Below are 71,049 nucleotides of genomic sequence, written 5' to 3'. Positions count from 1 at the left end.
ACGAGATCTGGCACCGCCGACACGACTTCTGGCTGCTGGCGGGAATCGTGATGTATCCTTGATGGCGGTTGCCCGAGCGATGACCCCGCTGTGTTTATTTTTCCTATAAGCCTGCCGAAGCACAGCGTAATAAGTAAACAAGCAGGCCAGAGCTGGGTAAACAGCAAGCTGTGTGCTGGAAGCAACTGCAGTCGGTCATTTAGTTCATGTTGCTCCCTCTATTATGGTAATTGAGGCCGTGCAGCATTCATGTAAACGGTGTTTGCACCATTCTGCAAGACAATCATGAGGTCCATTTAGTCTGAAGTAACAGGGGAGAGGAAATGTGTGTATCAGAAGCTTCCTGAAACCTTTTTTGTGCTAAAACAACTGCACATTTGTATTATTTTGGGCACAACATGTTATTTCTATAGGGTCAGATAGAGACAGATACCACTATTATGTCTGTTACCAGGGCTGCCAACACTCACGCATTGAGCGTGAGAGTCACGCAATTAACCCATATCTCACGCACTCACGTCACACTTGCCTTTCTTCACGCTAAGTTTTCGTCCAAAAATAAATGTATATAAATATAAAAATAAAGTGAAGGAACAGCAAACCGAGCGGTCTACGAAATGAGACGGTCTTCTGGCTTAGTTCAGTAAAGTTGGAACGATATTGGGAGATTCTAATTTCACGGATCAATAACTCATGAACAAAACGTTATTCAGACACAAATGACGTCTCCTAAGTACCGCGGTAAGGTTAACAACGAACTACAATCACATTTTGATCAAACAAAAGCCAATACGGGCCGTCCTCCGAGCTGGACACATTACATTGGTCTCTATCCGCAGCCGGAGAAGAAACGAGTGCCCAGGGACCGTCTGCAAAGTGCAAATCCGAAAAAAGAGAATACAATAATATTCAATCCCTATTATACAGCTTATTACTACCAAACTCACTACACACATCAATAGTCGCCTGTGTGTCATACTACAGCAAGGAGTTTGGAAGAATATGCTTTTGAATAATTTTGGGGAATATTTATAATGTAAATCTTGGCATATATGGCATCATCTTAAATAACTTTACTATTATAAAGTATATTTCTACCAAACTCACTATTTGCATCGTTGTTGTTAGCATCTGGTTAGCTAGCTGCGCTAACGGATAGAAGCTGTTTCTTAAACAATGAGAGGGAGAGCTCTGTCCTGTCAGACTGAGAGAGATAACTACAGCTCAGTGAGGTAAGGGACTCTCTGTTTAGATAGTTAACTTTAGTCTAGTTATCTCAGTGGGTCTCAAACGTTTTGGTCACCATTTATGGGAGTAAATGAAAACAGTTATGAAATACTATAACAGTAAAACAAGAATAAAGTTTAAAAGGTGAGTGATTTGTAAAATATCCATAAAGAAAAAGGAAATCTGTTTACCATACATTCATTTTGCTCTCAAAGTGCATCAGGTTGATGCATTTAACTTCAATATTTAAAAAAAAAGTCTTCCCGGGGAGCATGCCCCCTGACCCCCCTAGAGGAGGTGAGGACCCCCCCCCCCCCACACACACACACACACACACTTACAAAATAGCACTTTACCTCTGCTTACACCTATATGCTATTTTATATGCTGTGAGCTGATTATCGAGGCTTCATTGTAAGAGTCATTGTACACTGTGTATGTGCGTATTCCACTGTAGCGCCCGGTACATTAATGGGAAACCCTAGTTTGTACATGTTCAATACATTTGTAACACTGTACACATAAACGTTTCTTTTTTCGGTTCACCAAAAAAAAAATCTCATTCCAAGCTGAACTCAAATGTTGGCAGCCCTGCTGTTACTTACCTTTGAGTGAAGGCTGAAGGCATGTACAAACAGCTAACACTAGCTAGCAACTTCAAATGATTAGCCTCCCAAGTATATTTAGTGTCTAATTAACATTTAGTACCACATTTGTTTGACCCATTCAAAGATGCAAACATGGAAAAAGGACATTTTGTGGACAATTAATTTAAAATTAAAACAATTAAGAATAGTAAAAAAATCTTGTCTTTAAATGTATTGTTATGTACGAATACAAAGAAGAAAATACAAATGTTTCGATTAAGTCAGTAGGCATATTTTGTTACTTTGGACAACGCTAAGCTAGGTATTTTCCCTTGCTATATGCTAGTGTTTATGCTAATGGCCGTGCTAAGCTTCTCTTAGCTCTATACTATAGGCACAGATTTATTTTCATCTAATAAAGCAAACAAGCATATTTTCCAAATTATTAATTCTAATATGGGTCACAGCTTTTCCAGTCAAAGGATACCGGCCTGTCCACACGGCGGCGTGTGTTGTCGCATGCCGATGGGGGGGGGGGCTGAAACTCGACCAACAACCAATGACATGAATCTCCCGCCCCGGACACACAAGCACACTGTTTGATTGGCTAGAGCTTGTACTGGCATATGATTCGATTGGCTGACGCTTCCGCCGAAGCTTCAAAAGTTGAACATTGCTCAACTTTCGTCGCGAGCAAATCTACGCTTCGCTCCCACAATGCAGTTTGGCGAAACTTGACGTCACCCCATTCAAAGTGAATGGGCAGAAACGTTGAAGCTTCAACGCACGTCGCCGTGTGGACGGGCCGTAATAGCTACAAAATGTTCAGTACTTAGCTTCCCTGTGATGTTACTTTTATGATGTTGGATACACTGTCTCCTACCCAAAAGTGTTACGTGACCCTTGACCCTGGTGTTAGTCACGGCTACGCCCGGTGGCAGGACATCCAGAACGACCCGCAGTTCGCCATTGTCAACGAGCCTTTCAAGTCGCAGGCGAATAAAGGCAACTTCCTGGAGATGAAGAACAAGTTCCTGGCTCGACGCTTCAAGGTGAGACGAGACGTAGCTCCAGCTTCACTTTGGGTTTAAAGGAGCTCTGTTTGAAACGCCTCCATTGTAGTGCTTTGTTTACTTCCATAATGTAGCGACATCACAACGTAACACTAGCGCTTTAATTGGCTAGCTCTTCAACACATTGTACATTATAGGTTAAGGGGGCGGGACATCTTTTAGCTGTTGACCAATCACAAAAGAGCTGCCCAGCTAACCAATCAGAGCAGACTGGGCTCTGGTTTCAGACAGAGGGTGAAAAGAGGTGCTGCAGCACAGGCAGTATGAGAAAAATAAAGAGCTTTTTGAACATTAAAGCATGGAGACACGTCCCAGTAGAGACATTACATACTGATATGAACCCTGAACTTAACAGGGCACCTTTAAAACAAGCTCAAATTATTAAACGATTACGTCCATACAAAGCAGTTTGAAGCAATCCTACATGACATGACAGATTTCAATACCAGACAGGAACTATTTCAGTCACATTTCGCAGTGTCTTCCATCACCTGACCGATGCCCCGACACCCACATACTGGCTGACCGCTGCATTTCTGGAAGAGCCCTCATCCTGTTTTTGAGCCGCTCACATGTTTCAGATCCTGCCGCAACATCCTCATTTACTGTATCTCCGTCTCTTTCACATTCCCGGTTATCTCTTGCTAAATAATAGTAGTTTTCTTTGTAAATCTGTCATCATGATGGCATAAAAGAGCACTAAATAAAAAAACGGTTTCCTCTTAGAAGGTGTTAAGCCTTTAACCTTGTTGTGTAACACCTTTAAACACTTATTTTGCTCATTTCATTATACAAAAATAAAGAAATATACAGAAAAAATACATTAAATATATGAAATCGGGTGTATTTAAAAACAGATATAGAAATAACTGAATAAAGAAATATACATTTTTGTCTTTATATTTCCAAATGTATTCATTCTTTTATGTATTTCTCTCTGTAAACCATAGTTCTTATTGACTTATTTCTTATTTATTTCAACATGTATTTAGTCTCTCTCTCTTCTAAATATGTGTAGCTTTTTTTTGTGCAATCCAGATAGCACAAAGATAAAAATAGATATTTCCCATTAGTATGTTTTTAGCCTTTACCCTTCTTATGCAACAAATTTTCAGCAAATGACCTCTTTTTGTACCGGGCAAATCTGAATCACTGGTCGGAGCTTGATTTCAAAATACTAGAATTACTGTTTCCATGCCGACAAGGGAACACAGTGGATTAACAGCTCGGCCTTTCAAGGAATAGAGGATATTTAAAGGGGACCTATCATGCAAAATGCACTTTTGTACGTGTTTTATACATGAATATGTGTCCCCGGTGTGTCAGGGAACTCACCAAGTGTCAGAAAACACAACCCTCTCTCTTTTCCTTCATACCCAAATCTCTAAAAACGGGGCTGCAACGGAACTGATTATTATTTGAATTTGTATGACGTCAGAAAAGGGGTGCACCGCCTATATGGGCAACTCTCAACCTATCAGGGGAATGAGAGATCGCTCGAAAGCACTGCAGACGCTGTAGTACATAGGCCAGGCCTGTAAGTGGCGCTGTAGTCTGCCACAAAAGCAGAATCAACCCTTGCAAAAACAGGGCTGGAAAAGAGCAAATAGAGCGAAATGAGGCATGGCTAAAATGCATCAGATTGCTTGATTTGACTTGTCCGTTTTATAAAAATAAATAAATGACATATACAAATAATACAAATTAAGTACATTTTATGCAATACACAGATATATTTTTTTTAAATATACCGAAATAAATAAAATAGATAATAATAATTTTATATTTTCATATTGATTATTTATTTTATTTATTTCTCTCTTTATTCCATATATTATATTTACTTATTTATTATTTTATGTCCTTTTTTCACATTTATTTTCCTATTCTTTTTGTGATCTTTTTTAATGTATTCTTTTATAAAATAGATAAATATAATATTTTTATATTGATTTTTTCTTGTATTTATTTCTCTCTTTATTCCATATATTTGTTATTTTATATATATTTTTTATAACAATCCTATGACTCCATTACATGCACTTATTAGTATGCTTAATAAAATAAAATCAGACAACATTTTTGGGATGAAATTACAAGTAGATAAAATGGGTGATTTGAGTCTAATTTGACACACAAAGAAACCCCATTTCCCTCATGACCTGCCCCCGTTGTCGTTCAGCTGTTGGAGCAGGCGCTGGTGATCGAGGAGCAGCTGCGGCGGGCGGCGTACCTGAACATGACGCAGGATCCCTCCCACCCCGCCATGGCGCTCAATGCCCGCTTCACAGAGGTGGAGTGCCTGGCCGAGTCCCACCAGCACCTCAGCAAGGAGTCGCTGGCAGGAAACAAGCCGGCCAACGCCGTGCTGCACAAAGGTCAGGAAGTTCCTTTTTAATATCTGTATGTAACCAAACACATTTGGGCTGGGAGAGATTGGCTAACAGATCAAATCAAATAAAAATGTATTATAGCCCCAAATCACAAGACATTTGTCAAAGGGCTGTACAAAGCAAACAAAAGCAAAGACAAAAACAAAATACAAACGTCATGGCATAGAAATGATAAAAACATTATACAACAATATACCTCAACATTAGTATTGCCATGGGATAAAAGCATGTGAATGATAATCACAAGTGTATCATAAAATAGATCAACATATCTGACAAACTGTGGTGCAATCGTTGTTCCTTCCTGCTTGGGTAAAGCCAAGCAGATAAACTTACACGCTGTTATGCGATAGCTCCAAACATTTCCTCACTACCTCTCTGGCAAGTCCGTCCTTGTTTATATCGTTCCTGTTGAAAGGATAACACGCTCAGTGCACTTCTGCTCTTGTGTACCTGCACGTTACGGCGCTTATAACCCTATTCATCAAATGGATCGGTAGTTAATTCCATGTAGTGATGTGATGACAGAGTGAATAAAGGATGGGAACAGAACCTTATGTGAAGAGAAAATGTTCATTATACCTTTTTTAAGATGAGACATTACAGTCTATTTATAGCATCCAGACCCAGTCAATAACAATATAACTAATGGAAACCTAGGAAGACAATCAAGGTATCAGAATTAAGTACACAATGTTGAATAAGAGGTGTAAATTAATAGAGTCAAACAACAGATGCTATTGTAGCCTATGTATGAAGATGAATCATAGGGAAAAGCTAAACACTTGCTTTTTACTAACCATTATAAGGCTGATAATCAATCAATGTTTATTTATAATATGCCTGAACACATTTTATTGTTCTAGAAAGAAACAGTCTTGAACAGGCATATACACATCTATGGAGATGTAGAAGGGCCTTTTGTCTGTATCAAATAAAGTACCAAATGATTAATAATAATGTGCAAAACAAGCAGGAAGTAGGAGCTAAAAGGTGAAATTGTTGATCGGAGGTGTTTGTTTGTGTCCCAGCAGTGTTGAACCAGCTGGAGGAGCTGCTGAGTGACATGAAGGCCGACGTGACCCGCCTCCCCGCCTCGCTCTGCAGGGTCCCGCCGATCGCCGCCCGCCTGCAGATGTCCGAGAGGAGCATCCTCAGCCGGTTGGCCAGCAAGGGCACCGAGACACTCACCCACCCGGTCAGCAGCAGGCTACTAACACACACACACACACACACACACCCGGTCAGCAGCAGGCTATTAACACACACCCACCCGGTCAGCAGCAGGCTACTAACACACACACACACACACACCCGGTCAGCAGCAGGCTACTAACAAACACACACACTCACACCTGGTCAGCAGCAGGCTATTAACACTCACCCACCCGGTCAGCAGCAGGCTACTAACACACACACACACACACACACACACACACGGTCAGCAGCAGGCTATTAACACACACACTCACACCCGGTCAGCAGCAGGCCATTAACACCCCCCCCCCCCCCACACACACACACACACACACACACACACACACACACACACACACACACACACACACACACACACACACACACACACACACACACACACACACACACACAAACACAAACACACACACAGGGTCAGCAGCAGGCTATTCACACACACACACACACACACACACACACACACACACACACACACACACACACACACACACACACACACACACACACACACACTTTAGTAGGGATGGACTGGAGATAAGTACATTTACATAAGTGCTGTATTTAAGTACAATTTAAAAAAACTTCTACTTCAGTCGTTTCATTTTATACTAATTTATATTACATTTTGGAAGCCAAATATTGTAGTTTTTTCTACATATAATTTGTCAAATGTATATAAGCTAATAAACAGACATATATATTTATTAAGATATCTATTAAAAATATACAAAGTAATACAAATGAACTCCAAATGTACCAGCTATGAACACAATAATGCATACAAATGATGATCCAGTAATTAATAGATATATAAGATTCTGAAATGGGATTTTATGCAATTTTACATAAGTTACTTTGAGTAATTTAACCAAATACTTAATTTGGTGTTGCTACTTCTTATTAAGATTAAATATGAGTATTTCTTTAATGACTGCTCTTAACCACACCCAATAAAAACCTCAGCGACACTCACACGTTAAAACCTGCCTTCATTCAGTGGGAAAAATCCAAATGGAGGCCGGCCAATGAAATCACAGCGAGCCCATTATCCTGTCACCCACCTGTGGACCTCAACGTGTTGAGTCAGCAGATTTACGTGTCGGCTTACATCATCAAAAAGTTATTTGTCTTATTTATCTTATATCCTCTGTTTATATAAATCACATCCTCTCTTCCTCTGTGCAGCCCATTCCCCCGGGACCCTACGCAACCCCTCACAACTACGGAGCCCCCTTCACCCCCGCCCCCCCGAGCGCCCACCTCATGGGAGGGGCCAACTACAGTCAGATGTCGCCCGGATCCTTCATATCAGGTACGTTTTTAAGGCTCCATTCACATCCCATTTTTTCTCTATCACAAACGTTGAGAATGACTTGTCTTTCCACTTTGACCCTGTTTTCCTGTGTTTTTCTATCTAAGTGACTGATGAGTGCAATCTTTTTTTAAATCGGTCCTTTATTGAGCAAGAGTGCTGTCAAGACGGCTGTAATTTAGGCCTATTGGGGCCATTGTGCATCATACATTTTTGTTTTGTTTTTGCTGTTGACAGGGTCATATAGTTAATGTGGACGTACATTGACAGTGTAGCGTCTCGCAATAGGTTGAATTTGCAGCCCTCTTGCTCAATACTCGACCAATTTCATACCTTTTGTCCCAGTTAGACTCAAAAACATGGGAAAATACAGTCCAGGTTAAAACAGGATCTCAAAGTTGGTCAAACTATAAAATATGTGGGAGGCGTGTGGTGCAGTGGGTTGTGCGTTGGTGTTGGGATCTGGGGGTCACAGGTTCAAACCCCACTGCAGTCAGCATGTCGTTGTGTCCCTGGGCAAGACACTTCACCCCAAATTGCTCCTGTGGGGATTGTCCACAGTATTGAGTATGTAAGTCGCTTTGGATAAAAGAATCTAACAGGTGACATGTAATGTAATGTAATATGTAAGACCGAATTGCAGGTAGATATATTTGAAACAATGGCATAAAAAACCTAGATTGTATTTGTAATTCGATATAAAGGTGCAGCATTTTGGGTTTGATATCTCTGTCGGTGTGTGGAAAAGTTTTTTTGAAATTGCTTAAGGGGTCGGTTAAGAGAGAGTTGAAGTCTGCACACGCGGGTGCAGGTGCTGTGGGTGTGAGAGCGAGAGGGGTGAACCTGTCCCAGTCAATCAAAACAATAATTATAGTATTCAATATTATTCACACAAGAATAACTGTGCTTTTGATCTGTTTGCAGTTTAAACCTGATTTATGATTCCTTGAGGAGGTAAATAATTGCCTTTTCGTACTTGGTGATAGAAGATCATTATGGGAAGATTTGGACAGGAAACGACTTCCATCGCTCAAGACATGTTTAAAGAGACAGTCCACCAATTTCACACATAAGATAGTGTTACCTCGTAGTTAAGAGTACTTTTCAGCCTTTGTAAACTGTTGTGAAATGACCTCTGTGGCTCTGGAGGAGCAAATAACCCCTCTGATGTCATAGGGATGTCATCAGGGTGCTCTCTGCTTGGGCTTGGAGATAACTGGTTAATAACGTAAAGCCTGCGTTACAGAGTAGGAACATGGAGTTGGACAGATGGCGGTGAGGAGGGTCGGACAAAAGCCTCGGTTGCATTATGGGAAATGTAGGATCTAGTGCAGTGGTTTTCAACTGGTGGGTCACGGACCCGTTTCGAGTGGGTCGCGGATGTGTGAGTGAAGAAAAAAAAAAATTGGAAAAAAAAAAATTGCAATTCTTTTTTTTTTTTTGGGGGAAAAGTCAAACTTTTATTTTGAAGGTCCGATTTTCTAACATGCATGCAGTCGGCGTTGGACTGGAAGTACAGGAGACCATAAACGGTTTTGAAAACTTCTGTCACGTAGTGATCATCTTCTCAATAAAATATCATTGCTGATGTTTTTTCGAGTCTTCTAGTCAATCAGAATCAAGATTGTTGCCGGAAGTCCCCACGGAGAATAACTTTGCGGTAGAACTCTTCTTTATACATCCATGGGTACAACTTCAGATCAAAATGAACACGTAATGAAATATGACCCCCGGTTTGATGATTGACAGGTCACAGAACAATGGGAGCTATCTACCCTTACCCACAATTTAAAGTAAGTCACACAGACTATCTCCTCTTTACTCTTCTCGCAGCAAGATGTCAGAACAAAGTGAAAAACAAACAACGGAATAAAATATTATTAATATGTCGGGTAGTAATACATTTATTTATTTTATTCTCAGAGTGTACCGGAATGCATAGTTTATGTTAGTATTTCTAAAAATCTCCTGGGGGAGAATCCCCCCAGTCCCCCCTGCTGGGGTTGGGTTTTCAGCACGTGTGCCTTTTTATACAGTTCAGCATTGATTCCATCATCTCATTAAACCTTTTTTAAAAGCATACTTTAGTTCTGTGAAGGGATATAAGGGATATATGCACTGTACTTCACTTTTATTAATATTGTATGCTGAAAAGCGTATATATTACAGCACGTTTTTTTGTTGAATAGATTTGAGTGCTTCAAAATGTTGGGTCGCGATCTATTGACCAAGTGAAAAGTGGGTCCCGAGGTCTGAGCAGTTGAGAACCACTGATCTAGTGTCTCTCGAGCTTGAAGTACCTAAGTACCTAAAGACAGGAATATGTTTGGCCTGTGCTGCTTTGATGTGTTTGTATTGCTTTGTTTGCAGGTCTCACCATTTTGTGAAAGTGAAATAATAAATAAGTTTAGTGTTGCTTAAATTTCACTTTGTATTAAAGAGAAAAGACTTCAGCAAGGAGATCTGCACACACATTTTTTCCGAACAAAGGACACAGTTGCTGAGCAATTCCTCAATTTGTTTTATAGCAGAATCAGTAATCTGTGTGAGAAAACACAAGCAGCTCAAGCTCAGTAATCACAGTTGTTTCAGTCTCTCGATGATGGGCAGTTCACAATGTGTCTTCTATTTAAAGATCTCATCTGAGGAATTGCATCTTTATATGGTTATGTTGTTGTGGGAAAACATTCAGAATCAAAATGACTTCTTCTGGGAATTTCAGGAAAATTCCTGCGAGCAAACGTGTTGTGATGGAGCGCTGTTGAACTCTTAGATTTCAGTCTAATCCTCTAATATGTGAGGAATAAGCACTACCTGATGGATTCTAAAGCGAGACCGCTTTAAGCACTTTGAGTCGACACTTTATCTCCCCGCGCAGCTTAGGTTGCGAAAGCTGCCAAAAAGGGGTCCATATTGGAAAAACACATCTGCAGCTTCTGATGTGGCTGCCAGATAGACACCTGAAATAGACATTACCAAAATCAAACAGGAACGTGCTGACTGCTATATTAAGGCATTTTCATCTCTTAACATGTCCCACCTCAAAAACCTCCAGACTCAGCAGTAACGACACATTGTGCAACAGTGAAAAACGCAGTCTGGCTCGCTATCAAACCTGTCTGTGTTTGCTTCTCCGTGTTTATTTTTTTCCCTTCATTGTGGCTCTGATTAGTTATTGTGTAGAAAAAGAAAGAATTTGTTCTGTCTTGTCCAACTCTCCTCTCCTCGCCTGCTGTGTGTCAAAGGAAGCCTGTGAATTTATTTCCTCGTAATGAGTTTGGTAACGGCATATGCTCGCCAGACGCACTGCATGTGTGTTCGTGTTCTGAGATGTTTAGATTGCGGCGATGTGGCAAAGATAACTGGTAAAACCCGATATTCCCCAATAGCTTTGCCCTAAAGAAACCACAACACCCAGCGCTCTCTGCCTCTCACTCAGAGGAATCTTGATTTACGTAATTGTAGACCAAGACATCTGTCAAAGGCATTGCATTTTAGAGAGCCAGGGCCTATCTCTGAAAATGTCATTATGCTCTGTGTCTGGCCATGCCAAGAAAACATTTCGGACTTTGTACCGAGGTATTTTGAGAGGGACAGAAACCGCAGAAGGCATTTGGTTGTGTAAACGTCGTGTTGTGACTCGTGGAGCGGCGGGAGGGCTGGGCCCCGGCGCTGGATGTTCAGAAATAGTCCGGCGCAAGAGTTTGGCTTTGTGGGGGCCTCGCAGTGCAGTTTGAACACCCTGAACTCTGGCAGGGCACAAGCACGCACATGAGGCCACATGTATGGTTCTGATTGGGGTCGCGCTGGTTCCTGACCTCAGCTGGGGAGGGAAAGAAAGTGAGCCAGAGAGTTAAAACAACACAATTCTCTGATTCTGCGACCTCCAAGCTTCCCTCCGTTAATAGCCGTCTCCTGAGAGAAGCTCCCTCGCTTGAGTACACAAAACATATCCAGAAATATGCATGTCTGCCATGGCACGACTTTAGCTGCACTCTGTGAACTACACAAAATGTAATGATACACCAAATGCTCCATGTGCTTTCTCACACGATATATCTTGAACTGCATTGTTTGGAACACTTGTTTCAGGAGGAAGCTTCTCATCAAAGGAGTCCCACATACTAGGCATCTTTTTTTAGGGGGCGTAGAAATTAGGGCCCTTCAAGTGGAGCACCCGCCCTGCTGAAGTGTCCCTGAGCAGGACAGTGAAACCCCCCGCCAGACTAAAAGAGAATTCCCTACGGGGACGAGTAAAGTGTGACATTTTCCTGCTCCCCCCCCTCTCCGAGTCTCCACTACAGTCTGCCGCTTGTCTGCCCCCACAGAAGCCGCTGCTGGGGCCGCCGGGGGAGCTGCGTGGGGAGCCGCCGGGGGGCCGAACGCTGCGTGCCAGAAGACCAAGGAGCACGACGTGGGGCAGCGGCAGCGCGTGGTGGACCTCTGGAAGGACGGCAAGTCGGAGGGGGCCATCGGGCAGGAGCTGAGGATGCCCAAGTCCACCGTGCACAGCATCATCGTCAAATACCGCCTCAGCAACACGGTGGAGAACCTGCCGCGCAACGGGCGGCCAAAGAAACCCTGATTGGGGGAGGGGATAGTTGGACATTTGGATGGAAAATCCAGGAATGTAACAAAAAGGGTGGAATAAAATGGCTGAATGCATGAAGAGGAAGTCCAATGAGGACCCAAGGACAGAGCACTTTGACACTGCTGGAATGTGAGGAATAAAAAGGGGAGAGGTAAAGCTCACTGGATAAAAAAGAAAAAAGACATGGCGGCGCTTGAAAGAAAACAAGCAATCAAGTGCAGAGAGAGACGGCCAGAATAAGGAGGGAGAGGTGAGGAGCTGGCGCTGAGATCAAGCTCTAATGATGCTTGGGGGGGGGGGGAGGAGGCAGAGACAGAAAAAAGAGAGATGACCTGTCTGGAACAAACAAATCTTGGAGACAAGGCGCTACTGAAAAAACCTCTGAAGGGAGAGACTGAAAAACAGACGGTATGTTAATGCAATCACAGGTTTTCAGGAAAATGCAGCAAAATGAGGATTTTTTTTTTTTTCTACAGCCGCTCAGACAGATTTCTTTTTCTGTTTCCCCCTCTGTGCCGAAAAAAGATTTCCCCCCGGATCAATTCTTCATCCGCCGGCTGACTGAACAAGCCCGTCCCCTCGCTCTGACCCTGTACTCCCTCATTCCTCCGCAGCCCTCCACTTCCCCGCCTCGCTTTCTCAGTCTCACACATACAGTATATATAGCTATACACCGTGGACCTCACACACAACCTACAAAACCTGCAGAACAAACTGAATTTCTCTGCTTAGCACGGGCAGATGATCAAAACTCAAAGTAGAAAGGGATGATCTTTAAAGGAAAGATGGAAAAAGGAGATTCTTTGAAGTATAAAAGACTTATTTCCTTGGACTCTTTGCCCCAGCATTCCTGAGTCCAACCGTAGATATAAAAAGCATTGCCTTTGTCCAACAGTTAGTAGCAGCTGACAAAATGTACTGTATTACAAAGCATATTTACTATTGCACCTTTTTTTGTGGGGGAATGGGGGGGGGGGGTCACTTAAAGGGGAATATCACTCCACTAAGCTCACATTTCCTATTTTTAAGCCGAGCAGATATCAGTATTTACGAGCCGCTCTTCCTCAAAGTTAAAGAGTGTAATCTGTCATCGCAAAGGAAAAGGGAGACTCACTTTGAAACCTCGGGGAGTTTTTTTGTTTTGTTCCTCAAGCTTCTTTATTGTGACATCGTGATGGATTCCACGCTGGAAAATGTCCCCCGATCCCGAGAAAATAAAACACTCTGGACTGTATCATCGTTTTTCCACCTCGGAGTGTGTGCAGCAGAGCTTTACGTCCCAGACTCCTCAGCCTCTTGTCTGCAAGGCGGAGATGTGAAAAATCTGTTTCACAGTCCACACTTTTCTACGACCTATGAGTATTTTTAAGCTAAGATTGAGTGGTATTTCCCTTTTTAATCTGGAAGGGCATAAAGACCAGAGACGTGTGGCAGTAGTGCGGCCTGCAATGAAGACTTGACTGTGTGTGTGAAGGTTGCTGAGTGTGCGAATGTGTTTTTTTTTATACATGCGAGTATGTGCATGGTAGCACTGGCATTTAAAATCTAAAATAGGTATTATTTAAAATGTTCTATATTGGTGCTAATAAACCTATAAGAGTATAAGCTATTAAAACTGTTATGTCTTTGTTACAAAATAAGCTAAACTTCACACACTTTATTTTGTTTACACAACCGCTCAATACTTTCTTAAGTACTGTATAATGATACCGTCTAAAATGTGCAAATTAAAGCTTATAATAAACGTACAATAAATCAAATGAGCATGTGTAAAGGGAATAGACTCACTCATAATGATATAGCCAATGAGAAATATCGCTCCGAAGTTTCTCACGGCTTTTCAGGACACTTTAGCATTTTTCAGCTCCGTGTTTTGGTTTTACCGCACTTTAAACTTTTTGTTTCAGTATCAAGGCTCTCATCTACATTGTTAACTAGCTGAAGGAAGCTATTTTATAAACCTATTGTGCGCTACTTGCCCAAACCATGTTAGCGACCCGCTTGTGAGCAAAGTTTAGCATTTAGCAGCTAAAGAGCAACATAATTCCTTCAGGAGTTGGTGGAGACCAAAACGGAGCTACAAGGAGAGATTAATGCACTTAAAGGTCCCCTAGTATACTCTTTTTCAACTATATATTATAGGTCTCAGATATATACAAAACATGTCTCTTGGTTGAACTACCAAACAGATAATTGTAGCTTGCCATAAACCCCTCTGTTTCAGCCCTGTTTCACAAGTGCTGATTCTGTGTCTGTAGCTTTAAATGCTAATGAGCTGCTGCTGGCCACGCCCCTCTGCGAGATGATTGGTTTAAAAAAAGAAAATGGTGCTCTAGGAGGAGATTCAGGTGATAAGGTGGGCGGGTGTTACCTTGGTTCGTGATTGGCTAATGGTTACACAACTCTAAAAAACATTGTGAAATCACGAAGTGGCCAAAATCTGATTTGCTCATTTCCATTTTTATACAAATGGATCAGGATAAAAAGAGAGAGAATCTTTTATCCGGAAACTTTCCCAATCTCTTTACACAAAGGAGACACATAATTATGTTTAAAAGACGGGAAAAAGTGAATTTTGCATAACAGGTGACCTTTGAACTCAGTTTGTTGAGAGAAACAAAACTCCAAATGAAACCTTATATACCTATAGCCCTTTTTAAACAGGGGAATATACCAATGTGTTGCTGCTCTCAACTGCTCAAAAATCTCAATTAAGACACATTTTCTGGAAATATCTGATCAAAGATTAGTAGCCAAGACTAAAAATCTGACCCACTTTGATTTCTTACCACTTTTTGATACTTCCAGGTCCTGAGCCCAGCCTTGAAAGAAAACAGAGAAATAGATGCAAATTCGTTTTTACAGTTATAGCCTTGATTTACCTTCAAACTCTTGCAACACATGAATTTACGTAACTCTTTCAAAGTCTCTCTGTTGGACCGACTCTCAAATCAAACAGTTGCTCTTTAGTTCCCAAACAATTGACGGTTCAGATGCAGACGGTTGTTCCTGATGGAAGCTTTTGGCACAGACACGCTCACGCAAATGCTTTTCGGTAAGCATTTCCTGCCAAGATGGCAGCGTTCACGTCTATCAGATAGTAGACGGGACCTGCAGGGAGAGACATTACGGCCAGGAATGTTTTTTATTGCCTTTCTGGACTTGAGATGCTCCATCCAGTCAAGAGCCAGAGCTTTAGCAGAATAATGGTTTTAGGAATTCTTAGAGTCCAGATGTGGTCTGTTTAATTTATCATATTTGTCTTTACTGTAACTACAAATATGACTGCCAACATAACTTCGAAAGTGTTTCTCGGTCTAACACTGACTTGTTAATGTCTCTGCGTTTGGATGGACAGAGGTGAAGTCTTGCTTAGTGAGTTCAGAGGGAATCTGATATCTGTTGGAAAACAAGTGTCTCATTTAAATACAATTCCTGTTTTATCTTAACGTTCTCTTTTACCTTATGTGCCTTTTTTCCGTAGAGCCAAGTCCTACTGGATTATTTTGTCAAGCCAATGAGCATTCTTTGAGCTACTCGGTGAGAAATGCCTTCAGAACAGAAACGGGTTTATTTGTTTTCAGTGCAGTCAAACAAACTCATGTCTCACTAAAGAATCTGTCCATTTTAAAAACTGATTCTCTTTCCAAAACACGCAAAAGATTTGAATCAAGGACGGACTACGTAACTAACAGTGACAACCGGAGAGGAACTAATTACGACGTCGATGAAGGACTTGAAAAATATATCCGCCTATTACGTTTTTTTTGATGAATGTATGACGAAAACATTTCCGATTAGGATCGATTTTTCCTCTTTTTGGAAAAACGACGACCTCAACATTTACAAACCGGAAAAACATACAGTTCAGCGCTCTCTGGTGGACAACGTATGTAATCGCATCTTTGGCCTTTCTCCACTGTCCTTTCTTTTTGTATATTGGCCACGGCGACATATCGGGCAGGCTCGTTATTTTGTCTTCTCCCCATCCTGAGCAGATTTTTTTCCCCATGTAATCAACTCCGTCTTCTGTTTTTGGATATTTGTTTTCGCCCTGCACCCGTAATTCCTCTTGCTCTTTCACCCGGTCTTTACCTCCATTTGTTTTGCTTCTCATCAGATTTAATCTCCTCTCACACACACACACACACACTTTCTCTCTATCCCTTCCGTTGGCCTCCACTGGCAAAATGCCACAACTTTTCCCATGAGTTCCCCCCCCCTCTTGTTGAAGAGACACACACAGTCACAGCCTTCAGCTCAATACGCTCTTTATCGCATCTTTGATCAGCACGGGGGTATTATGACAGTTTATCTTCCCCGTGGCGCGATTGAGAGAAGTGCGCTGTTGGTCTATTCCTGGCTCTGTTTTGAAAGGAGCGCTAAACTTGCCGTTCCACTCCCCGAGCAAATTCATGATACACACACACATCCCTCAGCCAGCCTGCTGTGCAGACGTGTAGAAAGAAGATATCTGTCATGCATGTGTTTGTTTGTGTGTCCGTGACCTCGTGTGTGTGTGTGTGTGTGTGTGTGTGTGTGTGTGTGTGTGTGTGTGTGTGTGTGTGTGTGTGTGTGTGTGTGTGTGTGTGTGTGTGTGTGTGTGTGTGTGTGTGTGTGTGTGTGTGTGTGTGAACTCATTGCCGGCCTCACTTTCTCCAGGTTATGCACTTCTGGGGTTTTATCATTATTGTTATATGATATATTGATGTACTGTATTATGCAAGTTTGCTCATTAAAAAGGTTATCAGAGTATTGTCAAGCAAGCCTAAATACAGTTTCTATTTCAGTAATTCAGTGTGATACCTTGGTTGCATTATCATAAATAAACAAGATGATTGACAGTTCACGCCCTCAGATATTTATAGAAACTATAACCTAAACGTACCGGAGCACCTTCAAAGGGGCCCTATGCTCATTTTCAGGTTCTTAAAGGTGGGGTAGGTAATTTTGGAGAAACCAGCTCGAGATCGCTAGAATTAGAAAATACACAACTGCCACTTCCTCACAGAGCCCCTCCTCCAACACACACGAAAGTGCACATGACCAATGAGGGCACGAGATAGGTTCGTCCACAGATGGAAGGCTGACAGGCAGGTAGGCCATCCAGTTATTTTAGCCGGGCCGGCTCAGATGATTGGTCGTGCTTTTTACAGTACTACGGCTTCCACAGATGACATTTTCTTTATGGATTTTTTGTCAAAGCACTTCAGATATTCATTGCTATCAGCATTCCATAGAATATAATAAAAAGTGTATCTCGAGCCGGTTTCTCAAACTTACCTACCCTACCTTTAATTGTATTTTGTGTCTCTACTCTGACATGTCTCCATGCTTTAATGTTCAAAAAGCTCTTTATTTTTCTCATACTGCCTGTGCTGCAGCACCTCTTTTCACCCTCTGTCTGAAACCAGAACCCAGTCTGCTCTGATTGGTTAGCAGGTTGTCTCTTTTGATTGGTCAAGTGCTTAGATATGTCCCGTCCCTTAGCCCGTCACTTACAATGTGTTGTAGCGCTAGCACAAGTGAGAAACTCTCTCTGTGAGGGACTTTAGCTTGTGCAGACCATTTACATGCAGCAAAACCTATCTAACAAACTAAAGGAAATAAAGCACAATTGGGCTTTTTTAAACCTTGACACGCCATTGGAAACAATCCTGCTATCTGCTTGGATTACTTGGTATAATTAAGATCATCCCATAGTAGTAGTTAAGTGTTAATAGTATATACCCAAATGTCCAGACGTGAAACCATACTGGACATTCATCTTTCTCAAAAGAGATTTTCGGCCTTTGGTTCGTGAATTCCCAAAAGATGTTCAATAGCCGTTCTGAAACGCTTTCTAAATGTATGTATAACTTGCAAATGCGTGATCCTGTGTGAGTACGAACAATGATTCATAGAGAATTTGCCAGATAAGAACGGAGGACAAAGACCAATTCATGTTGAACTGACTCAGATGATCTCTCTCTCCCTGCAGTGTTGAACGGGCCCCCCATGTCTGTAAAGAAGGAGCGCGAAGCGGAGCTGCTAGTAAACCGCCGGGAGCAACGCAGCGGAGAGGTCATCTGTATCGACGACTAGACTACACACACACACACACATACACACACACACACACACACACATACACACACACACACACACACACACACACACACATACACACACGGAAACCCATCTGATGCAAACATATCTTCAAGGAAGTTTTTGCGCTAACACATCCAGTATTAAAACGTATTGACACATCTTCTAAAACTTTCCCTGACAAGCTACACTACACACACTCATGCACATGTGCACTTAATGTCCACACACACACACACACACACACACACACACACACACACACACACTCCAATATCGTCTCTTAACTTCTTGTGACCTTTTCTCGTCTGCCTCAAACCATTATACTCCTCATAAGCGGGGCCTCTTCACACAGGCTTCCTCCTCCTCCTCTTGGGATGCTTCTAACCTCATCCACACACACACACACACACACACACACACACCCACACACACACACACACACACACACACACACACACACACACACACACACACACACACACACACACACACAAACACAACGCTCAACCCACCTCAACCCTAGAAACCTTTTAGATCTCTCAATAGACCATGTAACCTTCCTCCTCCTCCTCCCCTCGACAGGAAGCTGCATGTGAAACTAAGATCATTTCAAACTCCATCCCCTGAAGCATGTTTTAATCACAATAAAGCTGTCTTTTTGAAAGGGAAAAAAAATGGTGTCAAGCTGTGCCTACAGTTGTTTTAATACTGTTTCTAATCCTCCCAGTTTCTCAGTCTGAGCAGCTCCAAGCACAGCTTTTTTATTTCTTTTAGTGATAAATACATGTTCAGATACAAACCCACGCAGCAAGGTATGATATGATAATTATATTCAGGACTCGTTTGACCACGTTAGGTATTTGCCGCCGCTTCCCTGGTTCTAGTTATGTAAGAAGCTTTGAGGTATTTTGGGGGTTCGCTACAATGCTATTTCTTTTGGGGAAACCTCCAATGAATGTTTATAACCTTTTCATAAAGCAAGTCAGTGTTATTAAACCTGTTGATCACCCTGAACACTCCTCTTTAACTCCCCCAGGTTTCTATTTCTTTCTACAAAATCCTGTGATATACTTTGCATATTTAAGCAGCTCATTCGTTTTCTCTTGTGTTTTTACTCTCATGATTATGACTCTTGTCGTTTTGTGTTCTCGTCGTTGCTTTTCGAGAAAGAGCTTCTACCAAAAGATGCATTTTTTTGTAACGGGAAAAAAACGATTCAGTATGCGCAACACACAAACGCACCTTTTTTGCAATGTTTTGTCCTTTAATTACTAGAGAACGCAAACGAAGAAGTTGAGCTAACTTCAGAGGTAGATATATTGCAAGAAAACTTTAATTGTTTTTTAGATTTGGGGCTTGCAAATGACATATACATAAATAGAAAATAGGCCATATGTTACCCTTAATGCCTCTTTGAGCAGAAAGATAATGTATACTATGTAACCCAAGTAAAAATACACGGTTATTATCTGGAAAATCAAAGGCTTGAAACTCATTTTATATAAAGCATCATTAAAAATCGCCTTAATAAACATAGCTGAACAAATGTAAAATCATTCAACTGAATTTAGAACCTGATGTCAACCTGTAAATCCAAGTCTGCTTTAAGTTAAAAACAAACGATAGCTACTGTAGGGGTTAATTTATCTCATAAATCCCAGACATTTTACACTTATCGTCCCGGGAAGTAGTCTCAGACCATTTTATGAGTTATGTTACATTTACAAATGTTTTTGCAACCCCTGAACTCAAATGTTTAAAGCACTTACATTTTTTTTTTCACTTTTACTTTGTCCTCTCTCCAGATTTTGTGTTCATTTCTGGGTATCTTGTGTTACTGTGTATGTAGTGGTGCCGCTCAAATGGCAGTGAAACCTGTCAGTGATGACGCACCACCTTTTTTTTCTTTCTTTTATTTTCTGTTTGTAATAAAACTGAATGAAACGATAAAAAGCACTATGTGGTTTTTTCTTTTAAATGGTGAATAAATACTGACTGAATTGACTACAGAGTATAGGCTATCTTTTCCATTAGATACTTGAAGCGCATTTTGCAGATAATACTCACATACTTTTATATGTGTTGAATACTCTTTTAATGTAGTGGAGTACTACACTGCTTTCTGTATTTTAAATGTTAAATAAAATCCAGTAGGCTACCCCCTCTAGCCTCAGCTGTGTTTTGTGCTAATGAGCCAATGTAGCTCAAAGCTAAGTGTGAAAATTGTAAAAATTACACCTGCTAAACTTTAGCAAGTTAGCAGAAGTGGAAAGTAATTACGTACATTTACTCTAACTACTGTACTTAACTACAGTGAGATTTTAAATGCAGGATTTTTACTTGTAATTGAGTATTTTGACATAAATGTATTGGTACTCTGAATAATACTTCTTCCACTACTGCATGTTAGCAGTATCATAGACAGAAAGGTAGCATGCTGAGCTATTGCTAATGAGCATTTAGCTGAATCCCTCACTTGCATAAATCCACAAGAAGAATGTTAGCATTTAGCTAGTGTCTTAGCTACACCCATAATGCACCTGCAGGCATCCATGTGGGTTTGTTTGATTTGGGTACCTTGCTGTCCTGGCCGGGTGGCGGATACTGCAGGGTTTACTCTTTTTATTTTATTCTATTTTACATTCAGTGATGTATTATTGGCGAGGACTTTTGTGCAGTTTGAGTCTGAGAACCTGGGAAGAAAGAGGCTGGGTTGACGGATTATATTTCCTGTTGGACTTCGCGGTGAGTACAACAACAAACCATTGTACAAACATGGCGCTGTCAACAACCACCCTATACACAAGTTATTGAGCCGTTTCCGCTCTACATCCTGAACTCCTCCCTTCGATGCAATGCACATCCGTTTTGGCGGACTGGGTTTGTTTTGCTAGCTAGCTCCGTTGTGCCGACAAAGCACTGATATCGCAGAGACAAAGAGGATATAACAATTACAACATGAAGAAAAGTGGTTCGGGAACTACGTGTGCGGTAGTTGGTTGCAATCACTCGAGAAAGCACCTGAACGAGTGGTTAGATAGAGAGTGCTACGACCACAAACCAGCACCCAGCACCCAGCCATGTTGTTCATTAAATACAGATAAACACAACAAATACTGCATGCATTGTATTTTTTAATATTATATATGAATATTTTCATAGTGATGTAATTGTGTGGGCTGCTTTTATATTTTAATTTGTAATACCTGTTAGGATTAAACATGTGATCTTTCTTGTTGAAGCCATTTCTTTAGTTTCCTCTCAACAATTAATTCATTCAGTGTTATTTATGTACAGTATGAGCTTAATATGAATGATGAACTGTGTTAAAAGAAATTGTAGCACTCTAAGGAACATATGAAATGCAATAATGCAATAACAGTGCAATAATGAAATTAAATTACATCAAACTTTATTTTCACTCAAACAGTACAGGCACATATGATATATTGCACAGCATAAAGAGATCATGTAAATTGTGCATTATGTAAACAACAGACAACTGTTGGCTCCTGTGGGCATGACCTAAATAAGGCAGTTTATTTTGGTTTTAAAATGCTGAGATATTTACTGCAGAACTGTAACCTTCCCTCAACAAAATCGTCAACAATTTTCGGGAGCATGTGGGCAAAGTAGAATGTGCGCAGCCTTATGATATGCCTTCAGACTGTCCATTGCTTTTCCATCTATTGCCATGGATTGAACGAAGTAGGAGCAAATTTTGCTGTACGTTATGCTGGGCCACGTCGTCATGTTATCCTCCCAGTTTTGCACTGAATTCGGGTGGGGGAGAGTAACGCCATCTCCAGTCAAAGAAGTAGAATCGTGTTCCCAAGCTAGCATCACTGTTAGCATCGAAATCGCTGTGTTTACACCAGTGCCCGTCTGACTGTTTACACCGGTTTACACCGACAGACGCTGTGCAAAAGACTTCCGGCGGAAATGAAGTGCATTTGTGTAGGGTTATGGCGCTACCCGTGGTTTGGCGCGTAAACTTGTCTATTGCAAAGTGATTATTGCTGTGTGATGCCCATAAATGCCATGTTATGGGTCTATTTTCTGCTTTAATGCGTGTGTTTATGGGCTCTAAGTAGCTGCTGTTGTGTTAATATTGTTTATACATCTCTGTTTTCTGCCCTGTTGATGTTTTGGCAATGGTACTGTAATAGCTTAAGTGCATTTACTCAAGTACAACATTGAGGTAGGCTACTTTTAATTTTCTTCTTGAGTATTGAGTATATTTTCATGTTATCCTACTTTATACTTTTACTCTGAGACATTTTCCAGAAACATTTTGTTTTTACTGCACTACCTTTTTATTTTACAGATTTAGTTACTTGCTACTTTGCACATTTAGATTACAAATATATATTTTTAATCAACTAATTAATTATTATATATTATTATAGGTTAAGCTAACCAGTATTATATAAAGTCATTCAAATAAACCCTACTTTTACGAAGTGATGAAGAGATTATTGCATCAATAATTATAATACAATAATGTACACATGGTCCTTAAATGTGCCATACTGAGTACTTTTACTTTTGGTCCTTTAAGTATATTTTAATGCTAACACTTTTTTACTTCTACTTTAGGACAATTTTGAATGCAGTACTTCAACTTGTAACAGAGTACTTTTAGTTTTGCTACTTTTATTTAAGTGAATCAGCTGAGTACTTCTTCCACCTCTGTGTTTTGGTCTTGTGTTAAAGTGGCAGGTTAGTTCTTGGTTTACAGTTTCAATACTTGATCCACCCGCCGTGGTGTCCATGGCACTTTTGGTGTATTGTTGGTTCATTTGTGTGAGTTTTGTCCTCTTAACTGGTAAGACTTTCCTGAAAAAGATGGTTGTTTATTGATCAATATCCAGGCACAGGCTTCCAAGCAGTAAATGTTTGTTTTTTCTACTCAGTTGCATGTTTACCATTCAGTCTAACATTGGCTTACATAGGCAACCATTTCAGACCATGTAGACTGACTACTTGTGCAGCAAAACCCTAAAGTGTATTGAATTGAACAAGCTTGCATTAATGGTTGTGTTTTTAGTTTTTCTTTCAATGTGAATTTTAAATCTTCCAGTGTGTGCAAATGCAACTTGATATAAATCGAAAGTCTCTTTATTAATTGTTCTGTCTTAATTGACACTCATCTAATGTAAAGGCAGATTGAGAGGAAAACAACATTTAAGGCTCCACTTTTTCTCCAAATTGTCCCATTTCCTGCATATATTTCAACTGAAATGTAACACCTATTTCCTTCAGATACTAGAGAAAAAAGGAACCAATAGACCAATTCAGAGACTAATAACTCTGTTAATCTGCACAGAAGGTGTGAAAGCAGAACAATCTTGATGTGGGTGACTGTGAAGACAATGCAGTGACACATGCATGGTAACAAACTCCAGGATCAGATGGTCAGTGATTCATGATGACAGCAGATGAGAAGCCAGCCTGCTCCGTTATTTAGAGCAGATTGATGCCACACAGTTCACTATTCACTGTTATCTCAGCTCCATTGTTCCTTCAAGTCAACTCCCATTAAGTGCACACTGATGGCCTCATTAAAGGGGCCCTATTATAGTTGTGGGGGTTTTCCCTTTCCTGTAGTGTGTCATATAGGTTTTTTGTGCATGTAAGTGGTCCCAAATCCCAAAGTTCCCTCCAAAGGGAGTTTCTCTCCCACACAACTGTGGCTGCGAGGGAGTGCGTTTGTCTTTGGGTTCGATCCCAGCCCGTTCGGTCAACATGTCGATGTATCCTTGGGCAAGATATTTAACTCTGCTGCTCAATTAATCGTATTTTAAACGCAATTACGATTATGGCTTGCAACGATTACGAAAAAAACGTAATCGAAATATAACGATTATTTTTCTTGGTTTTTCAGTTGAGTTATACTTAAAGTTCAGGGTAATCAACTGTTCAAAACATACTGTTCAAACGTTTTTTCTCCAATAAATTGATGTTTTCAAAGTAAATGGATAATCGTTTTTAATAATCGTCATATGAATTATTGACCCAAATAAAGGAGATTATGATTTTTGCCATAATCGAGCAGCCCTACCCTGAGATGCTCCCGATGGCTAACAGTGTGTGAACGTGTATCAAATGTAGCTTCCCTAGATCAAGTGCTACTGCTCTGCATGAATGAGGTGTGAATGGGTGAATGACTCAGAGTATATAAAGGGATTTTTTAGGGGTCGAAAAGACCTGATGAATCGCTTTATAAGTACAGTCCATTTATCATTTACACCCCATCAATCTGAAAATGAGCATAATAGGGCCCCTTTAACAATATTGATATATTATTGCAATGAATGAGTATCAAACTTGCAGACATAACACATTCTGGAAAAGACAACTTTTTTCGACATATTTAAAGGAACTTCTCCAAAATAAACAAAAAAGTTTATTCAACTTTTATGACAAGTGAGTTAAGAAGAAAAGAACGCCCACACATTGCATATATCATCATTTCAGAAAGAACTTCTTCACAAGACTTCACAACAACGCGATAATAAACTTTGACATTTAAAAAATAGGAATCGGGTCAGGGAAGTGTGTAATACTGTGCGTGTGTGTGTGTGTGTGTGTGTGTGTGTGTGTGTGCGTGTGTGTGTGTGCGTGTGTGTGTGTGTGTGTGTGTGTGTGGGGACGAGGCATGTTTTTCCTGAAAGACCTTCAGCTATGTGGTCAGGTTCAGATTCAGGAAGTGAAAATTTAGATGGCTGCTGTTTGCAGAGGACACTCAGGGGATTCTCTGTGTGTGTGTGTGTGTGTGTGTGTGTGTGTGTGTGTGTGTGTGTGTGTGTGTGTGTGTGTGTGTGTGTGTGTGTGTGTGTGTGTGTGTGTGTGTGTGTGTGTGTGTGTGTGTGTGTGTGTGTGTGTGTGTGTGTGTGTGTGTGTGTGTGTGTGTGTGTGTGTGTGTGTGTGTGTGTGTGTGTGTCTGTGTGCGGTCTTATCGTGCTGTCAGGGAAATATGAGGTGTAGGGAGGACGAGTGAGACTAAAAAGGGAAGAGGAAAACGATGAGGAAAAGAAACAGGATATAACGTCTACATTTCAAAATCTGACATTTTTCCATCTGAAAACACACATTTTTGGCTCCATTAAAAACACTACGTTCGCTGCAGTAAAGTGCTGAGGAGAAACCAATGCGGTCCGTCCACAAAAACTACTTATAAACAAGAGTGGGAGTGCTGAACCCACTTCTAGAAATACACACTGTTTGTATAAAAGCAGGGAATATTACAGAAAGCAGCAGCATATGATAAATGGAATGAGTTTCAATCTAAAAAAGAGGTACAAAATAAAGAAGTTACAATCTGACTGAGAACCAAAATTAGACGCTTAATGTAAATAAATATTGGATTTCATTTCCCATTTGACCGTCAATCGAAAATCAGAATGTTTTCAATATGTAAACCGGATAAAAAGTAATTTCCCAAATCTAAAAGTTTCCTTTCTGACTTTTTTATTTGAGTCATTGAAGGTCAAAAACAGTCCTTTTTAAAAGAAACGTTTTATATTTCTTATTTACTTTTACCATATGAGGGCCTTTCCAATACTTTTGAATCACTGACTTTTAAGGGTAAATTAACAATTATCTGATGATTTGCAAGAAAGTTTGGAAGTGATGGCAATTGCACCATCAAACAGAGAACAAAGGCAGTTGAATGTCATTTAAACCTGTATGCTTTGCTTACTAAAAGTACTTTCAAAAAGTCAAGCCAACGCTATACACACAAATACCTTACAATCAGATTTGACCTTAGGAAAGAGCACAAATTCACATCCACGTTATTAAAAACAAGTAAAATATGAGTGAAGTATATACAAAGTATTTCAAGAACACACATTGCATTGTTAAAGTCATAAAATCAGTATACTTGTTTGATTAATTAGATTTCATACACAGACGCTGCTTTGTATAAAATACCGTTGACGAGTTATAGTGTCGAGATCCGACTCGTGCGCTCAGCTTCCCGAGGCACCGGTGATATAAAAGTGGAAGGTGCATGCACAGCTTTACTGTCAGTCTTATAAAAAAAAGAAGCACAATTAATTAATTGATACAAAGACTACGAAGAACATCTTGTTTTTTCTGTTTATATAAAGCGCTCAATCTACAGATCGGCTTCCATCACATCTGTTCTCTCGGCAGACTTGCATTGAGGAATTTCAACCTTCTTCTGGTTTTAATCCAAAAGTCTGCGTTTTGCATTCGAAAAACAGCACAGCTGTCAAGAGAAAAAATGTCCAGAACAACTTCCACAAATGTTTGTCTTTCAAATGACGGTCTTTGGAAAGAGGCAGCGGCGTGATGGGATGCCCCGGACCAAATGTCATCCGTACAAAAACTTCTGAGTTAGTGTGAACAAGATCCTAAGTTCAGTTGACTTTGAAGATGCTGAAGATGTGAGGCGAGGCGGAGGGATTGCCCAGAGAGTGGAGTCTGAATGCAGAGCCTGTGATAGCCTGCAGCTCCGTGCCCTTGTCCAATCGGAGCAGGCCGGACACCTGGCACGGCTTCAGGAAGTGGAAAGGGTGGGGCCCGGCGGAAGGGGTCGTCCCGTAGCCCTCGATGCACTGCAGCTTCTGAGGCCTCTGGCCGCTGGTCACCACGTCCAGCTTCACATACTGAGACTGCTGCTCGTTGAACAGCACCTGAGGAGACAGAGCAGATTACCATCAGCACAACATGTTTCTCCTGAACCGTTCCAACGAAAACGAACCGACCCTACCTCTGGATTTCTGAGGCCCCGCTATCGTTTGGTTAGATTTTCTCCAGACTTCTGTCAACCTGACAAAACCGAGATTACCCGAAACCTGATATCCACCCCTCCAAAAATACATGATAAGTACCAGTACATCATGACTGATGTTTGTACAAAATAATGGCTGTTTTTAATGAAGCCGCTTAAGGGAAGGAAACTTAGAAGTGGGGCTGCATCCAAAGACTGATTCACTTTAGTTGCATGAAGGAAATCTAACGTTTCATTGCCACTTTACCTCCGGAATAAGAAGGTTTTGTCTATTGAGAACATGACTTTCAAAATGAGCCCTTTGTCCCTGGCTGAAACAGGGTGAAGTTGTTGCTAGCTGGTGAAAGTTAGCGCCAAATTCACTCATGTTTCACCTTAGTATATTTGCATTTGTTGGCGCTGTGTCTGTAATTTCCTAGCCTTCTCTTGGATGCATGCATACAATTGGAGGTTGACATGCGAAAACGTCCCAAAGATAGCGAAGTGAAGGAAAGTAAAATATCCAGGCCCAGGGCAGCGTCTCAAATAGTTTGATACCAGTGCCAAATAGTGCAGTTACCTTCCTCAATACCTATCACATTTTGGTACAAAGACTAACTGTATCCCGTTACATGTTCAATTATCTAATCTCCGCCACAGGGACTACATCAAATCAGCAAGGTTGTTGATTGCAAGTGGGCAACATCATCAAAGAATCTCACCGATCCAGCATTAACTACCTGGCATTTGAGTGATGTTGGCCTTTGTTAATAAACTACAACTCCCAGCACCAACTCACCTGGCAGAACAGGAAGTAGACGCCCGCTTTCTCCACAGTGAAGATGCCGAGTTCCTTGTTGTACTTCACCGCTTTAGTCATATTCAAGGTCCTCTCTTCCCAACCCTTTATCACACCACCTTCTCCCACTGACACACACACACACACACACACTCGAGGTTAATCATGCCACAGACAAAAATGTCACAGATTATCTTCCATCCGTCACTTTTACAACTTACCTTGCTGAGAGGAGACTTTGGTTACTGGTGGAATGTAACGGAGACATTGAAAGAGAAGGGAAAGTCAATTAAGATTTTACGAGTGCAATCGTATAGGAGTATATGATTGAAACCACTTCTGCAGATGCTACACGAGACGGCTATAAGGGATCTGCCAAGCTACTTACTCTCGAAATGAGACGCCGCTTTCTTTCCATTTCCATTCCTCCCTCGCAGCGCCCCCCCTTTGGAAAGGCAAGCAGAGACAGAATATGAATGGCAGAGAAGGAATACGTCTGTTTTTTTTATTAAACAATCATTCCCATCTGTATCTCTCTAATAACATGTGTTAATTTGCGGCCATTGAGATTAAACCTGGCTCTTTTTTTTTAAACGGGATTAGCAGATGGGCAAAGGATTTCCTGTCACGTGCTTCAAAATATTTCCTCAAACTGTTATTTTCAGTCAGACGAGTGTGCCTTTTTTGCCTTTAGGGGCTAATCTTAGTGCCAGCTGGTCGCAGTCATCTAGAAAAAAGAAGAAAAAAAAGAGGCGAGCGAGATAGAGTAAGGGAGGATGGAGAGCTGTGTGTGGAGGGGGGGGGGGCAGACAAACACAAGATAGACAGGGGGAAAGTGAAGGCATTAAATGAAGCATGCGAGAGCTAAAAACGTTTAATAAGAGAATTGAAGTGCTGGAAAAAGAGAGGCAAAAAGGTCTCTGGCTCTTCTGTGACCCGAAAGAGTCGATTAAGAAGTGAAGCAACAGCTACTCGGATAAATACAATAAATAAAACATTAAGAGGCCAAAGCAGCAGAATGCCTGCTCTTGTTACTCACTAACGGTTTATTTTAGCCTAAAGGGAGCGATTTCACACAGATACAACTAACGTAACTAAGAAGTACATTCTTTATGTTTGGAGACGGAGCGGCCAAACACCGGGGCCCCCTCCGATCGCACAGGAATATTAAGTCCCTGCTAAAATAACTCGCAGGTGGGTGACCCTGTAGATTTAGGATTTGCTATGGCCGAGTGTAAAGCCCTCAGGCTGGCCAGAGTTTCCTGACTTAAGCTGTCAGTCATCAGGAGAGAACATAACGGCAGTGTGCAGCTGAAACGCTGCACCGCGCCGGTGGTCAACTTTCCACAAACTGGAAAAAGCTGTTAGCCCTATGAATTACAGGCACAAACGAAGGTATCGGTTAGGAAAGAAGAAAGCCAATATCTGCAGGATATAAATAGATACTTTGGTGAGACACGCAGCTCTCTAAATGAATCCTTTTGTCAGGAGAGGGTTCACTCGCGGACACAATGTGAACCATCAAGCAGAAACCCGTGACGGTGACGCAAGCAGCCGCTATAAATACTGCAATGATAGGTCATCAAATATCACCGCTTTCACAACAAATCATAGCTGTGTTAGTCGTGTGCTCGGAGGGGAACGGGAAAAAAAATCGTATATCATTGGCCAAAAGCGTGCAACAAGGCCTCCGTCCCGCGCCAGCTGGTTTCCTGGGCTCTGAGGCCGCGCCGGTCAGACCTGTAATTTCTGAAATCCAGCTGCCTACTTTATCCTGTGTCAACTTTTAGCAGCGGGTTGCGCCTGTGGCCCGCTAGACCTGACCAAAGTGGCATGTGGTGCCAGCGTTTGTGTCAAATGTCCTTCCCAAAGAAAACAACAAAGCAGAGGCCAGGGCATTGTGTCTGTGGTGATTTGGGGCAAAGCTTCTATATGTTATTGGTGTGGAAGTAAGAGTACCGTTTCTTTTCACTCTGTGCCCGACCAGCAGCTCTCTCTTCTCCAGAATGAGCTGAACAATGGCCTTCCTCTGTGTGTTAACCTGTTGAAAGAGAGAGAAAAAACGCACCATTAACAAATGTCCAATAAGTTTATTATGACTTTTTTCTGGCACCGCTCCAACTCAGCCACAGACGGCCTTTCCCAGCCACATAAAAAGGCTCCTCTCTTCCAGTATGCTGCCCCTCGCTTCAGAATAGGTCTACCACTTCCTCAGAGACGCGTTGCGACATCTAATGCATGGTTTTAGTGCTTGGCATTCCTCGCATCTTTACTCCTGTTTCTGAGAAAGAAATCGTTTTTTGTCGAGCTATCAAAGTTTACAAATCTTTGGCAGGGGGCCTGAGTGACCGAAGAAGGCCTTATTAAGCAAGAGGGATAGTGGCTCGGGATGTTTAAATGTACTGCTACTGTGGAAATGGAGGCAGCGACTTGCTCTTCGCTCTCCAGACGTTCACTCACTGGCTCTCATCAGGAGTTGGCCAACGGTCAAATGGACAGAACGGGGGCCCCTTGGGAAAAGCTCCAGCATCAACACACCACGAGTGTGTGTGTGTGTGTGTGTGTGTGTGTGTGTGTGTGTGTGTGTGTGTGTGTGTGTGTGTGTGTGTGTGTGTGTGTGTGTGTGTGTGTGTGTGTGTGTGTGTGTGTGTGTGTGTGTGTGTGTGTGTGTGTGTGTGTGTGTGTGTCAACATCACACACAGCTGACCTGTCCTTCTGATATCAAATCCAGTGCAACTAGGTTTTGTAAATACTGTGAACTTGAAACCAGAAGAGTTTCCATCAGCTCCTTTTTGGAGAAATTATTTGTGATGCAACCTCGTTTAGAATGTGCTGCAAGTGCAAGAAGTCTTAACACTGCACTATGCATGAGATTGCACAGAGTTCAGCACTGCTTTAAATCCTAACCTGTGAATAAGAAAGCTTTGCATGTTGCAAATGCTTTTTTACACTTGCCTCACTTTATCACCGAGCCTCTGCGCAGTCAGTACAAAGTGCTAACAAAGCCAAATAGTTGAGGCTTTCCAGTGAATTGAGATAAAACTGGAGCACAACTGGCACCAGAGTAATTAAACATGGCGGGGGCAGCAGCGGAGGGGGGTGGACACAGAAATAAGCAGTAACTCCCCACAACCCTGACTGCACTTATTGGTAAGCAATAAAAGTGCCAAGTAGAGAAATGGTGCAATAGAATAGAGTACGTGCAAGGGGGGGAGAGAGGAGGAGGAGGGGGTGAAGTGTGGACTTGCATTTTTCCATACACCCCCCGCGAACATTCCCGTAACCGCAGCCACACACAAAAAGTTACATAACTAAACACTTAAAGCTCTGAAGTGGTCGCGGGGTTGTAAATATTACTCTCGGTGCGAGTATGCATGCTATGCGTAAGAATGCAAAAATACAAACCTGCTCTATTCGGTCCTGCAGGATCTTGAAGGACTGAGACAGGTCCCGCGTTTGTCTCCAAGTCCACGCCGTGAACAGCGCGCTGCAGGCGGCCAGGGACAGAGCCACCAGGGCCAGAGAAGCCCAGAAGACCCGCAGCTTGCGCACTCTCCTCCTCTGCAGAATGCGATGCATGTTGGGTGCAGATCAGACTGCTACTCACCGCCGAACCCCCACTGCCACTTCATTCCACCAGAGCATGAAGTCCCTCCAAAGTGTCTAAATGTCCATTATAGGCTGAGAAACAAGTGGACAGAGTATGCTTTTCACGCGTCGATCTTTCCTGTTTATCTCAGGATTGTGTCTAATAGATGAGGGTTCCCGATCTTTTCATCCACATCCTCCAACTGCGTCCAATCGCAAGAAAAGTGCAAGCTGCGCACATGAACTGTTGCATCCTTCTGCCTGCGATTCGTTGACTCAGCTCTCTTGTCTTCCCTTTAAACACCGCGCTGGGGGGTCACTATTAAGGCAGACAGACTGAGCACACACATGAGATCCAACACACACGCGCACACACACACACCCGGAGACTTGGAGTAAACTTTCCTCGGTGCTTTGATGTTGTGACAGTCGCGTGCGTCCGCAGTAAAACCTAACGATGTGAGCGCAGGAAAAAACAAACGAGGCGCACCGGGGCTTCCTCCGCTTCTGCACACACTTTCATCAACTTGCATGCCCTGTAAATATGTGCCAGTCACGCGTGCAGCACTTCCGGTTGTAACCGCACGGGGGCGGTAGTGCATCGTTAATAACCGGTGGGGATGATCAAGCAAACTACTGACATTTAAAAGATTCCACACTATGTTATTTAAGCTATGTATTGCACAATTGTCATTGGTATTTTTGAATACAATATTGTTTTTTTACTGTATTTTTACTATGTGTATTTTACATACAATTAATATTTACTTACAATACAAAATGTGGCCATCAAATAAAATATGTAGTAGGCCATATAAGGTCCTTGGAATTAAGCCTTTATTTACTAGCTACCACATAAAAGTGATGACAGTATAAGTTATTAATAATAATGAGGCAGTTATATAAAATATTATCCTGAAATTGGCCATTCTGGGAGGCTTTTAGTTACAGTACAATTTGTAATTCAGGACTTTTATCTGTGACATAGGATCTCTACACTATGGTAATATTATTTTTACTTACTTAATTTGACCACTTATAGAAACCTAAAAACTGAGCTTCTTTAGAACTAAAATGATATCTTAATTATAATTGTTTTAACAAAAGGGACAGATGGTGTTAGTAGGAATGAAATGGCACTCTGCCTAAAGTTTCCCTTTTTAATAAATAAATGTTCCTTCTTTTAAGCTTATACCATATAATACTATATATTTCAAGTAGTTATTTTTCCAAATAATTTTTTTTAATGTATGTTTAGGTATTCTATATTTTAATTTTTTTTTTATAAATATGTAATTAAATCCTTAAGCACATGAATAGAAGAAACCATGGCATTGCACCTTAATATTACATCTTTATTATTCAAACATTTCAGACACATTACAACTTTTTTCTCTGCTGGAAAAAAAATGTATTACTGCACTTAGGTTCTTTGTGACAACTTAACAGCACTTCAATTGTGCAACTGTGCTCAAAACATCAACATTGTGCACCGTGTCGAACAACCAAATACCCTGCACATTAAAATCGGAATAAACCCCCTGACATTTAGTCATGTTTCTTAGCCCAAGTTGCTCTTCAATGCATGTTTTATTGCAAAGGTTTCTCACGAGAAATTTGTGAAACTCTTAGGAATCCATGTTGGGAACAAATCCTCAAGTTGTATAATTTAAGGCTCTGTGTCTGGTTTCTGATGGGAAGCCGCCGACAGGAACATTTATAAATATCTCTTCATGTTCCCTCGGAGTCTATTGATTTTTTGAGGTATGCACTCTTGATAGAACAATGACGGCACTTAAAATGCAGTCATGAGAGGAACGTATTTTCCAACCCAATGTCCCAAATCTGAAAAAAACTGTGCATTCTTCACTCAATTATTTTGTAAACAAAGTATGAAATGAAATGCAAATTGCAAAACCCACTAAGCAGGGTCAGTGGTTCTAACTTGTTTAGATAGAGCGAAAACAAACTAAATTTAACCCACAACTCAGACTGTTTTCATTATACTGCTGGAGATGATACAGAAGGCCGTCTTTAAAAAACAAAACAGAGACTGGATATGAAACAGAAGTGCAAACCACAATAATGCCCTTTTTCCTTTTAGCATGACGGCTTCAAAGACAGGGACTGAGCCATCCAAGACTTTTATTTTTCAAATTCCACCAGATGGCTTTTTCTTTTGCCTGATTTCGAAGCTCATTTCTTTGAAAGGAGCCCAAAGAGTTGGTTGTTTGGCTGCATGGAAGAAGGTTTAACTGACTCATTTACTCCACCATTTCATCCCTTAGTACATACATAGCAAAAAAGGAAGGAAGAAGAAAGTGCAGGATTGTGCTTCACAACAGCTTTACAGCACTCTTCATCTGGAAGACAACAGGAGTGGGGACTAGTTCTCATAGATTATTATACATTTAAAGGGACTCGTTTCTAACAGTCTTACAGTGACACACATACAGCACATCTTGGCTTTTTAATGCATAAACTGTTTTTGGGATTATTGTGCAAAAACAAGGATTTCATTTCTAGAGTAATTATTTGTAAAGGTGCTCTGGGTCATAACATATGACAAGGGAAAACCACAAAACACATACTTCATTTATTAGTTATGTACTGTTTAAATGTATTGCATAGGCCCCGTTCCAATACTTCCAACTAATAAGTAAATTGATCGGTTGCTAAACCCCTTTAAACAGAACAAGGCATGGCCGGTAGATGTTTATGTATGTGCAGTGCGAAGCAAGAGCATTACCTCGTACGTTAAGAGTTTGGAAGGTTGTGTCTTATTTAGTTTTTATCCTAAATGCGGAAACACCAATGTTAGCTTTAATTGTTAGCATGCCTGGCTAACTAGCACCAGTAGTAACTGAGCATTACATCTAAAGCTCACGTGCATACTAACTAACTGCGGGATTACAAGTTAAGAATGGTGAGGTAGCCATAGCTGATATAGTTTATGCTAACGTTAGCGCTCCTGTCCTGTTCCTTATTGGATTTGGGAACGTTTTAATTCCAGCAAATCTAGTGAACTGATGCAGACAGTTTTCAGCCAGTTTAGTACAAGCTAATAAGTTGATGCTAACTACAGCTAACATAAAGCTAGTTATTATTACACAGTAGTTGTTGTGATTTGAGAAGCCAATAACATTGACAATCATCTGCTTTAAGTGTGTGAATCCTGCTTTTGATTCCCGCTATGTGAAATAGTTGTTTAAAATGTTGAAATCCGCCATCTATATTATTGTGCTAACATTAAAAACGTTATAGGCTTAGTAACAGTAACAAAGGGGGGCTTATCAAACAGTCAATATTTTTTAATTATCTGCTTTTTGATTGTCATTGTCGAGTTTTGGAACAGGGCCGCTGAGTGGAGCTCTATCCCTGCACTGTGTGACCTCACGGCTGCAAAGGTCAACCTGTCCGGCGTTGGGTTAGGGCTGGGCCAGGTGCTCCAGCGCCTCGCCCTCGCAGCGCATACAGTGGTAGCCCATGTCAGCCGTGACGTCGAAACTTCCCTGGCTGAGGTAAAAGTCCATAGATGGCTTGTTCCAGTCCAGGACGGTGAAGTTGAGCTGGTTGCAGCCGGCAGCTAGGCCCAGCTAAAGGAGCATACACATGAGTACGGCTGTGCTGACATTAGGTATTGGAAAGTATCTAAACAGCAAGAGAAAGGGCCCAAGGTCCACCCTCCATAGAACATTTATTTACTGTCAGTGCCAAACTTTGGGAGAATGTTTTACTCACCTGAGCTACTTTGCTCATTAGTGCTTTACCAATGCTTTTTCCTGAAAGAAAGATAACATGAATTACTTTTACCATGCCACTCTGCTTACTGTATAACAATAATGATATGACTATTTTTAAGACAATTTGCTTTACCTCTGAACTCAGGCATCACGTACAAGTCCTCCATATAAACAGCTCTGCCTGACCATGAGCTGTAGGAGTAGAAGTAGAGTGCATATCCGATTTTTGTATGGCCTAAAAGAAGAAGACAAAAGTCAGCACACCAGGAACTCCAAAGTATACATCTCTCTTATAAGACAAAATCATTTATATTTCCATATAACTTTGCATACCTTAGGCATCCCATACCAAAAAACATTGTACCACAATTTCACAGAATTGGGACCTTAAAAAAACATGTTAACGTGGACTGTCAGGTTCTGGCAGCCTGTCTTGTTCACAAGCATTGTACAATTATTGTTCAGTGTTTCCCCTACCATTGTCTTGGAGGGGCGCTGCGCCCCGCCAACGGAGCCCCGCGCCCCCCCCCCGGAAATTCAAGGTGTTTAAAAAAAGAAGTAATTATATATATGCTGTATATTATTATTATATAATATACAGCACCAAATTGCAAATAATCTATGACTACTGTCACTTTTCACATTGAACATGTGCTCTTTTATTAAATAAACTCTAAACGCTTTCATTTTAAGTTGTGAGTTTAGTGTTTTTGACCCTAAGAAACACTGATGCATTACTCAATAACAATAATCCACAGCTCCTCTCTCTGCTCCTGAGGATTTAAAAAATATATATATTCCCCCCCCCCCCCCCCCCCCCCCCGCTCAGGCAGCACCCCCCCATAGCAGTAAACCTAGGGGAAACACTGTTGTTTATCTTGCTGCTAATCGGCTAGATTTCAACATGGCACTCACAAGTTAGCGCATGTTAATGTGTCTCATTACTGTGTTCTGAGGAAAAGCAGTTTGTTAACCTTGTTATATAAGCAGTGTGTAAGGAAACAGGCCTCATCTGCAGGCTGGTGGTCATTAAGAAACACAGCTAATGAATACAGATTGACGGACTCAGTAACTTGGGGGCAACAAGTGTTAAATGCAGCATCTCTATAGCACGTGTTTCTCACTTATTTAAGAAACATTACACCTGTTCTTTTCCTGCTATCACATTGTATCTGTGAGCACTAACATTCATCAAAGGTGCATTAAGCTGCCCTTATTTTTTATAGTAATAGTTGATCAATGACATTAGTTATCACCTGACCGTGGTTCATTTGAGCTCCTCGGGCGTTTTAGTGTCTGTCGGTTCATTGTTTTGGTTCGAACACGCCCAGCGTTACTGCTTTGGTTCACTCGCCAAACTGTGATTTATAACATTTCTTACTAAATATTGGATTCACTAGTTTGTTGGAAACACAACTTCAATGGAAAGAGATCTAGATTCAACAATAGCTTTGTGAGACCACTCTGAGATTACCAATTGAAATTGTCTTTTGGACTCGCAGTAATAATTAGCTTCTAAACAGTTGCTCTAGAAGCTGATAGAGCACCTCGGAGACCTTTGTATTGTCACAATAATGTCACTTTTGGTTGAATAGTTTCTTTATAAGTGCATTGGAATTGTCTCTCCTCTTTATTTTACAACACAAAACTACTCAAAAAGCAAACAAGCATATACAACAATTTGTTGTTTCTTGCTACAGTCCACACTTATAATCCTATTTGGCTAGATGTACGGTACATATTATATTTACTTTAGCCACTTTGAGCTGGGGGAAAAGGCTCAAACCTAAACGAAAGGTAATCCGCCCTGATTGGCTGAGCACCAAGGAAACCTGCTGCTCGGGTTTCTCTGTACGAACATGTTAAAGCATGTTGTTCTTCTTGCAACAGTCCAAAGAATGATGTATTATCAGGCTTTATTGAGGCGATAAAACGACCTGTTAATACATCACTTAATGCCCCTTTCGCACCAACGCGTTTTCAGCTCCGGCTCGGAGCTGGAGCCTGAAAAGTACCGGGTTTTCCTGTTCACACCGCAGCGGCGCCGCCTCTTAGCTCCGGAATCTGGTTCACTTCCAGCTCCAAAAAATTGTTGGTCTAGAGGCAAGAGCTTCGGAGCTAAGAGACGGTGTCGCTTACGTCGAGGCGTGCAGGAAACTAAACCCACCTCCCCTGAACATGGGTCGACTGAAGGGTCTCGTCATGCCTGCCTACAAGCAGTAGTGCTGAGCAAAGTGACTAGAAGGCAACCACACATTTATAAAAAAGAAACACACTTTATAAAGTCAGGCAACACTAACCAGGCTTCGTGTGATTCTGTTTATTTGTACCTTACTTTGACCATCCGTTCACTGTTATTGATCATTGTGGAGAGAGGCAGACGTTTTGTATTATAGCAGCTATCGGATGGAATCAATACATGGGCTGCACAGGTTGTCATGTCCGACTATCACAAGTAGAATCATAATGAAAAATATGCCGGTAAACTGTGCCTGTAGAAAACGGCTCATGCCACAATAGGATAGCAAGTAGTCAGTTTAGCTTTGGTTGCTATGCTAACATCACCCATTTTATACCAGAGAAACTTTCATCACGGCGTTGTGATGCCAAACAGCGTCAATTCAGACTGACACACATTCACTTAAGGGGAACTGGGGATATGTACCAGCTGCTTGTGTGACAGTCGGACAGTGAATACTTTGGAGAGGCCGCTCTAAAGTATTAGCTAACCCGGAGCTAACGGGAGAATAAACTCCAGTGGACGAGCAGCACTGCAGCGGTCGGTAAATGCCGCTGAAACACATGAATAAACAATGAACCATGGCACTCTGGAGAAAAGTATAAGCTTGGAGAAGTTGTTATGTTATTTAATCTGACTTCGTGTGATTAAAAGCAACACGATCATCGACCCGACGCAGTCCCCCGTTGTTGTTGTTGTTGTTGTGAGCGCCGTTGGGGAGCAAATCAGCGATGTAAACGGTGACGTAATGACGCAGCAGCAGCTGCACCAGTCGGGCTCTGGGCGGTGTGAACAGAGCGGGAGCAGAAAAGGGAAACCGGAGCTGGACCAGAAAAGCTCTAGCTCGGAGCTAGAAAGGGAAAAGCGCTGGTGTGAAAGCCACATCAGAGGTGTAGTGTACCGATTCTAATTCATGGGACAATTGTGTGATATTTGTTTCAGTTTGTATGCAAATATCTCCCTCGCTCAGACATTAACATAATGCTTTGTGAGTAGTGAAGTAGGAAGAAACCAGGCTCTTGATGGTTTCCCCAGACCTTCTTTGGTTTTGTGCTGTTCAGGTACTTCAGCGACGATCCCATGGAAGAACGGGTTCTTGGAGAAGCCGTCCTGCTCCAAGTCTGCGCATAAAATACAAAGATACTTCTATAGGATATTCTGTTGATGGTTCATACAGAAAATAAAGTCATACTTTGGTTTTATTTTAAGTTATGGAATTGTTTAAAATGAACTCATGGGAAGGGTTAGGCTAATATGCTACCGTTACATGATTGAAATTCAGGTTACTAGCTGTTTAGCAATGTACAACAACACAACCAATATAGTACATTTACATAAGGGAACAAAAGTATCTGTTGATTTACTAAATGCTGTATCTGTGAGCTAAAAGAATGGTAATGCAGACACACAAACTGTTAGTGTGCAAAGGTAAACAGTCTATGTACAAACAAACATCCTGCTGGTGGTTAAGATAAAGATAAGGAGAAATTAGTATGTTACGTCAAATTAAGTTATATTCCTAAGTGAACAACTCAACGTAAAAATGTCAATGGTTACAATGTATAATATTGCAACCACGGGAAAAGGAAACAGAAATAAATAAACTTAACAAATCGGTTTGTTCAAAATGTCTTTGAAAGTCTTTCTGCTGATGGAGACAATGCAATATCATTGAAAGCTCCAGGAAGGCTACAAAATGGACCTTGTTGTGAGACATTACTTTGTCCAAGGTCAATGGGAACTATCCATCTCTGCTGGAAATATCGTATGGCCTCTGGATATCACCTTGTTTATTAATGAAGGTCATAAACATTTAATCATAAGGGAGAAGCAATAAAAGGTTATTTTTAAACCGTTGTTAATACAGTACCTCTCTGTGTGACTTTCACATGGTCTGCCACTTTCTCATATTCAGCCAACTCCTGTGAACAAATACAAATACCCATAATTTATTATTACTTCTGAAATATCAAAAATACCAATTCCTTTAACTTAAAATGTCCTATAACATGACAATGATTAACTGAATTTTCTTGTTGGTTTTTATCTAGGCTACTCTCATTAAAATATAGTTTTTTATACCTGATTTATTATTCAAAAATACTGTATTTGCTTTAAACTAATGTATTAAACTAAAACATGTCGTTTAAAATGACACATTTTTTATATGAAATATCTTGGTTTCTTCACATTGTGGTTGTCTTACATAATACACATGCGTAAACAAACACCTTATTGTTATTTATTTTTATCATGTTTGTATTTGCATTGCATTTGATATTGAGGTTATCCAAAAGTAAGGTTACTTTACTGTTATATTTTGATACTCAGATGACGTTACTGATTACATTTCTTGACATCTGACTATAGTTGATTACATTTCTTGACATGTGACTATAGTTGATTACATTTGTACAGTAACCCCCCCCAACCCTGCTTGTAGGCTTCAATAACACCAATACTAAAATGCACATTATCCAATAACAGCTAAATCGTGTTGTATATGCATTATGCACTGACGTAAACCCGTGAGTCACTATATCTGTGCACGTGCCGCCTCACCACGATCATCCGCGCGATGTCCTTGCAGTCCTCCACGTTCGCGGCCCGGATAGAGAAGTCCATGTTGTGGGTGTTTGGGTCTGGGGGTGTGTGAGGCTCACAGTGTGCCGGTTGTTTACCAAGGGTCCGGGCGGATGTGGCGTGAGAAATGACTGTGGAAGGAAGGTTCCGCAGCTCTGAGCCGTCTACTTCCGCCTGAACATGCTGAGAAGAACTAGCGCCCTCCCCCAGGAAGAAGGCGAGAAAGGGGAGGGTGTCGAAGTCGAAACAAGCCCCGCATGAAGTGCTCCGGACTCAGAGGAAAATATTCCTAGTTGTCAAACGGCGGTACTACAATTTCCGTATCAGTCCGTAACGTCACTGGGCCCAGAAAGATCGTTTCCCATTGACTAACATTGGGAAAGAGACGTCTGTAAATATTGTAAAGAAGAGTAAAGAATCATCACGACTGAGCACGAACGCAAGTGTTTTAACTAAACAAACTACCCAGTATGATTACGTGTACAGCCCTTATTATAAGTCCTAAGAGTTGTAAAATGCAGTAAAAGCTGAACCCAGTTCTTATAGACATCCATGGTCGAAACCCAGGCACATTAAAGCATTAATGGAAAGAGCTGGGATGGGAGGCGGACTTTAACAATGTAATCTGTTACAATAGCTGGTTACATGTAAAAATGTAATCAGTTACCTAATGTAGGTATTCAAATATAAAAGTAATGTAATCTGATTACTTTCCGTTACTGTTGGATTGACCCAATATCAAATGCTAATACAAACGAGAGAAAATAAATAACAATATTTGTTTTACTTAAGCGTTCAATGTAACCTAAAAAAAGGAACCTAGATATTTCCTAAAAAAATGTAGTTATAGTCAAACTTAATACATCAATCAAAAGCATAGACTCTATTTTTGTTAAATAAATCAGGTGTCTACCTACTGCACTAAAAAATACATGTATTTAATATAAAGAAGAATGAAAGTAGACTAAATATAACCCATGAAGACAATTAATTCAGTACTTCTATATAATACATGGATCTTTATTTCATGATGTATTGTAACACTGTAATCCTGCAATTAACCTAAATGTCTTTTTTAAATATAACAGTAATCTGACTTTGTAAATGTAATACCTTTTTTTTGTGTCCTGATTACGTAAACTCGTTACATGTACCGTAATCCGTTACTTCACAAAGCTGGGAAGGAGTGTGTAATCTGTTTCTGGTTAACAATATATTCACTGATGTTTTGTTGACAGGTTGGACAGGTTGTGGGACATATTTGTGGTTGTTTGTCTCCCTCCTGCAGGGGCCAGGTAACCCTCTAGGGGGCTTCTGCTGACCCCACTTTCCCCACACTACATAGGCCTCAGAAACCTCTCTCATATATGCTGGAAAATAACCTCTCCCAGCTATATTTTATGTCAGTTTATTTAGGAAAAATGGTTCCTTTATTACATTTTGGTCCAGATGCTGTTTATCCTTTCTCTTAAAGTACTTAAGGCAAGTTTATTTATAGAGCACATTTCAACACAAGGCAATTCAAAGTGCTTTACAAAAATGAAAGACATTAATAGCATTTAAGAAACACATTATGAAATGATATCTAAAAACATATAAAAGCAAAGATACATGAATCACAGTTAGTGCAGTGTGAGATACACACATCTGAACAAACCCCCCTTTGGAAAATTATAATCTGACCCCATGGTACCTTTTCGTTTTCGCCGAAACTATTCCTCTTTTTTATTTTGAAATGCACATTAGTTAAATTTACCTTGTCTTTCTAGGACTTTTTTGGTATCCTCCGTGAACCAGGGTATGGAAACCAAAACTAATACCTTTTTAGTGTTCGCCAAAACTATTCCTCTTTTCTTTAAATGCACATTAGTTAAGTTTAAGTTGTATTTTCTAGGACTACTTAAGTAATCTATAGGGTTTTTTCATGTCTTGCAGCCCTGAACAAAAAGTATTTTAACTTGGTATTATTACCTTAAAATTAGTAATTATTGACCATTTTTCAATTTGAGCTACAATCCTTTACAAAGGATGCTTTATTTATAAAGTGTTACCTAATTAATGTGTGCAATTTGAATGAATGGGTACATTTACTTTAATCAGAAACATTAACAGATTTGATACTCCTGGGTCTAATGGTTGCTCTGTTAGTCAGCCAATAAGCTTCTTCAAACTGCCTGACCTGACCTTATTTGTCGTGACACTGTCAGCTCAAAGTTTCCCTTTTGACTTGTCACCAGTTCCCCACAGTTTCAGGCTGTACACTTTTCATGTATATAAATCATCATTTAGCTGACAATTTGTAATTTAATTGGCTAAGATCATTAATACTGAAGGGAATACACCTCTTTGATTGAGCTGACCCCTCTCACAGGCTTTTCCTCAGGACAATCTTTACATTTTTTGCAGAGCCATTAGCATTTTCTTAGATTCTCTTACTTCAAGGTTCTTTATTTGTCAAACAAACACAGCTACAGTGTAGTTATGTCGATGAAAATCTTTTGTCCCAGGCTTCTCCAACAGTGCAACACAAAACACAGATAAACAGAAAAATATAGTGCAAATAAATGGTAATCTTAATTTATCCAATGCTTTTTTTCTGGGAGGTAACAAACCTTTCAGCCTCTAGGTGGCCCTAGCGAGGTGTTAGACTTGTGCTGTTGTCACTTAGTTCATTTAATTGTATGTAGTGGCAGATAAAGTTGACCTCCTCTATTACTAAGGCTTACATATCTTTTCCTTAGTCTAATTTTATAGCTTTCATTGCATTTTCAGTTCATGAAAAATACAAATATTGTGTACTGTATATCTTTTGAGAAGATCCTAACTTACTATTTCTAAACGGAAGCTGTTTGACTTTATTTTATGAATAATGAAGATGATTCATGCTGCCGGCCTCTGTGTGGGTTATCATGCGTGGGTGCATGAATGTCATCATGCTCTATAATATTAATATTTCCAGATATCATTCAATCTAAAACAGTCATATTATACAGAAGGTGTCACTACCAGAGAGGTTATATTTAGCTCAAATGTCCAGTGACGCACAGTGTGGACATGTCATCAAACTGTGATCTTGGTTGTCAGAAATGAAAAATGATCTCATGAATTAATACTGTTTTAAATGGACATAATGGCAATTCCCCAAAATCCAACGTTTAAGGAACTGAGAATTGTCTTCTCCCGTGGAAGCCTGTCAAATTAATACCTCTGACTCAGACACCCACATTGCCTCTGCAAATGACATCTTCTCATAAAAAGAGAAGCGGTTCAATAAAAATACCTCATGCATGACCTCACTCTCTGATACCAGCTGCTAAATAATGTCAGTAAAATGGTACCCCACCCACCGCATAAGGGTGGAGGTAACGCCTCCTCTGTTTGAATGAAGTCACTTTTTGTGTGTATTTATATGTCTGATTAGAATAAATAAGGAGTTCAATGTACTAATGGTGACGACAAAGTTCTGTTCTTACGGCATCTTTACAACAACCAATCACATTTTGTATCATTTGAAATGGAATTGGCCCTGGAATATTTTGAAAACATTTTGGTTTCCTTGCCTATTTCAAAATGGAAGGCACAGATAGGCATCAAACATGTCTTTTTTTAGCTTGTTTTTATTGATATTAACTTAGCAATTACATGGCATGCATTGATACCCCGAGGCCATATATGTTTTGGGACCCTTATTGTGAGGCAGAGGCAGTGACGTGCTCAAGCTAAACCTTTGTGTTGACACAAAACAAAACCCTCAAGGATTTGTATTTACATTTGTAACTTTTCTTAGAATACAGCCTGAAAAAATTCACTTGCAACATATGAAAATAAATCTTTTAATGTATTGTTTATAGTGCAACAGTGTTTATGAATGACTTCTTGATGTATTTTCATAGTTCTCTTCTAAAAGCGAAAGGGCTCTCTGAGACGTTAATCCTCTCTGTGGTTACGGAGTAGTGTAATGATTCTAAGTGAAACCAGACGACGGCTGGTTGAACCGTGTGTGAAGTCGAAGTTTAAGTAATAATTGATGAACGATTTAGCAGTCAAATACCTCCGGGTTGATGTTTAATGTCTAGAATAACAGTCTTATAAGTTCTCCACCTCACTGGCTTTGGTTGTTTATGTGTTCATTATATACGCAAATGGCCGTATAAATAGAAAACTGTGGTGGGTTTGTGGCTAAAAATACATTTATGAGAGATTTGTCACAGTACATGGCATTCTGTAGGCTGTAGGGCGGGGAGGAAATGAGCAGGGATGGCCTGGCTGGATACAGAGCATCTGAAGCCAGCTTTCTCCTGGAAAAAAAGGCCGTCTGTGCGACTATTAATAGCTCCAGCGGGCCGGTGTGTCTCTTTAAGGCTGACTAACGGCTCCCTTCATTCGACGCAGGCAGAAAAACCAGAGCTTGCCCACCGTTTTCATCAGCAAGCCTCTCTGGAGCTGCTGATGACGTGCGTAAGACGCCCCTGACAGCTTTTACAGACGCACATAAAGACTCACAGGCAGCTCGAAGCAGAGACTTTGTAGACCATGTTAGTCAGATTGTGAGTAAGAGAGTGTGGGGCCTCTCACACACTCCTAACAAATGCTACAAAGACCTTAAGAAAAACCTGCAAGTATACCGCAAATCTTAGTGTTTTGGGAGTTGTGTGATCTGTTGGACAGTGTTACTGTGGAAACGTAAGGATATGAGGTTATATAGAGTGTGAGTGTGTGATGTTGAAAGACTGGAACATCAGATGACCCCAGGTTGCATAACTGATGATGGGTCGAAGGTCAACAACATGTGTATATTAAAAAAAAAAAGTCATATTGTAAACCCTTAACCTTGAGCAGCAAAATATTTGGGAAAATGCACATACTGACAGAGAGTATGATTAAAGGTCCCATGTCATGGCCATTTCTACTGATCATAATTCCATTGTTGAGGTCTACTAGAATAGATTTACATTGTTCAATGTTCCAAACTCACATTGGTTTCTCATACAGCATCTCGTATGTGTATTCACTCTCTGTCCGACACGGAAAAGTTGTGAGCCCAGTGAGCTCTGATTGGTCAGCTCGCCCACTCTGTTCTGATGAGTCCACCACCGTTTGAGCGGAACATCAGTGATTATGTGTTACAATGGCGTTAGCAACCAGAAAATGACACCAGTAATGACAAACAGATGAGAATGCTGCGTGGGGTCTGGGTGCCGTGTTGGCGGGACGTTGCGGGGCTCGCTGCTGTGAGGAGGGGACAGTGTGATCTCTATTACTGGTGTCGTTTCCTGGTTGCTGCGTGGGGTCTGCAAGACATCGCGAAACTCAGCCTGAGCACCATGGATGCGGGAAAGGGGGGGTGCTGAGGGGGCTGTAGCACCCCCATCTGCGAGGCTCCACTAGCACTCGCAACCCCAAACGCGTCACAGTTTCGCCGCTGAGAGAGTGTGTGTGTGTGAGGAGCTCCATGGATTGGTCCATTTGGGTATGGTCACGTCACTGTACTCAGGAAGAAAAAGAGAAATCTCCAACGAGGCGTTCTGTTTTTTTTTTTCAGACTTAATGGGTAAGTGTCCATTATGAGTTGTGAAAATTCCTAAACCTTGAAATAAAAAACTAAATTCTAATAAAACAGGGCAGGGAACATGTTGTTTTACCTTTTATTAGCTCATGAAAAGTAAAAACACTGTCACATGTCACTTTTTTCTACATCTATGATGCTTTAGCAGAGTAAACCCAAGGTCTTGCCCCTTCTATTCAGCACTAATGAATAGACGGCTCATTATACAAAGCACTGACATTATTCACACCTCTGAACGAATAAAAGACATAGCAGTCTGAGCCAACTCCAGAGGGTACATTCGGAAAAAGCTCCGCAGCCAAGTTCTGTTAGCGTCATTAAACAACCCAAATGTACTGTTGATATAACTGTCCCGGCATTTTAAAATCTAAACACCGGCCTGTGGGCTGGTGTCAGGAAAAGTGACTTGAGTATTTAGTTCAAATACGGGACTTTGCTACTTTTGATTTTTGTCGAGCTATTGTTTTCTCTGTTGTTCCAGTGCTTTGGGATTCAGTACAGTCACATCTCCTTCAGGGCCGGACAGGAAGCCACCGCCTCTTCCTGTTTAGTCTAGATTCTGATTGGTCCCTTGGCTTGAGAGCATTTATCAATTGCTAAAAAAGAGCTAAACCTGGTACTAAATAAGAGCAGAAGGGACTGAAATACAGTCAAAACAAAAGAGGAATCACTGCTGACATCTTGCGCCCTTTTTCAGCTTCCATAAATTCCCTTTTTTGGACATTATTTTGCTTTCTCAATAAGCACCATCCCTAATTAGCTACTGTTTGACATGAGTACAAACACAAGGCAGGGAAATCATTGTGATTAGAGCTATTAAAGTAGCCTTCACTTTGGGGATATAGTGACAAAAAGTCACATTTATAGCTCAAGTTTTCTGCTGAAAAAAGCTTTAATAATCACCTACTATGATTTTAAGGAATTCCCCCAGACAAAGCCTTCCTCCTGTCTGGCCTACGCATGTTATTACACTCAAACCCCACCAGTCAGTTCAGCCTGAAAGGAAATTAGCTCATCAGCAGACTGACGCAACCCTCATGCAAAGATAACTAGAGGAGAGAAAGGCAGACGCGGTGTCATTCCCTCTGCTCCACACGGCTCATTAAACATGCCTTATTAGGACATCGGTAGCCGATAGTCATGCTGCCATGATGCTGCTTTTTGTTTTCTGGTTTCTTTTGCCTGCCGCTCATGACTTCCTTCAGACACTCATGTGATGTGTGTGAAGGTCGGGTCACTTGGCCACTCATCATGGGACTTTGGCCGAGTGGGACGTGCTGTAGAAAATTAAACAATAACACTGAAGGTGCTTTTACGGTAAAGGCAGATACACAACTAGTTTCCCGATAAGGAAATATTGTGGAGCACCTTCATGTCGGTGTCCAGCTAAGTGTTTTTGGTACACTTCTCTTTCTGTAAGCTATTGGCAAATATCCCATCTGTGCTATCAATCTGCATTAAATTACCCCCTTTCACTCGCAGGGTTTTATTTATAGACATCATATTTCTATTCCGCTGATAACACCTCCAGCTTCCCTTTTTCATCCCAGGTCTGTGCATTACTAAAGATACATTCCCTATCCAGTTTTAGCCCTGAGGGCAGGTGGAAACGGAGGTCAACTGAGTTTGCAGAAAACAAAGATTTACGCATTAACCTGTTGCTATTATAAACATTACTTTGAAATAGTTTTAAAATGGAATAATATTGCTAAAAGCCTTTTGGCTGAAATTGTTAAACTGTCTTGTATACTTTTAGACAGGTGAGCACACAGATTAGCGCTTCCCGGTATAGACCTATAAAAGTTTGAAGCATAAACTTTCTAAATCCAGTTTGTTTGTTGTTGCTGATATCAGCAGCTGGCAGGAGGTTAAACTGGAGTCAGGCAGTTTCCAACGAAAAACGACACGAAAAGGCTCGATAGAAAATACAAACCAAAGGATTAAAAAGCCACAGCTGCTTTGTGAGGCTACATTTATAAGCACAGTTGAGCTAAATGCTTATGCTAGTAGTGTTTACTACAAAAATGCTATATGCTAACTTCTAGCATGTAGAATGTTCACCTTTGTAGTTTAGCATGCAAGCTATCGTTAGCTAATCAGCACTAATGATGCATTCTCGCCGATAAATGTTAATTCTCCTGTTAAACTATGTATTATTTGTTTCTCTCTTTGGCTACTTTCAGACTCTGTCAATAGATTACAGATGATTTATTTGAAATAAATGCTCTCACATTCTAAAAATACTCTTGGCATGTATCTGTTGCGTTGAAGCTTTACCTAGCCGACACCCTCTTGTGTTCCCAGACCCCAAACAGTAAACAAACAAAAGGCTGTATACGATCCACAAATTCCTGTATTTCCACAAAACCGGCAGATTGTGAAATGCACGTAGCGCATCTTAACATCAAACACACAGAAGCACATAAGCAACATCCTGAGGAAATCGCCTCTCCTCTAAAGCTTCACTGTACCGAGACATCAAAGCTCAGGCTGCAGCCACAGAATGGGATGTGTGTGTGTGAGGTTCAATTGGGATTTAAATGGCAATAACGCTCCTCCAAAGATTAAAAAAAACTCTCAGACTATAATGATTTAACACTTTATGAGGTTTTTTTTGGCATTCAACGGTACCAAATGGAGCCACCTTGCTTTTCTCTTTCTCCTTCTTCAGTAATTTACTCAGATTGGATTCCTTTGACTATAGACGAATAGCAGGAAAACCTGACTGTGAGGCCAGGCGATACAATGAACCCCCATCGATGACTTCTCCGAGTAACTGAGCCATTTCCTTCTGTGAAACCAGACGCCTGTAGTACTTGTTCTGGAAGGAGTTAGCAGGGAGTGGGTAGAGACCTGGATTTACATGACTGAATCCGGTCACTTTCGCTGGAAGAGCAGCTATAGTAACTTGATTGGATCAAACACAGAGAAGCATCGACATTAAGACTCTACTGTATTACGAGAATACCTACGTCCTGTAAATGTTGTGTTCTTCTAAACAACAGCTTTGTAATATTACCAATACATAATCAAAAGTGGGGCCAAGTCCCGCCCCTTTCCTGGGGACCACCATTGGTTCTTATCTGGGTGCAAAATGTAGTCAAATTTGAGAGACTAAGTGCAGTTAGTCCTAAAACTGTGGATAGATAAGACCTTAAAAAGACGTGATTTGAAAGAGCAGCTGAAGCTAGGCTGCCTGTGTGTTTCCTTTTGGGATATACTCACACGAGCAACAGTTATTTTACTTCTGACTGGCAGGGTAAAACCCATGAGTTTAGATAATGTGACATTTTTGCTTGAAATGTAGATAGCTAGCACGGCAAGGTTAAAGCCACGTTGGTAACATATATTTAGCTAAATAGATTTAGTTCAGGTGGTAAACATACTAATCAACTGAGGCTTTCTTGACGTACAGAACTATATTTGAAATGTACAAACATCATATACTGTATGTAAAGCAGGGCCACTTCACCTCTATATGAACTAGTGACTCCACACACTTACTGCAACTCCAGCATTTGTTACGACATCCACTGAGTCGTAGGTGTTGTTTCCTAATTTACTTTTCAAAATAACAAAACTTAATCACAGTCAAAATCAAGGCACATATCCGCCCTGGATTGACAGATAAGATGCAATGCACCCTTCTGTGTTTACTTGAACCGTTTAACCTTTAACACACTTGGACAGAAACAAACTGCTCCTCCTATCATGTTCTCTGTGTTTGAGAACAGTGTAGTCGACCCATAAATCTGCATTCCTGTTTTCGTATCTGCACACCTTATCCAGCTTCGCTTCACAGGTAGAAGCTCTGCTGAAACAGACTGTATGGGTGTCCGTGGTATTCGAGTAAACAACAACGGAAATGTATTTTCTTCCGTTATTTTCTCTTTATGTTGATTTTATTTGTTAGAACCAAAAGGATAATGGTGCTTTAACATCATATTTAGACAATTAAAATGTATCAATTACTTATTATAATTTTATTTATGTATGTTGGAACACATAATGTGGTTTGACCTTAAATCTGTTTTGTACTGAGGTCAAGTCAGAACACTAACATGCTCACAAGGGCAAGGGCTAACTTTTTAGTCGACGTAATAAAAAACATATACAGTATATGGGTATAATGTACAGTGTCTGAGTTAAGTATGTTAGCATACCTACATTTTCTATTAAGCACTAAAGTACAGTCGTTTTTGTAATGCTAGCAATGTAGTTAACAAGTGATTGACAGTACAGGTTATTATGAAATGTTGTATGCCTTGTAAGTATGACTTAGCACTGTAGGAGTCGGGAGAAGCTGATAATTTATTCCGGCAAATTACTCAGACCTACTAATTAACCTAACCAAAGTTATTGAGTCTATGTAAGTTTGCTGCTTGGCTCAGATCCACCAACGTCAGCAAGATCTCACCTCTATTAACTCCCTGAAGAAACAGGTTCAATTAACTGCTGTTTCAATGCAGATAACTCTCTTAAATCTGTTTAAGCGATCCCGAAGGATTTTGATATCAGTAAATGAGGCGTGGCCCTGTGTGAGTGTGGCCCTGTGTGAGTGTGACCCTGTGTGAGTGTGACCCTGTGTGAGTGTGGCCCTGTGTGAGTGTGGCCCTGTGTGAGTGTGGCCCTGTGTGAGTGTGACCCTGTGTGAGTGTGGCCCTGTGTGAGTGTGGCCCTGTGTGAGTGTGGCCCTGTGTGAGTGTGGCCCTGTGTGAGTGTGGCCCTGTGTGAGTGTGACCCTGTGTGAGTGTGGCCCTGTGTGAGTGTGGCCCTGTGTGAGTGTGGCCCTGTGTGAGTGTGGCCCTGTGTGAGTGTGACCCTGTGTGAGTGTGGCCCTGTGTGAGTGTGGCCCTGTGTGAGTGTGGCCCTGTGTGAGTGTTACCCTGTGTGAGTGTGGCAGGGTGCAATCTTACCTTTGAAGCAGGAGAGATGTCTTTTAAGTTGTCCCAAACCAAAAGGTGGGATCAGTTTATTTGAAGAAAAATAGGTCCAAACTTATACAGGGTTTTTACCTTCTCTCTCTTTACAACATTATAATCATACTAAACATATCATGCTGGGGTCATTTTCTAATCTAAAACCTTAATTCATAGTTCACCCATTAAAGTCTTCCGACAAAATCCAAAAAGAATTTCCTTGTGGTGGCGAAGGTTCTCTAATTAGTTCTAAAACCCTGACACATTTAAGAATGGTAGGTTTAAGAATTCCAACACATTTAAGAATGATTGGTTTAAGAATTCCAACACATTTAAGAATGATTGGTTTAAGAATTCCAACACATTTAAGAATGGTAGGTTTAAGAATTCCAACACATTTAAGAATGGTAGGTTTAAGAATTCCAACACATTTAAGAATGATTGGTTTAAGAATTCCAACACATTTAAGAATGATTGGTTTAAGAATTCCAACACATTTAAGAATGATTGGTTTAAGAATTCCAACACATTTAAGAATGGTAGGTTTAAGAATTCCAACACATTTAAGAATTATTGGTTTAAAGAGCCTGTACAGCATCCCAACAACTGTTGTGCAATGAAATATTGAGCTACTAGTCATCTCGAACCGTCAGTTTAAAAAAGAAGGTGCGATACCGTTCCGATAAATATCAATAATTTCGAACATCGCGGGGAAGTTCCTTCGACTAATTTGGAAGTTTTGGGGGAAGCCGGAAGTGACGTCAATGCGGGAATGCTTCACTGTGCGGCGAGAGAGCCAAACACAGACAAAGTGTGTTGTCATGCGTAGAAATGGTGAATTACTGAGTTTAGGCACGTTAATAACGTTTTAATGAAGTTGACTACACTATATCCATATTTGTCAGTGCTTTCATGTCAATTCGGTGAACATAAACATAAACGATCATGGTGAAGATGATGATTACATTAGGATTAAAAATTGGTAGTGAGAGCTGCTGAATTTCCTCCCGTAGGATGTGATATAAAAACAAATCGATTATTTTTGTAGTTGTAAACTCAAGTGGATGAAACTACATTTATTAGTGCTTTCATGTCAATTCGGCGAACATATGATACATTAAATGATCGTGAGGATGATGATTTAAAAATCGTTTGTTTGAGCCGGTCTGCATTTCCTGATGAGAAAAAAAACCGATGCTTTTTGTAGTTGTAGTACACCAACATGGATTAAACGTGTGTTTTTTTTTACCACAATATTGGGGAAATTAATGGATAAAATGCACAGATTATTATTATTATTCCCACTCCGATCGGGACACTAGGTCCACCGTTTCCCCGCAGCGAGGCTCCCCCCGAATCCCGATGGGCCGGTAACGAAGTGGGCCGGTCGGATAAGTCACTAGCACATCCCCCACTCCCCCCGTTGACAAATTTACTAGCGGTACCGAAGTGGGCCGGTCGAGAGTCCCGGGCTGATTTTTAGTCCCAGTCCACCACTGGCTACATGACCGTATGATCGCCCATATTGACGCACCTAATTCCTAAACTTCTAACAGATACAACATAAACCGATCCTTCAGCCTCATATGAGCTCTCAGACACGTTTAAAATTAAACTGTCATCGCTGTCTGAGCTTGCTGCTGTGTGCGCCATCGTGGGTTAACATGCAGATCCTGGGATCCTGAACGGTGCAGCTGGAGCGCTGTGCCCGCAATGACGTCACACATAATTTGGCGGGACTTGAAGAATCCCCGAGAAGATCCAGAAAATGGTCAACATTGAAGGGCAGATTAATGGTTATCAAAGTACAAATATCCAAAATCAGTTCAGTAACGATTTTTAAGGGGACAATATTTAGTCAAATTGATGGGTTTGGATGATGGGGGAAACTCGTGTCACAGGCTCTTTAAGAATTCCAACACATTTAAGAATAATTGGTTTAAGAATCCCGTTCAAAACTTTCATCCAAACCATTCCCTCAGCATTCAATACACAGAGATTTAAGCAATAGTTACCAAGTTTGAGAGAACCTTACCGAGAGCAAAAACCCAGTTCTGAGGGACAGAGCTTTTACCGGGAGAGAGTATACCAGGGGCCATATTCTATGGCTATGACATTTTGGGGCCTCTGTCTTTTTCTCCGTAAGTCAGGAGCCCCCCTCCCTGTGTACTGCTGTGAGGGAAGAGGGGAAGAAACTGTCTCTCCCCTTATCAGTGACACCCATAAACCATTATAGGCCTTACACACTCAACTTAACAAACCACTTGTGTTTTGTTTATACTGTAGATATAGAATATATAAGAATATAATTGATTATATTTGATTATAACTAACTTTTGTTTTAATGATTCAACCTGATATGGAGATCTCAACACCCTCTTTTTAAAACGCAAAGTTATCAAAACAGCAACAGATAAAATTGTAAACATACATGCATATTCAAAAACCATCAAGAAGCATTCTCATTATGGGTTTATACAAGAATATATATTTGATTTATTATTAACTTTCGTTTTAAGTATTCACTTGATATGGAGATCTCAACAGCACTCATAGCACTGGTTGTAATGGTGCCAGGGACAGATTGTGTTGTGGTTCTTAGCTCCAGTATAACTAGAACAAGTCTTCACTGTTTACAAGCCTATAGCTGTAGGTTTGCATCAATAAATGCCAATCATATTTGATTTACAGAGGTTTAGAAAAAGGGAACTGGGCATAGAACATCTCTACAACGGATGGGAGTGAGCTTACAGTACATTGTGTCAATTTACTTCCTTAATTTGTTCGCCCTGCTTCCAACAATAGCAGTGTTACATCCCTGTTCAAATGTTCCACTATGGCAACCTCAACAGAGGTCAAAACCCTGTGAAAATATGAGTTAAACAGATAACTTAGTCAACCTTAGTGGGTTTTTATAGATAATCTCATCAACAAATGCTCCACTTTCTCCCTGGCTGCCAATCTCTCCTGTTTGGTTAAAGGTCCAATCTGTGATATTTCCCTCTAAATCCCCAAATGTCCTCTCAGTTCAAAAGTCCATTGAAGGAGCTGTTGTGTCATGAGGTGTTGCTCTCATGAACCTACTATTTCCCATCACCCTGCTCATTGCTGCAGTCAGAGATTGTCTTTGTTTCCCCACAATGACTTGCAACAACCTCTTGAGACTTGGCTGGTTTCAGTCACAAGTAGCTGTGAAGGCATTTGAATTAATGGCTGCCAATTAGTTTCTGAACAATTGGGTGTGTCTGTAATAGAGCCCATTATCTTAACAGAACTCTGATTAGGAGAGATTGACATTAGAAATTGGTGTTTTTTTTCTCTCAAATAATTCAGATTTTTCTGCTCAAAGAATATAATCAATCAATTTTTTTGTTATATTAAAAACAATTGCTCCAAATGGTTATGATACAATGCAGAAGTTTTAAGCAGGACAGACTAGTTTAAATGTTGATTTCCCGATCGTGGTAGATGAAAACTCAAGGGTTCCATGATACTAAATATTGTATTGATAAAACAAGTGGTACTAACCACCATAAAAGTCATTTCCATTAGGACACCTCTTATAATATAATATATAAATATCTCACTCAAAATGTGGTGTTTATCCAGTAGATATTGATATTGTAGCATAATTTAACCATGTATATATTGGTTATATAGTGTTCACTCACTGAGTTTAGCGTGTTAGCATGATCAAACCTACCTATCACTTAAAGCTCATGGAAATGTGCTTTCTGATCATGCTAGCCACCTAGGCCAAACATGTATTATAAGTTGTTGATATTTCACTGAAAAAGGGAAAAGTTTCTATCTAAAAAGTAGTTGCTAATTAGCTTCAATCTAAATGTTGGTGCAGGAGAAGTACAGGGAATCATTAAAGTAAGTAGGGTTTATCCTCTGGGAACCATCCACGTCTACAAAATGTCCAACCAATATTTCCAGAGTATCTTTTTTGCATACAATATTTCTTATCCAATACAGCCTAAACACAAAGTACATTTGTGTTTTCTTAAATAAACAGTAAGTGTTTTAGTGCAGGGTTAAACCTGTAAAGTCTGCACTTCTTAAGACAGGGGTGTCCAAACTACGGCCCAGGGGCCAAAAGCGGCCATTTTGAAACGGCCCTTAGCTAATTCAAAAAGTATAATGAAATATGCCCCAAAAATTCACTTGTGCTTATCATATATTGTACTTCTTGAATATATATGTACAAATATATTACACCGTATTGATGTCTTAATAAGCCCACTTTTCACATAAATTCTGTAAATTAAAGTTGGAAAAATGTTTAAACAAATCTCAGTTGATTAAAAAAAGCCAAATAACTTATTTACATACCAACCTTGAAATCTACCCTTCATGTTTCCTCTTTTTATAAGCAATCTGATCATTCTGTTTTAAGGAATGAGCTGTGGGACGAATAAAGGTATTCTGATTCTGATTATAACTAAATAAAGTAAACCCTCTGGAGAGCTGGAATTTAGGCTGTTGTGTTTCTTAAAGCATTTTCAAGTATCAAACATCATACATTTGATTGATTTAGCTAACTTATTCTTAACTTATGAGGCAATATAGCTCTCCTCTATACCCTTCGTATTTTCTTTCTGTATGTGGCCCTCTTTGAAAAAAGTTTGGACACCCCTGTCTTAAGAGCTGCAGCTACACGCCTGCGTATGCTACAGTTTGGATGCTGACTCGCTGTTGTTGTGGGACACGTCAGGAGGGTGGGAGACTGATGTCTGAGATGGTCCATTATGTCACCGGGGCCCCAAGAACAGTTACAGTGTTTCCCGCTAGGCTCTGAGGCGAGTGTGACGTTCAGAACTTAACTGCTTTTGGGCCAAACCCAGGAGAAACAGGGGCCCTACTGTTTCTCCACATCAGGCACACCCAGCCACACACACTTAGACGCATACACACATGGAACAGTTCAGACTTTTCCCTCTGCCACTGTTCAAAATGCCCCCAGAATAAACACTATGAGCAGATCTGAACCAGGGAGGCCAGCGATCCCCATTAGAGAGGGGCTCTGACGCAATGTGGAAGTAATGAAAGGTAGTGGGTTTCAGATGTTTCCTCAAGCCTTGTTTTCTACTTGTAGCAGGTAATGTGAAACTTTCAGTTGGTGGAGCATAGCGTCATGGGCTTGTGAAAAGATGACGACTCTTATATTGTCATAAAAAATCTACATTTTAATCGTTTTGATTAGTTATGTTAATGCGAAATTATCCTCTCTACTACTCATATCATGGGTCACACAAAAAATGTGGATGACAGCTTTGGGAACATTTCTGATGCTTTATTTGAGTAAATAATTATCCAAAAGGTTAATTGATAATAGAAAAATAGCTGTCTATTGACCCTCTACTCTCATTTTAGAACCTTAACCCTAACCCCAAGGTAAATATCCAATCATGTTTTGTACGTATACAAAATAATACCATATTGGAGACCCAATGTATTGTCAAATATTATATATCAATCCCACAGATCTTTCAGGCTGAATATTTTGGGGTCATTTTGTATTAGAAGTTGTGCAACAAATATATTTATATTTTAAGGAACAATGATAGCCATAGAATCTTGAATATTTCACTCAGTATAAACGTCATATTCTTCTCAATAAAGAGCAGATACAACACAGTGTAAAATGAGTTGACATAACCCCTACTTCAGGTGACATACACTCAGTGTTAGAAAAAGTATTCAGATTATTTATTTGAGTAAAAGTACTGATACCACACTGCAAAAATACCCAATTTCAAGTAAAGTACTGTTTTGAGAATGGTGCCATAACTGAGTAAATGTACTCATGGCAGCAAAAAACAAAATACATTTAAAAATGTGAAAGCAAAGGCAACACCTCTTCACATTTAAAGAGCTTAAACTGTAAAATACGTTTTTATTTACTCAAATACAATGTTGAATGCTGTAATTTATACCAAATGATCATATTTTAAAAGTATTTAGTGTCAAAATATGAATTTATATAATAACTAGTAAATATATATGTACAATTAATTTAGTGGAGTAAAACCTACAAGATTGGCTTCCAAAATGTAGTAGAGTAGAAGTATAAAGTAGTATAAAATGTGTACTTGAGTAAATGTACTCAACTATAAGGGGGCATGTACATGAAGGAGGTATGCCATACATCTTCTTTTGAAACACCCACGCCAGTAAGTGTTAACTGTTATCCACCTTATCATGTACTGTAAATCCCTTTTCTATTGTAAATCATCCCTCCTTTCCCCCCTCAGAACAACCAGCCTCCTCTGCTCTAACCTGGCTCTGACACCAGCGCTCGTCCGTGTGTGACGAGCCCGCGCCTACACTGTTTTAAAAACCGTTGTCGCGCGAGCTCTCACATTCACTCAACTCACCGCGAGCAGAGAAAGGAGAGCATGATCCAGCCTGCACATAAACTGTCTCATTTAAACATATATTTACGCAAGACGAACACTGAACTCACGGGACAACAGAAACCGACTCGGTTAATCGATTATTTCTTTCAACAATAAGGACTTTTCAAGCTGGTTTTGCGTAAAAGCGTGCAGGATAGCACACTTCCACCTGCCCAGTGTTTCAAAAACATCACAGAACTCCGAGGTTCACCTGAGACGCTAAAGGACATCGTTTGCATGAAACTGTGGCCAGGTAAGATACATTTTTTAAAAGTTTTTAAATCGACTTTTTCATACGTAAAGGTAAAATGCATTCAGAAATGTAACAGCTTTTTGACAGTTTGGCTGTTATCTTACACCGGGGTTCGCCAAACCACATTAAAAAATCAGCCAATTTAAAGTTATCTCGCCTATTTCTGCAACTATACAGCAGAGTATATCTTGTTTATTAGATGTAGGTAATCAGTAGGCTCTTTTGGTTAATTCGGCATACAAAGAAGGAGAAAATGACCAGAAAAAAAAGTTTGGAGAAATAGTTTGCCATTGCTTAATCAGTTGTATTTTGGATTGGGTTTACCTTAATTCCTTGTTGGTTGCTTTGTTTCATCTGAATAATCTTAATCACAATACCTTTTATAAATCCCACAGTGGGGACATTTACTCTCACAGCAAAAGTAAGGAGGCAAAACATTTAATATAAGTATGCATAAAACATTAGAGATGGAAATTACACTAATTAAAATTTACAAAGGTGGACAACAATAGGTAGAGTAACAGTATTATAGCTAAAATAAGTGTAGCATGGAAAAGTAATGTGATAGCAATACATACATAAATTCTATCTTGTGTGTTGATGCAAAATTACACAAAAAATGTATACTTAAAATGACCTCTTTATGGAAATGTATTAAGTATATTTATGTATACATTATTTAGAATATAGTTTGGAGCAAGAATCTCTACATGAGTTTTGGTTACAGAATAAATGAATAAATATTCACCCACAGGATGGGCTGTGGATGTGACAGCTCTCTGCACGTCAGATTGAAGTAAAGTTGTTTATTCAGATCATGTAGACAAGTATTTTCAGGCACATGACGTGTTTTAACTTTATCTTGTACTCTTTTGGTTATTGAGCACAGGGAAAACCAGTGTTGTCGTTGTAAAGCAGTCTTGCGTAAATGCAAAACAGCCAGCTATCTGTCTGTGAGTTTCCAGGTGAAAGTTGTGTACAGCCCACACGCGTAGCTGCATGTGTGCATGCCCTGGGTCTGGGTGAGACTTTAGGTCAACTTGCGTCCCTTTTTGCAATGTGACATACTCACAAAAGCATGCCATTGTTTATAGGAGAAATATTTTGGGTGGGGGGGGGGGAGAATGCAAAGCGGTTTCCTGCTCAAGGGGTCGCTTAACAATGGTCACCACCTTGGAACAGTTGGTGGTTTTCACTGCAAGTCACTTCTGAAGAGCTAGGATGTTGAAAGAATGGCCAAGAAAAGAGAAAGGGGAACAAATAACGTTTTGACACAATAGAGAACATGCAGTTCTGTGGGTGAGTAGGATGGGAGACAATGGGAGGCCAGAAGTGGACATTGTATAAGGCTCAAAAAGGCAAGGTCAAAGAATTTGAGAAGTCGTCCAGTAACTAATAACATAGTGATATGAGTGTATGTAATGCTCGGCACAGGGTTGAGTTTAAACACAGCTATGCACCTGTGATTACCTGCGTGTCACTTTGTGTAACCTTCAATTTATTTGGGCATGTGTCCAGTTCAGTGTGTGTCTTCACAGCTGTGAGGACAAACCTGAGTGTAAATATTTAATGGCTGGAGTCTGTGGTGAGTTCCTCCGCGTCACATTCGCAACTGATCCTGTTAGGTGGCCTTTTGTTCTTCCATGCCGCTGCGGTACAAGCTGTGCTGACTGCGTGTTTAGTTTTCCACATCAAGGCTTGGAACGTATGTAAAAGATAACACTCAATGTCAAAACAAACCATCTCCAGGATGCACCCGATCCCCATCAACTTCTTGATAAATAATGTGCTCACTGTCTTTCTCTGCCTCATTTCAGATCAAAGCAGTGGATGCAACTACGCTCCATTCGTAGAAGAAAGGTGGAAGAGTGGGAGCGGCTCTAAAGAGGACCAGCTGACCTCTGGCGATCACACCTCAGCCAACATTTCCCCCAAATCCAGCCTGAAGCGCACCATGTCGCTCGGCACGTTTCAGCTCATGCAGACCCTCAAGAACTCTCCGGCTGCGCTACGTCGCCGCTTTCGCCGCGACCGCACAGAGTCTCTATCCCACGGTGACCCTCTCTTTAAGGTCCACTACCTGGGCACGGAGAAGATCTTCTCTCTGGACCGAGAGCAGGCCCAGGACGCTATTAGCCACCTGCTGGAAGGTGTTTCAAACAGGAAGAAGCTCAGCAAAGACCACGCCCTGGTGGTGCGGCCGAGATACGTGGAGGTCAAGGAGCTTAGTACAGGTCGGCAGCTGACGAAGACGTACCTGCAAGACATCGCGTACTGTGCGGCGGACGCGAACCTGCCCAATGTCTTCCTGTACATCTGCAAGCACCAGGGGCAGCAGCTGCAGTGCCGGGTGTTCTGGTGCAGCCGGGCGGAGAGGGCGCGGGACATGACGGCGTGTCTGGCGCATTCTTTCCAACGAGCGCTGAGCGACTTCCAGCAGGAGGGGTCGGCCGCGCTGCAGCCCGGAGAGGGGAAGGGGAAACTGGAAGAGGAGTCGGTGAACTCCCCCGCCAACACCAAGAGCTGCACGCTACCTGCCAGTCTGGGAAAAGGTGAGACTGAAACACTAATTTAAAAAATATATATATTTTCATAATGGGATTTTAGGGTAGCTTCTAGACTAGTTGCTGTTTAAACGTGTTAGTGCTGCTTCTGGTGTTTTTCAGTTCGATTTTTGAAGACCTTTTTCATTCAGTTAAGCTTTAGGCCACATCTTCCTAGCCCACCTAGATTCGTTTACTTCTTACAACTTTTAAATGCTGTATTTCTCCCTTAAATTTTTTTAAACATATGTCAAATGCTGATCCATTATGTATTTACTCCATCTCGGCTTTGTTAGCCATACGAGTGGTAATCAAAAAGCCCTATTTTAATGGTGTTTGATTAAAGAACCTTTTCCTGGTTATTTGTCTTTATCATTCTTGCTCTCCAAGTTTTTTGGAAAGATAAGATTCCCAATGCAGCACATTTTTGTGACAACCACACAAAGGCTGACGTACAGTACGTAACAGTACATGTAAAACCTTGACTATGACACTTTAAAGCCAAGGTTAACACACTATTGAGGCTTCTTGGATGTTCATAAGTAACATTTATACAACAGAGTTTAATTTGCAGCTGCTAAGCTAACACCACTGACTCATCCCTCTCTGTCTGTTTCTTTTCAGTTCGATGGAAGAAGAGGGGCTCTGTGTCTCGCAGCCCCCTCAGAGCCATCACGAGAAGAGGGTCTGCCTCTGACAGTTGGAACTGAACCCACACTTTTTACCCTTACGTAAAAAAATGGGACCACATTTACCTGACAACAACCTCAAGGACAACCGCACTGACGGGAGCGATTGCAAGACAGAAGGGAGGACAAAGGGGTTAAGAGTGGGAAGAGGGGAAAGTCCATATTTGGATGAAGGAGGAAAGGATGTTGCCATAACCAGTGAGCGTACGGACTTGGAGGTTTTTCGACGCAGCAAAGTCGTCTGTTGACTTTTGCAAGAATGGCGTCCAATGTAGCACAAAAAGCTGTTGACGAACGCCTTTGTTCAGCTGTCAACAGCTTTGTGAGGACTTGTGACTGGCTGCAAGCCATTTAGGGAGCAGACTGCTTCATTTCCGGGCCTCTGTTTTTCAAAAGGCTTGTTTGTTTTTGAAGAGTCTACTTGATGCTGTAGCCGCCAAAGAGTTTGATCTGTCGGAAAAAGAGACTTTTGGCCACACTGACGACCAAAAACTGGAAAAAGACGACGAGAGCTTTCGTTGAAGGCAGATTTTTATTTATGAAATTTGTGACCGGTCATGATTTTTTTTTATTATTCTTTTAACCATGTGGCACTGGCAGGTTTCTCATCTTTGTATTTTATTCGGATGAACAAAACACCCTTTTTTAATTTACATTATCAGAGTTTCGGACAAGGGTATATAGATGTCAGAGGGAAAACACAGGCGTACAAGTGTAGAGTAAAGATCATTTATGGTTTGAAATGTTGTTCCTTAGTACTTTCATTAGAATTAGACATCCAAACAGATCAAATGTAATCATTTCCAACTGCTTTTTCGTCAGTAACTTGGAAAACATAGACCCCAGTGTAAGCTTTAGGGTCAACAAATCCTACCTTTTACAGCAGCATCCTTCCAAAAAAAACAAAAACAGATCCTAACCGTCCACTGCGCTGAATTATGTTCATTCATGTGGGAAAACACACACTCAGCCATGACTTGCGGGTTTGTGTGTGTGCGGACACTGGGAACGCTGTGTTCCCATCTGGAGCCTCGGTGTGGAATGCCCGGCCGTGCACCTGCATTCCACACGTGGAGGAAATTGGAGAAACGTCTAACCATGACTTTGCATATCGAGCAGCCTCGTCACAATGTGCCGTTTTACGCCGAGTCGTTCTCATTACCGAAGCCATAAAAGGGGGCCCCTGCCTGCTTAATTAAAAGTGACGGTTATAGACATTGATATGTACAGTATTGCGTAACGGCCTCTCATGAAGGTGATAAGTGTCTTACGGTTTACAAATGAGAGATTTAAGGATTAGTGGTACACCCTGAGGCTACCATTTTTTGTGTTTTCTGACCAAAACTAAGCTCGGTGTTTTTGACTGATGTACCACAAAGTTTTAATCGGGTTATTTTAACATTTTGTACTTATGATGTATCTTTTTATTTACAAAATGCGCAACCCCCTCCTATCTCACAGAAAGGGGTTAAAGTGCCTGTTTCAAGGCGTATTTTTATCAGTGTACTGTTTTTATGTCATTGTACATATTTAATCAAATATGTACTTTATGGAATATTAAAACTTTTTATACAACACTCGTTCGTCTGTACATGTTTTCATACAGCTGTGATGAATGTTTAACCAGTTTTAACTTCTGCAGCTTTGACCCTGATAAATATGTCTGTTTTGCTCCTTTTTAAAATGTTATGTTTGGCCTGGGAGAGCAGGGCAAGACATCCAGAGAGGTCCTGGGATGTTTAATCTCAGTCATGTGACACAGTTCCCAGGGTTATTTCACCTCAAAGATACATGTGACTACCTTCTAACTGAGCACAGATACAACTGGAGTGTGTTGCCTTGAAAGAAATTAGAGAAACACAAACAATGAGCTAAATACAGACCCTTTTGAAGAGATTTCACACAGATAAACCCTATGCTGTATTTGTCTCTACTATAAGTCAGTTAAAGTGCACCAATGATATCTCACTTAAGATTAAAGTCACTCCTCTCCAGAAGAGCCCTCTCTTTGTCGCTGTAACTCCAGCAGGGATTGGACGTGAAGACGCCTCAAAGGCTTCACCTCTTCCACCACTGAAAGGAGAAAACGATCATCAAAATCAAGCGTTCCATCCCTTCGTAATGTAGCTAAACAGCATCACCTGCTGGCTAGAATTATAAAAGTAAATTCAAATGTCTCTCTTAGTCTTTCCAGAAGCTTGTACCTTTGTCATAGTGCAACTCGTCCCGGTTACCGTAAACCACATACGTATCCAGGAAGTTAAGGAGAGCGCCAGTGACCAGGAAGCGGTCGGGGAAGGGAAGGTTTTGGATGTAGCGCATGTCCAGAGCGAAGGGGTTGGAGGGAGAGGGGACGGTGCACAGACACACAAGCTCACTGATGACATCCCACACGCGAATACCTGTGAAAAAACAACAGAAAACACATTTTTTAAATTGTAATCCATTTATAGAGCAGAGATTTAATAGTCTTTCATCACCTGGAGCTTTTTCCACAACACTAATCCATACCAAACAGTAGTCTTGAGGTTGAGCTAAGACATCTGCGTCTGATTTAGCTCATGGAAAAACTTGTAATTATTGAATCTGTGCGGTTAAACAATAGCTCTCTCTCGTGTTTGGATTCCTCACATTGTTTCCATACCTCGCGTCTGCCAGTCTGAGATGGACTTGAGTTTCATGGGCGTGTCTTTGACCATGGAGTCGGTGCCCCCGATGTTGACCAGGCGCTCGTGATTGGAGCGGATCCAGGCGTAGGGCCGTCCGTACTTTACGTAGCCGGCCAGTAGGAACAGAGTGCAGTTCACCTCCTGTTGGGGGGGGAGGGGGGGAGTCAAAGCCATCAGACTTTAGAGAGGGTTAGTGGGTGGAAAAGTAAAAGAGCAGCTGAAGCACTCACAGGAACCGCTATCTCTCTCTCACTGGGGGAGGCTGGGAGGAGATGCTCCTCACTGCAAGGCTCCCTGAGGACAGAGACATTTCAACCAATTATTAGTATAAGGAGAGATGATCATGTGATATAAAAATATATGTAAATAAAGATTTTTTTTCACCATTGTTTTTGCTCGACCGGCCCTTTAAACATTAATCGATTGACAAAATGATACATTTTCTGCCGTTTACCAGATGATTTTTAACGATTGGAGGCAAATTCCTACAAAATGGAGCCATTCTTCTTGCCGTGAACTGTGACCAAATTGTTAGCCACATAAAAACTGTGTCACTATTTTCATTTTACAATAAACATAAAAACAATTATGCCTCAGATAACCATGTAGTCATCATTACAAACTCACCAGTTCACCATGGCCTTTGACCCCTAACCCATCACACCATGGCCTTTGACCCCTAACCCATCACACCATGGCCTTTGACCCCTAACCCATCACTCCATGGCCTTTGACCCCTAACCCATCACACCATGGGCCCCCTAACCCATCACACCATGGCCTTTGACCCCTAACCCATCACAGTCCCCATGCTTCCACTCCTACTGCTATTTATTTAATTTGTTACTTTATTATTTGCCCCTGTTGTTTGTTTGTTTTTTCACTATGTAAAGCGGCCTTGGGTCCCTTGAAAGGCGCTATTCAAATGTAATAAATTATTAGTATTATTATTCTTATGTAAATGACTGTATATCTTAACATATTGTTTGCTTTGTTTACACACAAAATGATACACCAAAAGATGTCAGTAAAATGCTACCACATACACTGATTACATATTTCTATTTCCAGGCGTGTAATCAATCACCTGACAGTCTGTGGCTGCGTCTTGGTGTGTGTGTGTGACGGAGGCTCTCGGGGGCCCGGAGGCTCTCGGGGGCCCGGAGGCTCTCGGGGGCCCGGAGGCTCCTCTCCAGGCAGGGGAGAGCTGCCTCGACTGCCCAGGCTGGGGGAGCTGCTGCTGGGGGAGACATCGCTGCTGTTACAGCTGCTGATGGAGGAGAGGGAGGAGGCTCTGGAGACCACGAAGCCTGGGGACCGAAAACCCTGCAGGACGGGACAGGTAGGGGGACAGGACACGGTTATAACTGCAGTCCCTAATGATGATGATGATTAATACATGAGGTCGATATATTTATTTGGGATATGAGACGATAAGATCCTGGGAACAGACATAGAAGTTTATGGTCTTTGCTGTTATAAATATATTTTGTTTTTAATCTATGTAGTTGTTAGTGTGACCTCTGTGGCCATTTTGTCTATTTTCATTTAGTTTGGTTCACTTTGTGGTCATTTCGTTCCTCTTTGTAATAATGTGTTGGTCTCTGTAATTGAGTTTGTCTTTTTGCAGGCTGTTTTGCTGCCATTTCTAGTGGTTTTGTGTCTCTTCGTGGTCATTATCGGTGTCTTTCTAGTTGTTTTGCCCCTTGTCATGGTCATTTTGAGTCTCTTTGTGGCACTTTGTGTCTCCTTGCAGCTGTGTTGGTCTCTTTATAGTCTTATTACTTTTCTAGGTGGTCATTTTGGCTCTCTATGTGGTTAGTCTCTTTGAGTGAAATTATGTAGTGGATCCATGGCTGTAGGCCTACTGTGTGGATTCTACAAAAACAAACCAGATCCTCGTTAATGACGGTCAGCAGCAGCTCCTCTTTCCCTCTGAGCCAAGGCTGGAAGTATTTAAATCCCTGCAACACAAACACACATGTTATTTGCAAAAGCAAAGAAGTCTGATCATGTTTACTCATCTCTGCATGCATGTGCACTCACTCACCTGTAAAGACCCGAGTAAGGCCAGGTCATTCAGAAAGTGCTGCAGCTTCCTCCTCTGCTCCCTCTCTCGTTTCTATTGATGTGGAAAATGCAGATATCATATTAAAGTTATTAACAATAAGGATTACATTGACCTTAACTCTGACCTAAAATTCTCCCATCATCCCTCTCCCTGAATAGTATCCTAGCAACACATGCAGGCAGCACCTATGGCAGCACACCTTCAGCATCCTGTATCGACAGTAAAGACTTCACTCGTTATAATAAACGATGATCAATAGGGATGAATGCATTAATATTAAAGTATGACGTGACATTGCATGCAACCAACTGTATGCACTCGATTCGATTTTAATATAATCTCTCAATTCCGACATTACATTTGGTAAAATATGAAGGAAACTCACACTGCTGCTGCTCATCTTGCACCAAACTGCATACAACGTCGTCTTCTTCCGGTGCGACCATGGCGTTTTTATATGCAAACATTTAAACCTTACATTATGCTGATTATAAGGGTTTATGTCCCTGCTTAGCTGCTACGGTTGTACACAGACAGAAAGGTTGTGTCTCCTCGGGTGTTTCCTTCTCGATGCTCGCTGTCGCAGAGTGAAGTTGGTTTGGTGTTGGGCATGGTACGCCCCTAGCGGCCATTATGGAGTACTACCGTTCAATTCTGGAGAATGTGTAAATAATGCTATAAACATGTTAATTCTGTATGGTTTACAATTTATTGGACTAAATTAGTCTATTTTTGGGCCCCAGAGTCATAGGTCATAGGTCTAACTGCATATATTTTCTAAAGTATAGTATATTTATTATTTAAAGCATGGTTTGACAATTCTTTGAAAAAGTCTACACTATAGCCTTGTCCATCATTCATGTTTCTGTTCATGCAGTATATGCCATGCCCGTAATTCATTTAAACAAATAAAATGTATCTAAAAGCATTATAAAACAGCAAAAAGAACGAGTGACCCCTCCCTGGTGTAATTTCACAGAATGCCCAATTTATTAAATTGACCAATTTGAACAATAATCTCACTCTAAATTGAATTGAAAAATTGCAGGTCCTACATAAAGTAAGCATAGCCTAGGTGTTATTAATAGACATATTTTTCTTTTACTTTGGACAAATCCAGGCTGCCTGAGTTGAAGATTGTTGCACATCTGACTGTAGGTACACTGAACAAAAATATAAACACAACACTTTTGTTTTTACTCCCATTTTTCATGAGATGAACTCAAAGATCTAAAACATTTTCTACATACACAAAATAACCATTTCTCTCAAATATTGTTCACAAATCTGAAAACATCTGTGATAGTGAGCACTTCTCCTTTGCCGAAATAATCCATCCCACCTCACAGGTGTGGCATATCAAGATGCTGATTAGACAGCATGATTATTGCACAGGTGTGCCTTAGGCTGGCCACAATAAAAGGCCACTCTGAAACGTGCAGTTTTGCTTTATTGGGGGGGTTTGGGGGGTCCGAAAACCAGTCAGTATCTGGTGTTAGGGTTAGGGTTAGGGTAATGTTGTGAATCGAGTGGCCCATGGTGGTGGTGGGGTTATGGTATGGGCAGGCGTATGTTATGGACGATGAACACAGGCCACTCGATTCACAACATTACCCTAACCCTAACCCTAATCCTAACCCTCACACCAGATACTGACTGGTTTTTGGAACCCCCCCAGACCCCCCCAATAAAGCAAAACTGCACGTTCCAGAGTGGCCTTTTATTGTGGCCAGCCTAAGGCACACCTGTGCAATAATCGTGTTGTCTAATCAGCATCTTGATATGCCACACCTGTGAGGTGGGATGGATTATCTCGGCAAAGGAGAAGTGCTCACTATCACAGATCTTTTCAGATTTGTGAACAATATTTGAGAGAAATAGTTATTTTGTGTATATAGAAAATGTTTTAGATCTTTGAGTTCATCTCATGAAAAATGGGAACAAAAACAAAAGTGTTGCGTTTATATTTTTGTTCAGTGTATTTTCGACAGTTTCTTTAGTGGTTTATTTACTCTATTGAACTATTAGGTTCCACATCCTTTTTGGATTTCTCATTGGTAATTTATATAAAATCCCAATTATCCAACAAACGATATTGTAGTGCTGGTTGGCTATAAGTAGGAAAGTAGGACAATGAACGAAAATATCAAAAAATAATCACTTTATTCAGAGTCAATTAACAGGGAATCAATCAATTAGTCAACAAGTTAACAAAATGTGCAAAAATAAGTATTTATATACACTTTGTATAATTACTGTTACAACCTTTGTCATTAGCTATCTTCACGGAAGACAGGTCAGCCTAAAAGTTCTTGGAGGCAAAGTGAACGAAGAAGGTCCTGATCTCCTTGGGAGAGATGGTCACATTGAACGCACCATCACCGCCACTCGGACACATGGTGCTGTCTGTGGTAAAGAAAACACAAACAAGGAATGGGAAACATGTTTAAAATCCACATATTAATATAGGTTTATTTTAAATATTTGAATGCCAGTGTTAAAGGACTTCTCACTTGATTCTAAGTTATCTTCAGTCTTCCACGTCCACCTCTGCAGCGTGGTGATGTCCCAGGTTCCTGTGAGAGAACGCTCCTCTAGCCGTTTTACTTCCCCTATGCCCTGCAGGACATCCTGTTTTAAAGGGAAGAAATCATGTAAGTTCTATATTTAAAGGGTACAAATGTAAGGCTTTCCACTTGCGAGTATTTGTGGCGCACCTTCAAGTTTATGGTGACTGGCTTCGAGAGCTCTGGGTCTTCTCCCTCCTCAAAGAGATGCATGATCCTCAACAGGACTCGATCGTAGTCCGGCTCTGAGTGCAAGTCCTTGCCTAGATTTATATAAAACAAAATCAACTTTTCAGAATTTAATCCCGAGGAAAGATTAAAGGACTGTAACAAAAACAACCTGTGACCTGACCTGAGTTTATGTGGCCGAGGTGAACGGCATGATTAGAGCTGTAGTTCCACCCGGGGATACTGAAGCTGAGCAGGTGGAGGTTGGACGGCAGGACCACCGAACGCACCGGAGAAAGACGTCTGGGTTTCTTCTCATGCCACGGCTTCTCTGAGGATACAAGAGACAAAAGATAAGTGCTAAAAAAACACAAAAATCGACGTTTTTTTAAGCCCTAAATAGTTGAGTTCTCACGGGGTTGGTCTATGAGCATGATGACAGGGGGGTGCTGCAGCTCGATGGCCTCCCTCTGCTGGAGCCTGGCGGCGGTGCTGATGGAGCCCAGCATCACCCACAGGGCGGGCTGCACCACCGAGCTGTCGTTCAGGGTCAGGTTGTAGCCCAGGTTCCAGGGCAGGTTGTTCCAAAGACACCGATGGAGCATGACCTGAGGAGGAAAACACACAGGATGTTAAAGGTACCCTATGATACTGTTTTTCATCAATACATTATAGACCTCAGATATATACAAAACATGCTTCTGGAGTGATTGGCTCCAAACACCAAACAGATCATTGCAGCATTACCCATAATCCCCTCTGTTTCAGCCCTGTTTACAAAGTGCTGATTCTCTGTCTGTTACTTTAGATGAAAATAAGGAGCCCCTCCCCACGCCCCTCTGAGAGGTATTTGGTTAAAAAGAACACAATGGTGCTCTAGGACGAGATTCAGGTGATAAGATGGGGTGGGGGGTATCTTGGTTGGTGATTGGCTAATGGTTACACAAGCCAAAAAATCGTTATGACATCATAAAGTGGCCAAAATCTGATCAGCTCATTTTCAGACAGGTTTTTATAGAAATGGATCAGGACATAAAGAGAGAGAATATTTTTTCCTGAAACTTTCAGAGTCTCTTTCCACAGAGGGGACACATGTTGATGTAGAAGAGACATGAGAAAGTGGATTTAGCATAATAGGTGACCTTTAACACATCACGTGTTTCTGTTTGAAATGTTATAGCAACTGAAACAGCAGGTTTATCTTCCTATATACCAAGGTCATAATAGTTTTTATGTTCATTACATTTTTATTTTTGAAGTCCTAGTTTTAGTTATGTTTCAGTTTTGTATTTGTATTTAGAGACAAGCCCTACATGCATGTACAAATGTGGGATACATTGACACTCCTGGAAGTGTGTTCAGTTTCTGTGGTTTAATTTGGCGAGAGTTAAGGGGGAATTCTTTTTTGGAGTGATAATTAAAGCAAAACAGTTAAAACGATTATATTTTTGTTATCCTTTTTAATATATTTTACGTTTTTGTTTAACCTGGCAATGTCATTTCAGTTTAGTTTGACTTTAATAATATCATTTGTAAGCTTTAATTTACAGCCATATGTTTCACTTCCTGTTATTTGTGTATTACCCCAAATATAAAAATAACATATATTCCCTTTTACCTCCAGTTGTCCGTTGGCCTGGCTGGACACACCATGAGCTCTGTCGCTGACCAGCACCAGTCTGCTGAGCTCATCCTCAATGTACGCTGCCCGGACCATGGGGAAGTAATTCTGCAAAATCCACATTATACACACATTATGCCACAGATTCCAGTATTCCTATTATACCAGAATTGCCTTATACATCCAGGAACTTACTCTGGCTACTGTGTTGTTGATGAACTCCCTGTATGTCCTCTTCATCATCTGATAGCCGTTATCATCGGTGTACACGGTCCGGTTGTTCTTCAGGGAGGAGCTGGTTCTGAGCACCACCTCTGTGTTGAGGTGCAGCGGACCCACCCAGTACCTCTGCTCCAGCCTGTGGCACTGCAGCCTGCTCCCAAAGCATTCTGGGACTCGGGTTATGATGGAGTAAGTGTAGTCTTTATCACCTTCCTCTCTAGAAGTTGAAATATATGAAAGGTCCCCTATTATACTGTTTTTCAACAATATATTATAGGTCTCAGATATATACAGAACATGTCTCAAGTGTTTGGCTCCAAACACCAAACAGATCATTGCAGCATTACCCATAATCCCCTCTGTTTCAGCCCTGTTTCCAAAGTGCTGATTCTCTGTCTGTTACTTTAGATGAAAATAAGGAGCCACTCTCCACGCCCCTCTGAGAGATATTTGGTTTAAAAAATGCAATGATGCTCTAGTCTAGGAGGAGATTCAGGCTGCATCTACAAGGAGACGAAACGGAGAACGAACCGAATTCGATATCAAAAAAGTCTTCCGTCCACACGGTATCGGCTCAAGAAACTTGTCTGTCCACACGAGACCGCTCGGCCCGCTGGAGACGCTGTAGTACATATGCCGGGCCTGTAAGTGGTGCTGTACATCCGCCACAAAATAAACCAAAAGCAGCCATGCTCGGGGTGTTACCTTGGTTGGTGATTGGCTAATGGTTACACAAGCCAAAAGTTATGACATCATAAAGTGGCCAAAATCTGATCAGCTTATTTTCAGACAGGTTTTTATATAAATGGATCAGGACAGAAAGAGAGAGAACCTTTTTTCCTGAAACTTTCCGAGTCTCTTTACACAGAGGGGACACATGTTGATGTAGAAGAGACATGAACAAGTGGATTTTGCACAATAGGTCCCCTTTAAATTAAAATATGAAATACCACATAAGGGTTGATTTTACTACAGTACAGAAGGTTGATGTTACCTGTAGAAGTTCTGCCTGATCTCCGTGACGATCTTCCCGGGGATGATCTCCATCTCCACCGCCCTGTAGGACCGAACAGCTGAGCCGTTTGCGCTGAAGATGTAGTTGTCAGAGATGGGCCCGGCTTTCACGTCTCCATTGGCCTGGTATTCCCAGAAATCCTGAGTCATCATTACT

General features: G+C 41.0%; 6 protein-coding genes across 13 annotated transcripts in view; 2 read left to right on the top strand and 4 right to left on the bottom strand.

The window, feature by feature from the left end:
• chd3 (chromodomain helicase DNA binding protein 3) overlaps positions 1-20,444 on the top strand; it is a gene marked incomplete at its 3' end in the record, with an annotated part of 45,770 nt that extends 25,326 nt beyond the window's left edge. For 3 of the 8 annotated variants that reach the window (XM_079670154.1, XM_079670150.1, XM_079670152.1), the window contains exons 35-40: positions 1-52; positions 2,734-2,866; positions 5,070-5,265; positions 6,312-6,478; positions 7,684-7,810; positions 12,139-14,161. The exon at positions 1-52 is cut by the window's left edge and continues 57 nt beyond it. In XM_079670154.1, coding sequence (XP_079526280.1) covers positions 1-52; positions 2,734-2,866; positions 5,070-5,265; positions 6,312-6,478; positions 7,684-7,810; positions 12,139-12,395 — 932 coding nt within the window. Of the gene's footprint in view, positions 53-2,733; positions 2,867-5,069; positions 5,266-6,311; positions 6,479-7,683; positions 7,811-12,138; positions 14,162-18,381 lie in introns of those variants that run through there. The other 5 variants (XM_079670156.1, XM_079670157.1, XM_079670155.1 and 2 more) reach the window with 4 other exon arrangements.
• A 4,443-nt stretch (positions 20,445-24,887) lies between these two features.
• Positions 24,888-32,162, bottom strand: tnfsf12 (TNF superfamily member 12). The gene is made up of 6 exons (XM_079672434.1): positions 31,439-32,162; positions 29,993-30,074; positions 28,422-28,478; positions 28,255-28,278; positions 28,034-28,161; positions 24,888-27,157 (listed from the first exon to the last, which is right to left on the bottom strand). The coding sequence occupies exons 1-6, from the start codon at positions 31,610-31,612 to the stop codon at positions 26,882-26,884; spliced, it is 741 nt and encodes a 246-aa protein (XP_079528560.1). The 5' UTR covers positions 31,613-32,162; the 3' UTR covers positions 24,888-26,881.
• Positions 32,163-32,955: 793 nt separating this feature from the next.
• Positions 32,956-40,405, bottom strand: LOC307033778 (thialysine N-epsilon-acetyltransferase-like). The gene is made up of 6 exons (XM_079672384.1): positions 40,166-40,405; positions 39,474-39,525; positions 38,641-38,724; positions 35,498-35,599; positions 35,363-35,403; positions 32,956-35,217 (listed from the first exon to the last, which is right to left on the bottom strand). Exons 1-6 carry the CDS (start codon positions 40,226-40,228, stop codon positions 35,050-35,052), a joined length of 510 nt encoding a protein of 169 aa, XP_079528510.1. The 5' UTR covers positions 40,229-40,405; the 3' UTR covers positions 32,956-35,049.
• Positions 40,406-50,687: 10,282 nt separating this feature from the next.
• LOC307033469 (uncharacterized protein) lies at positions 50,688-62,137 on the top strand. Its single transcript, XM_079671956.1, has 3 exons — positions 50,688-57,328; positions 59,146-59,880; positions 60,496-62,137. The coding sequence occupies exons 1-3, from the start codon at positions 57,313-57,315 to the stop codon at positions 60,579-60,581; spliced, it is 837 nt and encodes a 278-aa protein (XP_079528082.1). The 5' UTR covers positions 50,688-57,312; the 3' UTR covers positions 60,582-62,137.
• Positions 61,276-66,046, bottom strand: LOC307033468 (uncharacterized protein). The gene is made up of 8 exons (XM_079671955.1): positions 65,686-66,046; positions 65,280-65,351; positions 65,122-65,193; positions 64,317-64,555; positions 63,460-63,523; positions 63,205-63,370; positions 62,765-62,962; positions 61,276-62,633 (listed from the first exon to the last, which is right to left on the bottom strand). Exons 1-8 carry the CDS (start codon positions 65,698-65,700, stop codon positions 62,542-62,544), a joined length of 918 nt encoding a protein of 305 aa, XP_079528081.1. The 5' UTR covers positions 65,701-66,046; the 3' UTR covers positions 61,276-62,541.
• A 1,398-nt stretch (positions 66,047-67,444) lies between these two features.
• man2b2 (mannosidase, alpha, class 2B, member 2) overlaps positions 67,445-71,049 on the bottom strand; it is a 7,777-nt gene continuing 4,172 nt past the window's right edge. Inside the window, exons 12-19 of the mRNA XM_079671405.1 lie at positions 70,873-71,049; positions 69,852-70,095; positions 69,654-69,764; positions 68,451-68,643; positions 68,220-68,366; positions 68,018-68,130; positions 67,814-67,931; positions 67,445-67,706 (exon numbers count right to left, since the gene is read on the bottom strand). The exon at positions 70,873-71,049 is cut by the window's right edge and continues 15 nt beyond it. Coding sequence (XP_079527531.1) covers positions 67,603-67,706; positions 67,814-67,931; positions 68,018-68,130; positions 68,220-68,366; positions 68,451-68,643; positions 69,654-69,764; positions 69,852-70,095; positions 70,873-71,049 — 1,207 coding nt within the window. The 3' untranslated portion in view covers positions 67,445-67,602. The remainder of the gene's footprint in view (positions 67,707-67,813; positions 67,932-68,017; positions 68,131-68,219; positions 68,367-68,450; positions 68,644-69,653; positions 69,765-69,851; positions 70,096-70,872) is intronic.

This window comes from Notothenia rossii (genome assembly GCF_949606895.1).
Source record: "Notothenia rossii genome assembly, chromosome: 3".
Classification (NCBI taxonomy): domain Eukaryota; kingdom Metazoa; phylum Chordata; class Actinopteri; order Perciformes; family Nototheniidae; genus Notothenia; species Notothenia rossii.
The sequence above is the reverse complement of the archived record's forward strand: the minus strand, read 5'-3'. Positions and strand labels throughout refer to the sequence as shown.

Bases quoted from the DNA above. Each gene is read 5' to 3' on its own strand.
- LOC307033778 (XM_079672384.1), bottom strand. From the start codon at position 40,228: ATGGACTTCTCTATCCGGGCCGCGAACGTGGAGGACTGCAAGGACATC. The intron at 39,526-40,165 runs GTGAGGCGGCAC...ATTTGTTCACAG, and splicing joins ACATCGCGCGGATGATCGTG to GAGTTGGCTGAATATGAGAA. The intron at 35,218-35,362 runs GTGAGTAAAACA...ATGCTCCTTTAG, and splicing joins TAATGAGCAAAGTAGCTCAG to CTGGGCCTAGCTGCCGGCTG.
- tnfsf12 (XM_079672434.1), bottom strand. From the start codon at position 31,612: ATGCATCGCATTCTGCAGAGGAGGAGAGTGCGCAAGCTGCGGGTCTTC. The intron at 28,279-28,421 runs GTAAGTAGCTTG...ACATTCCACCAG, and splicing joins AGCGGCGTCTCATTTCGAGA to TAACCAAAGTCTCCTCTCAG. The intron at 28,162-28,254 runs GTAAGTTGTAAA...TGTGTGTGTCAG, and splicing joins CAAAGTCTCCTCTCAGCAAG to TGGGAGAAGGTGGTGTGATA.
- LOC307033469 (XM_079671956.1), top strand. The intron at 59,881-60,495 runs GTGAGACTGAAA...GTTTCTTTTCAG, and splicing joins ACCTGCCAGTCTGGGAAAAG to TTCGATGGAAGAAGAGGGGC.
- LOC307033468 (XM_079671955.1), bottom strand. The intron at 64,556-65,121 runs GTTTGTTTTTGT...CCCGTCCTGCAG, and splicing joins CCGTCATTAACGAGGATCTG to GGTTTTCGGTCCCCAGGCTT. The intron at 63,371-63,459 runs GTGAGTGCTTCA...CCCCCCCAACAG, and splicing joins AGAGAGAGATAGCGGTTCCT to GAGGTGAACTGCACTCTGTT.